Source organism: Lytechinus pictus, chromosome 14 (genome assembly GCF_037042905.1).
Source record: "Lytechinus pictus isolate F3 Inbred chromosome 14, Lp3.0, whole genome shotgun sequence".
Classification (NCBI taxonomy): Eukaryota; Metazoa; Echinodermata; class Echinoidea; order Temnopleuroida; family Toxopneustidae; genus Lytechinus; species Lytechinus pictus.
In genome coordinates, this window is record NC_087258.1 from 24,766,726 (window position 1) to 24,838,814 (window position 72,089).

General features: G+C 36.9%; 3 protein-coding genes across 3 annotated transcripts in view; 1 reads left to right on the plus strand and 2 right to left on the minus strand.

Annotated features, from left to right (window-relative positions):
* Positions 1–3,193: 3,193 nt before the first annotated feature.
* Positions 3,194–25,799, minus strand: LOC129276416 (lysophospholipid acyltransferase 5-like). Its single transcript, XM_054912792.2, has 12 exons — positions 25,489–25,799; positions 19,161–19,268; positions 17,577–17,683; positions 16,208–16,342; positions 13,175–13,282; positions 12,334–12,516; positions 10,167–10,253; positions 7,039–7,205; positions 6,257–6,404; positions 5,417–5,572; positions 4,581–4,684; positions 3,194–3,953 (listed from the first exon to the last, which is right to left on the minus strand). The coding sequence occupies exons 1-12, from the start codon at positions 25,610–25,612 to the stop codon at positions 3,929–3,931; spliced, it is 1,452 nt and encodes a 483-aa protein (XP_054768767.2). The 5' UTR covers positions 25,613–25,799; the 3' UTR covers positions 3,194–3,928.
* A 3,849-nt stretch (positions 25,800–29,648) lies between these two features.
* LOC129276420 (polyunsaturated fatty acid 5-lipoxygenase-like) lies at positions 29,649–48,385 on the minus strand. Its single transcript, XM_054912796.2, has 13 exons — positions 47,162–48,385; positions 42,359–42,656; positions 41,554–41,598; positions 40,313–40,441; positions 39,154–39,251; positions 38,165–38,297; positions 37,463–37,558; positions 36,310–36,524; positions 35,318–35,577; positions 34,791–34,891; positions 32,942–33,115; positions 32,153–32,316; positions 29,649–31,429 (listed from the first exon to the last, which is right to left on the minus strand). Exons 1-13 carry the CDS (start codon positions 47,356–47,358, stop codon positions 31,315–31,317), a joined length of 2,025 nt encoding a protein of 674 aa, XP_054768771.2. The 5' UTR covers positions 47,359–48,385; the 3' UTR covers positions 29,649–31,314.
* A 17,746-nt stretch (positions 48,386–66,131) lies between these two features.
* LOC129276414 (uncharacterized) overlaps positions 66,132–72,089 on the plus strand; it is a 14,457-nt gene continuing 8,499 nt past the window's right edge. Inside the window, exons 1-6 of the mRNA XM_054912788.2 lie at positions 66,132–66,676; positions 67,034–67,081; positions 67,445–67,662; positions 68,352–68,441; positions 68,956–69,106; positions 70,484–70,654. Coding sequence (XP_054768763.2) covers positions 66,307–66,676; positions 67,034–67,081; positions 67,445–67,662; positions 68,352–68,441; positions 68,956–69,106; positions 70,484–70,654 — 1,048 coding nt within the window. The 5' untranslated portion in view covers positions 66,132–66,306. The remainder of the gene's footprint in view (positions 66,677–67,033; positions 67,082–67,444; positions 67,663–68,351; positions 68,442–68,955; positions 69,107–70,483; positions 70,655–72,089) is intronic.

Consider the following 72,089-nt stretch of genomic DNA (forward strand, 5'->3'; position numbering starts at 1 on the left):
ACACACAAAACTTTTTATTACTTTTTGGGGAGTTTACCTCGGCAGATAAGGTTAATTTGGCAAGCAAGATTTCAGCAAAATTTAAGTACATGCTTCATAACAACAAAAACGTCTTTGAGACTTTGGCCACAAGATGATAATAATAATAATTATATAGGATTTGTATAGCGCACGTATCCACCTTGCTAGGTGCTCAAGGCGCTTCTACTGTATATTACACCAGCTAAGCTAGTCTTCCGATTCCGGTGCACACAGCTTTTTAAGGAATTACTTCCTGCCGGTACCCATTTACCTCACCTGGGTTGAGTGCAGCACAATGTGGGTAAATTTCTTGCTGAAGGAAAACACGCCATGGCTTGGGAATCAAACCCACGTCCTTCAGATTGAAAGACGAGAGTCCTAACCACTAGACCATGACGCCCCCGTTGCATTATCTAAACTACAATTTTTACAAGTCCACTTAAATACAAAATGATAAGCGACTAATCTAGATGGAATTTATTCCATTTGTATACTGGGGCAAGACTAAATATATTGCAACAAAGAGCAGATTAGTATGACTCTTAAATTAAAATGAAGAGCAATGAAATGGCAAGTTTGTTTTCTAACTACCACACACACAATATATATGGGCTTCATTTATGTATACAGAACAACCAGTCACATGGCTATAAACATGTATACACTCCACCCAGTTAAAAGTAATAACACACTTTCATACCTGATATGGGAGTGTTTTTACAAAGATTCAAGTATGTCTCAAAGCTGCATTTAATTCTTTGTTGCACTTAATTCTCCCAGATTGCTATTTACATTTGATAGCGGTGACATACATTCTACATTTATAAGTGTTGATTCAAATCTATTCTATCATTTCGGGTATGATTCTTCAACGAGAGTCATTTTTATACAATTCAAAGAATAGATTATCGTTTAGCATTTTCATTCATGTACACACATGTAAGCATTCAAATTATCAATGACATGATTCGGTTTTAAATTCTCAAAACTAGTCACATTTTGGGGCAAGTCACATTATTTCTTAAAAGTTCTGAAAAGAAAAAATCTTAAAGGTAACATTATCGACATGATTATATGAAGAGCTTGAAAATAGAAGTGTGAGTTGAACAATTCTTACATAGATAATAGCATTACAAAAACCTGCTATTAATTACATATCGATTCCATGCAAATAAATCAATTGTAAGTCGGGTTATTAATTGCAAGTTTGCAACCGATTACCAGTCTGCTTCTAGCAATAGAATGTACATGATTGATTGATTTCAGCAGAAATTCACCCATCAATTTTAAACACCACACCATTAAATTGCAACTGATATTCCTATCACTTTCATTCCATCAAATAGCATAGCATGTATAAAATGTTTCCCCCAACAATTAAAGATAAATGTCTGAACTGTGAAATAAATTTCTGGTGAGTCATGAAGGTGAGTTCCAATTTTCAACCATTTCTTAAATACAGATCATCTTCAGGAACTATTTTTTTTACAGAATAGATTGTCTAGATGACCTGATATTGAAGTTGGTTTGAATTTGATTTAATATAAATATTTCTCAATTTACATATCATCTTTTCAATAATATTTAACATTTTTATCATAAATAAATGCAATATGGCATAAACTTTAGTCTAATTGATACATTAATAGGTGAATTGAAATGAGGAAGCTAATAGTTGTAATGTAGGTGCAGTATGGACCTGCATAAACAGCACGGTATGTTAAAATCTCTGCAGGATTCTCGAAAAAAAAGTTTCAAAATTTCAAAAAGTTAGACCTCACAATCATGATTCTCAATAGGGCTTTACTCATTGCTTGTGTTTTAAACAGAATGCAAGCTTTGTACTATAAATTCTATGTAGTGTGTAGCCTAAAGTGTACACTACACGCAATTTTCCCACATTATATTTAAGAGCAATTATCTTCCATAGTATGTGGATCTAGAACATAATCAAGGTATCGATGGAATGTTTAATACTCAGTTCAACTTTGACCTCATAATGAATGTCTTAATAGTTGGTTTAGGTACGTTAACAAGTCTGAGCCACGATTTTTAGTAGGAATCAACTATTAAAGTGTCTTTAATAGTGGCGATTCTACATTACCCATTGCTTTATCTACGATGAAAGTAGGGATTAGTGATGAAAAGACGGCGACAAGACATTTGCTCTGGTGACATTTGCTCCGGGCTTTATTTCGTCTAAGATATAGGATTAGGGTTGCAATATCGTTTTATGTTAGGTTTAGGGTTGGGTGTATGATAAAGTATAGTGTTATATCCAGGGTTGAAGTCGGTCATTCCATTAACGTGTGGAATTTGCAGTGGAGCAATTGTCGCCAGAGCAACTGTCATGGAACCAAAAAAGACACTTACAGGATTCTTACATAAAAACGGGAATCTGACTTTTGGTTTGGTGCCCGATGAGTTTTAATTCGAAATCCTGTTTTGTCCTATGTGAGGAATCCACATATAGTAGAGCGGATAAGCCGAACAATTGTGCAAATTGTGACTAAAGCATGAAACTTTCACAAGTATTAGTATATGCCGTAAGATTTATTTTAAAGATGGGAGGTAAATTTATAAATGCCATTTTCGGCCGTTGCCATGGCAACGGATTAATTTCTCCAAAATAACATACATTCCCATGTAAATGGTAAATAAACATTGTAGACACCAAAATTGTTTCTCACAGATGGATGTTGTATGAACTCTGATAATTTTTGAGTCATAGAAGTCATTTTAGATGCCATTTTGAAAACCCTCTTGGATTTTTAGGCAAAATGGACGACTGGATATCATTGTAACCAGTCTAAACGTATTTTTAAACCTTGAAACCAAAGTGTGAACACCAAAATGATTTTCCTTGGTGGATTTTAAATGAACTATGTCAATTTTTAAGTAATTGGAACTATCTTGGTGATCTTGAATATTTCTAAATTTCATATGCATTCAATTGGGAGCCTGAAAATTATCATTTTGGTCATCTATATCATGTTTATTTACCATTTACATGGGAATGTATGTTATTTTGGAGAAATTAATCCGTTGCCATGGCAACGGCCGAAAATGGCATTTATAAATTTACCTCCCATCTTTAAAATAAATCTTACGGCATATACTAATACTTGTGAAAATTTCATGCTTTAGTCAAAATTTGCACAATTGTTGTGATTTTTGGAGCTTATCCGCTCTACTAATAATACCAAAAATCAAAGAAAATTATGGAAAGTTTATATTTCATTGTAATGGCAATTTTATGGGATATCATGTCCAGAATATTACACTGATTGTTATGGCAAGTCTATGTGGTCTCAAGTACAGAATAGTACACTGAGTATAATGGCAAGTTTATGGAGTATCATATACGAAATATTAATTTGATTGGAGTATTCAGTGATTAATGTTTATAGTTCATTGCAAAAGAAAGCAAAAACAAATCTATTTCTTTTGAATGACAGTAGTTTGCACACATTTTTGGTGACTCAATGAAGAGAGAGACTTATCTGATTGCGGTATCTCATGAGAAAATGTATAAAATTTCTCTTTTTGTGACTGTGACAAAAGAGTGTATTCTCATCAATGATGACTGCTCATCACAGCAACCATTAGACGGGTGGCTTACCATACATTTGGTAATAGCAAACGTTAAAATATGTGTGGCTTGCCATATATCTGGTCACAGCAACCATTAGTATGGGTGGCTTGTCATACATCTGGTCACACTAACCAGAAAATGGGTGGCTTACCATACGTCAGGTCACAGTAAATATGGGTACGGTTGGCTTGCGATACATATGGTCACAGCAAACATCGGTATTGGTGGCTTGCCATATACCTGGTCGATGCAATTGAGCTATTTTTGTGAAATGCCCTCATGGAATGATTCCCTCTGACTTTCAAATATTCTCTACTCACTCTTGACGGTCTCAGACCTAGAACAAATGGATAAACGACATAAGTAAAAAAATATACATGTATATATACATGTATCATGTGACATTTGGTAACACATTTGCGTAATATTGCATTGAACCGTTACTAGGCACTGCCTCATTTTAACTTGGTGAAGAGCTACATGTACTTTTAATTATGAAATAAATAAAAATTGAAATATTCAATATTTGAATTGATAGAATATAACATAGTTAGTGTGTAAAATCATCAACTTTCTTATTTGCATGTAGTTTTTGTGATAATAATTGTTATGGGAAGATTGTAAGCGAAGCTTACAAATGCCATATAGAATTTTTTTATAAATCCAATTTGATGAACCTTTCAGTACTGTGCTCGTTAATTTTCATTCATTTATCAAATCATTTTTGGTTAGCTTGCAGATGGCCTTTACAAATAACAAATGTTAACAATTTTTACACATCTTAATGCAGGTAACCGTAAACTTAACATCTAAATTATTTGATATATTTTTTTCTTCTTCATTTTTACTTAATCTTTATTCATATATTTATAACTATTATTGTCATTATTGTAATCATCATCGTTTTTTTTGGGGGGAGGGGGGGGGCAGGGGGGAAGTGGGGGGGGGGGTGGTTAAAGCTTACCTTTTGGGGATGAAAAGCAGACAGATTGGTTTGACTAATAGAAGATAGATGAGGGGTAATATGACAAAGATGATATGACCAACATAATACACAGATGCATAGACCTACATGGAACCAAAAAAAAAAGGAGTAAGACACGTTTAAAATTCTCCATCATTCAGGCATTGCGGAAATTAGCAGCGAAACTCATTAACATTTTTGTACATAAAAGCAATGGGATATTTCATATTTCTTGTTTGTTTCACATAAAAAAAACAACATCCGGATGAGATCTCTGCAACTATGCATAATATGAAATTACTAACAAATAAAAGGAATATGCTTATATAGATATACATTTAGTCAAATAACAAAAATGGACTTATGGCTTAATTTGAGCTTATAGAGAAATATGATGGGACGCAAGAACAAGCAAGCTTGGAGATCTGTGGGCCCAATAACATAAGTTTAAAGGAATAAAGGGTGGAAGGCGGATCTAATTTTATGACCATAATATTCAAGTTTGATTTGATGTCACTTCAGTGAATGCAGCAATGTTGTATTTGAACAGCGGCATTATATTCACCAAGGTGACATCACTCACTGCTTATAAGCTGCATAATCATATTTTCTCGTCACCGTTGTGCGTTTTGGGCAAAATAAAACCCCTTCGGAAAAATGCAACTTTGTCTGTGAAATGAAATGTTATATTCGACCTCTGCATTATATCTGAACAATACCCCCCCCCCCAAAAAAAAAAGAAGCTTTCTTGCTTATATATGAAAAAGGCACAAATAAGTATTTAAACAAAAATTCTCTGCCTTTTCAACACAATTCATATAGGACATCATACTTACTGGACTATATTCTGCAAAAAGGAGGAACTGAAAGCTGATGAACGGGTAGGCAAAGCCTAAAAGCATTAGAAGTCTTAACAGGGGAAAAACAATCATGTACGCAACACGATACGATGCTAGCGGCTTCAGTCCAAGCATCCGCCAAAACTCAATCAGCTGAAAAGAAAAACAAATAAAAAATCCCATGAAGCATTGTCAGAGATGATAATAAACACAGCTTTTCTGTAGTTTCTAGTTCATAGATATTATAGTTTCATACGATTAAAGTGCTCTGTGCCTAACGTGAAAATCGCAGTAATGATAATGATAATAATACCAACATGCTTATATCTGCCAAATGCATCTCTATGCGCTTAATTAGATATTATTACCCTGGCTTTAGCCCCGCAGCCTTTTACAGCGCGGTGGCATTTCAAGGAATAAATTCATGCAAGGTACATGTACCCATTTACCTGACCTGGGTCGAGTGCAGCACAATGTGGATGAATTTCTTGCCGAAGGAAATTACGCCATGGCTGGGATTCGAGCCCACGACCCTCTGTTTCAGAGTCCGAAGACTAATCCACTGGGCCACAACGCTCCAGTAAAAATAATAATAACAATAATAATAATAAAATACCTAAATTAGCAATGCAATAGATATATGAATATCACTGCTTTTCCTTATCACCTGGCCATTATTTGCTGAATAATTTATGATCTCTCTCTCTCTGATGCAAGGACCTTGAAAGGAAAAATACAGCAATGACAGAAATAGAAGAAAATAATGTTGCCAATTTGAAGATTGAAAGATAAAATAAGGCTCCAAGTAGTTAAGTATCCAAAGTAGATCATACTTACAGTTTCTTCACTAAGAAGCTCAAAGAATTCAAAGATGAATGCGTGGAAGTACCCGGTGTAGGGCCCATGCCACATTGCTAGAAATAGAAGCGTTGAAGCTTGAGATACCGGTCTCGATCCGAGAAACCTCAGTCGCTGGTAGATATGCCTATCAAGAAATCATCAGTAAGAGGAAAAGTGACATTCATTGCTAAAAAAATAAGCATTTCTGCTTTGACAATACTGGGGAGATTTCATCAACATGTCATCCTATAGTCGCCTAATCTGACAATATTCCTTGATTTCGATTGGCTGAGTAGCACAATTCGTATGGTACCTGTTGGATAAAACATACTTTGTCAGATAAAATGTCTGACAAGTCCTTTCATGAAACGCTCCCCAGGTATTTTTTCATGCATACGATTTTTTCTCCCCTGATAAAGTCGGGGTAATTGTCCTGCAATACTGTAAAGCACTTTGAATAGACGTTTCTTCTTTTTTTTAATGTCAAATCGCAGCACTTGTGTCCATTGGTAAGGTATTTTCTGCATTTGCCACTCTCCACCCAGGTGTAGTAAATGGGTACCTGGTAGGGAGAAATTTCTCAAATGCTTGAGCGCCCACGAGGCCCAGCCAAAGCTGCGGTTATAACAGTATCATGTTATGCAGGGCCCGCTGGGCGAGCAATTTTTGGAACTGAAGTGGCTCCCCTTGGCAAATATGACGTTATTATGATTATCATAATTATTATTGTTCCAGATTGATTGGTTGTGACGTTACATGCTGTCTCCATCTTGACTTACCTTCGAGCCCAGAGATTGGTCTTGACGTTATACGATGCTATTAGCTCTCTGATAGTTGTTGACGTTTCATAGTTGTAAACATGGACGTTTTCACAATGATCCCATCTGGTCTCACCAGCCTTGTCGATTCCATTATACCCCAAACCAGTTAGAATACAGCTTCCTTCCTGAAAATCAACAAGAAAATGTAGGAACAGTGATAATAATAATAATAATAATAATACATATGATTTATATAGCGTCTTTTCCATTATGATTAAATGCTCAAGGCGCTTAGAAGAGAGCAAAACATAAAAGTAAAGAAAACTAAAAGAAGTACAAGGGTAAATTACAAATGAGGAAAAATGACTGTCTTCAAACCTACATGTAGTATCTGCTTGTGAACAAATGTAGTTTTAGGTTGCCCTTAAAGGATGTTGCAGAGTTTGAGTTCTTCAGCTCCTGTGGTAGTGAATTCCACAGGGCTGGTCCGGCATGAGCAAAGGCTCGATCGCCCCAGGACTTTTTAGATGGTGGAATATGTAAAAGACTAGATTGGGATGATCGCAGTGTGCATGCAGGTTGATAGTGGTGTATAAGAGACTTGTTGTAATCGGGTGCGGATCCATTGATATGATAAACCAAAAGTAGAATTTTGAAGACTATGCCATCCTTTATGGGCAACCAATGGAGGTCTTTAAGAACAGGAGTGATGTGATCGTGTTTATTTGACAGAGAAACAATGCAAGCTGCTGAATTCTGAAGTTTTTGAAGTCAGGTTATTTTAGAGTTTGGTATATTAAAGAGAAGACTATTGCCGAAATCAAGATGTAAAGAGATGTGTGAGTGCACAAGTTTCTCTGTTGCAGAACGAGTTAAACATTTTCGAATGAAACCAATGTTACGCAATTGATAGCGGACAGATTTACGAAAACTTGTGACCTGATTTGACATTGACATTTGGGAATAAAAAATGACACCAAGATTGCGGCATGAATCAGAGAGAGGAACAGGATTACCGGCAATGAGAATGGAGTCTATGTTAAGTTTACTTAATTGAGATTTGGAGCCAAAAAGCATGAACTCAAATTTACTGTGGTTTAGTTGCAGTGATTTGCAGGTGCTCCTGCTACCACGCTACTCGCTGACTCAAGCCAGCCTTCTCTCACCTACTCAAGCCTGCCTACTACTCAGCTTTCCACTCCTTCTGGTTTACAGTCCTTTTAAGGACTACACTCATTTTAAAAAGAATATTCTACTTTCAAACCTCCACTTTCTCACCTTTCCAATTCACCTCCAATTCTATCCACTTTTCTTATCTCATTCCCTCCAGGACTTTACACATGGTGTAGCGTAAACCTCTTCCGCGATTGCTCATACCACCATGCAAACCTTCAAGCATCACCAAAATATTTACTATTCCATCTCTGAAAAATCCATTCCCGTTTCAAATTGATTTAAAATGTAAATTCCATTTTGTCACAGGAAATGGACACAGCAAAAAAAAAAAATGTGATTGCATAAATGAATTCAATGGCCAATATTTTGAAGTCCTATTTTACTTAGGCCTTGCTCTAAACTCTGTGCTAAAATTATAAGAAGCTGAAATGTCAAGTCTGTTAACGTTGCATGTTTTTTATGTTCACTTTGCTCTTTCATCGTGCTATTATGGTGAAGAAAAACAATTCAGTTATTATTCCCAGACAGTGTGAATGATCCGAGTAACAGGCGAACTGATAAATCGAACCTGTAATAAATAATTGTATAAAGTTTAACCGCAACTTCTGACCAGAGTTTGAATTGAACCCGAGTTCAGAATACGGGCCAATGAATTTTCCTATGGAAGTAAGGACCAAAATAGATTTTCCATTTTGATTTTAACGGTAAATAGAAAATATTCTTATTCACTGAAGGAAACCTTCCATAACAAGCTTTGCTTCCAAAAGTTTTCCATTTAATTTCATCATGTTAAATTATAATTTGCTTTACTTTGTAATTTTGTTGAAATTTTCTTGATGAAATAAACTGATCAATAAAAAAAAAATCACTGTCACAAAGAAAGTGATAGCCAAGCTTAAAAGTTAAAAGGGAAATTCACTCTGAAGTAACATCGGTTAAAATAGATGCAGAAAATCAAGAGACACATTGGTAAGGGTTTGGCAAAGATTAAGAGAGTAATTGGTGTTAGGTTTTTTTTTTTCATTTTTCCCACAAGTTTTTGACAAAAGTCACATCGAGTTGCTACCCCAAAGTGTCATGTGACATAAATGCAATAAAATGGCACTTTCTCAAAAGATGATTTAAGCCCCCGAATGTCTAACATAGCCGCTGTAAAATGCCAAAACATGTCCCCCAGTAAATTACCAATGCATTCAAAATTACAATTAATTTGGCATGAAAATTAGAGTGAAAACAGCCCATGTGATCTGCACTTGTACAAGGCCTCTTGGCTTTATTTATATGCAGTTCCTATTTCATTGTTTACTTTTGCTTCTTGATAGTTCTTGTATTATGAATATTTTTAATTGAGAATGAAATAAATGAGAATTGAATTAGGTGGATTCACAATAGGGTGTTGCCACGGACAGGCCAATTTCTAACTTTGGGATCGACATCGCTGGCGCGTGCAGGCAGCGCAGTTGTGTGTGCGCTTACCATCCACTGCACTGCCTAGTCCATGGAAGAAAATGTCACTGAAAACTGTCTAAATTTCACAAAGAAATATGCTGTAAATCTCTATCCCACCTCCTGGATGACAGCATATGCAAGGTGGCCGAGCCGCGCCAGCCAGCACAGCATAATGCATGGAGCGAGCGACACATAGATTTATTTCGATGTCGACCTTTTCCCATGAGGCATTGCAAATTTCGGCCTGTCCGCCGAAACCGATAGGTGGTGCACCGTGTTGTAAATCCATCAAATTGAATAATAACAATAATAGACAGTTCTTGTATAGCGCATAACACATTATAAATAACATCTCTATGCGCTTCCCAAGGACTTGGATATTAATACCCCGGCTGTAGCTCAAGCAGCCTTCCACCGTTCAGTGCATTTCAAGGAATAAATTCCTGCCAGGTACCCATTCACCTCACATGGGTTGAGTGCAGCACAATAAACCGAAAATATTAGTTTTCCCTGATACTTACAGCCATGACCCACGATGTGATGTACTTGCTTCTATCAAAGATACCCCAGAGGAGAATAGATAGAACTTGGCTGGGAAATGATGAGTGCTGAGGAGAAAATAACAAACAAACATCAGATCAGTTTATTTAAGTTCACAGTAATAACTAAGAGGTTACAGGAAGTTAAAATTAACATTTTAAATTCCATCTCATTTTCATTGGTCTTTCTTTTGCCATTTTGTGACTTTGGATTCCAGAATCAATTGACTTGAGGGGCTACAGCCTCTTTGTTCTTAAATCAATCTCTTAATTATTGACATGTGATTTATAGTAAAGATTACTGAAGCTAGCCTATCTCAAAATTTTGTTCATTTTGACTGGGTGGAATTTGTGTAGTGCACTTATAAAGTTTGATTATTTTTCTTTTGGAACCCATTTTATATAGATCCCCACTGATAAGCTAACAATATTGACCTTGATGTCAACTCTTTGTTCTGTTTATTTTCCCTGTGTATTATGAAACTAAAGGCTACAGGATATCAATAAACAGGATATCAATAAAAGGAGGTGAGTCAACCCCAAAATGAAAGCAATTCATTCTGAAACTCAGAGGAAACAATGATTATTATCGAAAATAGAATTAAAACACATCAGGGTCCCATAACACAAAGGTTAGCAATCAATTGTATGCTTGATTTTCACGATTGATTGTACACTATAGTCAATGGAATCAATCGTAGAAATCAATGGAATCAATCGATCTACGATCATTGCTAAGCTTTGTGTTACGGGCCCCTGGATGTGTTTAGAATACACAACGCCAGTGTGTTGATATATAATTGATATGATGATTCTACGTTGTATCAAACAAAGTGGATGTGCAAAGTATAAGCACGCCTCTTTGTGTTGGCCCCTTGGCCGTGGCTGAATGAAGACTCATGCAGTAACCTCAAAGTTACTTGGTACATGTATATTATCTTCTTTCCACAATAAGTTGGTCCTTACTAACCCATGGTGCAATATGGATTTTGCAGGCAAATGCGATGACTGCAATTGAATAGCCACTATTTTGTTTCTTCATGAGGAGTGTCCACTCTAACCAAGGAAAGTAAGCCAGCATTGGTAATGGTACATATACTGGATAATAGTTGAGAAATATCTAAAACATTCCTCTTGAAATTATTGATCACTGCAATTAGGCAACCCAAAAAAGGTTTGTTTGGCGTATCCCAACTGACCCTTGTAAATTGTCCATTCTCTGTGATTACACATTTTGTACTAGAATCATATTTTCAATTTATAAATACAAACACATGGGAGGTTAATTCATTGGATTCTGTTCGGACTCATTTTTAGATTGCTACATCAACTGGCAGTGCATCTTTTTTTTAATGATAACCTCGTGAATCCAAAGTCTACCAAAAGTCTATGGGGATGACGATATAACAGACTACACTTCATGAATATTCATGGGAACACAAAGCGTAGGGATGTAGTGTAATTTCCGACACATCAATCATCTTGATTGGTGTGGCGTGATCAGTAGGCCGATGCTGCGGTCAAGAACACTGATGAAGAATAAAGTCTTGCCTTGAACGATTGATTTTTTCTTAAATTGAAAATTAAGGCAAGACTCTGATAAAATCCAAGTCCAAAATTTGTAGTCTGATTCAAAGCCTCCAAAAACAAATTTACGGGCTCACTAGGTTACGGGAAAAACAAGGCGTCAACTGGCACTTATGTTTAAGCTTATATTTACCATGAACTAATCACTCTTTATGGACTGTAGAACGGAAGACGGTCAATCCAAGATAGGCTTTCCTTTTGAGTATTCCCTTTCATTTCAAGAAATTTTATGTTTAATATTCATGTTTTACTATGATTGTATAAATTCATATTATGATTGTAATTCAGTATCAAAATGGAATGAATGAATTAATGAGTGAATGAATGAATGAGTTAATGTGTGAATGAATGAGTGAATGGATGAGTGAGTGAGTTAATGGATGGATGAATGAATGAGTGAGTGAGTTAATGGATGGATGAATGGATGAATGAATGGATGAATGAATGAGTGAGTGAGTGAGTTAATGTGTGAATGAATGAGCTAATTTGTGAATGAATGAATGAATGAATGAGTGAGTGAGTGAATGAGTTAATGTGTGAATGAATGAATGAATGAATTTACCATGAACTGGTCACTCCTCAAGTATGCTTGACTGTAGACGGGAAGACAGAAGACGGTTAATCCAAGATAGACAAGACCCTGTAAGAATCTCCTGAGAGCAGGTCGAAGGTTAGAAGGATTCTCCATCTCTCCCTTGGGTAACAGCTTTTGATTGGCCAGGTACAAGTACTGACGCATCGAGAACTGCAACCAAAACGATCCACCAGTTATTAGTAAATACTATTACGCTGTTTTTCTATATAATATCAAGGTAATAAGTGCAGTACTGATGCATCGAGAACTGCAACCAAGAACATCCAGCAGTTATTAGTAAATACTATTGCACTGTTTTTCTATATCATATCAAGGTAATAAGTGCAGCATTTAAAAAAATCCATTGGTTATTAGAATACAATATTGACTGCTCATGAGGGCAGCAGTACAAACTATTGCCCAGTAGAGATCTTGAGACTATAGGCTTACTATTTTCCTGAGACTGAAAGTCTGGGAAAATAGGCCTACATAGTCTCAAGATCATCAATGAGACAATTGCGGAAGTTGGGGGCCATTTCTTTCATTTTAAGGCAACATTTCAGGGGTAACAAGCAAATGTGCAGTACCGATAAAAGGAAATGTCATTAATCTGCCACTGTTAGAATAATGATTTTCTACATAATCTTCCATACTGTTTGTGACAGATCTTAAGGGTAACTCTAGAAAGGATGATCGCCCCAAAGCATGCATTTTGGGAGAATTTTAGGGGTGATTTGGGCTGTCATGAGGGCAAACTCGCCCGTCGCCCCCTTGGGAATTTCCTAAGCTGGGTTTTGGGGTTGCTCATTGCAAGCAGCCTTTTTCTTACCTGGGGGCCTCCCATAAATGCGGCAAAGAAGAAAGCAAATCCTGCAACCTCAAGGAGACTTGGCAGTCTGGGTAGATAGTGCTCTTTCTGGTCCTTGTTTAGACTTTTCTAATATTACAAAAAGGGAGGAGATGTATTAGAGTAAGCATGAACCAGCGGTCTTGTATAGCACCACCACAAATCCTGAATTACTCACATCTGGGGCCCGTAACACAAAACTTAGCAATGATCGTAGAACATTTTTCTACGATTGATTCCATTGACTTTTCTAATATTACAAAAAGGGAGGAGATGTATTAAAGCATGAACCAGCGGTCTTGTATAGCACCACCACAAATCCTGAACTACTCATATCTGGGGCCCGTAACACAAAACTTAGCAATAATCGTAGAACATTTTTCTACGATTGATTCCATTGACTACAATGTACGATCAATCGTAAAAATCAAGCGTACGATCAATCGCTAACCTTTGTGTCACGGGACCCTGGTCTGGTTCCTAACCCATAATGCAACATTCTGACCAGAGTAGTCTCGTAACATAGGCCCACTTAAATAAAACACTAAATTCAGTACGCGATACATTCACAGTGGAATAATTATGTTATCAAGTAGCAGAAGAAGTACTTTTTCTGTCAAAACATTAGGTTTCACCATAGAAATAAAATTTTAAGTTAATCTTTTTTCTGAATCATTAATAGTTTTTAATGAGAAACCAAACTCTGTTGGTCAATTGTTCCACCTTTGAAGGAAACTTGTCAGAATTCTGTGTTGCATCTTGTAGCCAGAATCCCACTAGAAAGATGGTATGTAGCTTTTAATGGTGGCTTCCCTACATGTACATATCCCATTCTTTTGTCTATGATTAAATCCATATTTTATTGCTCTCGAAATAGACATGAAATGAAATACTCGAAAAATTTGCTTTGCCCAATTGATCGTGGGCCCGGCAGCTGCTGTGCAGCACCAGATCGACGAGGCTCTATCCATTTAATTGTTGAACGCCAAACACTCCCATCTTTTAACGTCTTTTAGTCTGATGCGGCCGGGGTTTGAACTCCCGACCTCCCAGTTGCAAGACGGAAACTCTACAAACTGAGCCAACACACTAGGATTTCTGCAGGAAAGACAGGCTCTAACTATTGTCAAGGAGCCTAACAAATTGGAAAGAGTTGGAACAAAAATTGTCAAACACCCAAAGACAATCATTGTGATCCATGTTCATGAATGTATCAAACCCATAATATACTGTTACTTTTACATGTTCCTACACATACTTCCCGTTATCAAAGCAATAATGAAATGTATACAGATATTTTGAGACTTTAAAAGTATCGATAGGACATTAGCATTCAAGACCGAATTCCCTTTCACATATTCCAATGGGTACTCTTTCGTACTATTGTATGTTCCTACAAGTGATTCTGCTAATAGTAATACTACAATGCCTACAAATGATTGTATGACACTTCAAAAGGATAGGACGTTGGATTTCAAGTGGACAAGCCACTTATAACCCTAATAAATAAGTGTCATTATGAATTCGGTCTCTTATTCCATATATATTGTGGATTACCTCAATCTATCTGCTTAGTTACATGTATATAGTACATGTACTTCAAATACACAGTTATTAAATGAGGAAGAAGGATACATATTTCTATACACAATCAATGGATGTCTCATATCTGTATCATATATATTGAACATTGCCCCATATTAGCATGAAACTTATCCACAATTTGCCACTCTCTACCCAGGTGAGGTAAATGGGTACCCATTAGGATTTACTCCTTGAATGCTTCAGCACATGTATGGCACCTCAGCTGAATCCTAGTAATTGCTGACGTTTGGGCAATACCATTTACAGTCATCAACTGAAGATGAAAATCCTTGCTGAAAAGCTTGCAACACAGTGAAAACAAGAGTGTCGCTAAGGCGAGCACATAATACGCCCGCCTGTAACACGGAAAATGGAGTTATTGGTCTAGCAAGAAAAGTGGAAGGTGGCGACTTCACCTCTGGCCTTCTGACTTTAGAATCGTTAGAATTGCTGGGATCTATGCTAGTATCATACACACCAAATTATATTAATAATTAATGCGTTAAACTAAAGTCATCGCATTAACAATGACTTCATAAGGGTGAGATGAAAACATGTCACTGTGATCTTGACTTTTAACCTTTTGACCTAAAAATCAATAGGTTTCCTGGGATCCATGCTAGTATCATACACACCAAATTATATTAATAATTAATGCGATAAACTAAAGTTATCGCATTAACAATGACTTCATAAGGGTAAGATGAAAACATGTCACTGTGATCTTGACTTTTAACCTTTTGACCTAAAAATCTATAGGTTTCCTGGGATCCATGCTAGTATCATACACACCAAATTATATGAGGCTAGGTTAAGTTCAACTAAAGTTATTGCGTTAACAAGGACTTCAGAAGGGTAAGATGAAAACATGTCACTGTGATCTTGACCTTTGACCTTTTGACTTCAAAATCATTAGGCTTCCTGGGATCCATGCTAGAATCATACACACCAAATTATATGAGCCTAGGTTAAGTCAAACTGAAGTTATCGCATTTACAAGGAAAAGTTAACGGATGGACAGACGGACGGACGGACACCACGCATGATGCCATAATACGTCCCGTCTAGGAAGGGCATATCAAAATAGAGAGTTTTTGGTCTGGTGGATAAGTCTCTGAATTTTACAGTTCCTGGTTCAAATCCATGCCACATCACCACTGGTCTCTAACAAGATATTATAAACTACATTTGCCGCACTCGACCCAGGTGAGTCAAGTGGGTACCTAACAGGAATGAATATCTTATAAATGCTTATACACTGAATAAGGCTGAGCTTACCAAGCTATAATGATAAAGTAGTGTATAGAAAGTAAGATGAAAGCATGATATGCATTTGACATGACCAGAATATAATTGATATTATAGTTGATGTCCGTGGGCAAGCTAGAATGCAATGACCAGGGTAAGAATATTTCTGTAAAGCGTTTTTACCTTGTCAGGTTTATGTCCATCATAGACGTCTAATGCCATACCAATCATCTTCAGACACAGGACACACTGGGGAGTGTCCCAAGCGAGCATGTGGAAGTCTTCCTTCTTGAAGAAATATGCAACCAGAAGATAACCCTAAAACATCAAGAAAACAACACAGAACAGTTTATTCTTTAATAGACTAGTTAATAAGCAGTTGTACATTGTCAAACGCAACTCACCCACAATGAAAGGGAAATATTAACATTGTTATCAAATAAAAATGTTATCCCTTCTACACTTACATGTATATAATTTTGATGTATAAATCAAATGATATGCTACACTTTATCCAATCAATGACACATGTGTTCTGTGATGAATTGCTTTTATCAATTTACAAAGTGTCGCAATAAGTGTTATAAATATTTTGAGCATGTTCAAATTCATGATTCACTATCTTTGACGAAAGCATGTTTCAATGTGTACAAAGATATAGGAAAAAAAATCTTGGTAGTTATTTGGTTCAGATGTGCAATAAAAGAGTAATGTCAAAGAGGAATGCCTTTGGCAGTCTCTCCTGCATTATGCAATTTAATATAGCAGCAGTGCTGACTTTGAAAACAACTAAGATTAATCATAAAAATAAAAAAAACACCATTCATATTATAATAAAATACTAAGTTCATTGACCCCTAATGTCCTTTAACCTCAATTACCTGAATGTCATAAAAAAATAATCAATGATACTTGATTACCCCTATGTCCAAGTTTAATGCAATAGATCCATTTACCCTCAAGGTCACGTGTATGATCACATGTCAAAAACTTAACCATGGTTAGGATTTCAATGTTGACAAGTTAACTGACCCTGCATGACCTTTGACCTTAATCATGTGATCTGAAACTTGTGTAACATGATCGGTGATACTTGATTACCCTCATGCCCAAGTTCCATGAACTAGATCCATAAGAGTTATGATGGCATTTAAAATATACTACCAATATTGTCAAAGTTTGTTGACCCTAAATGACCTTTGTCATGTGACCTGAAACTGAGGCAGGATGTTCAGTAATACCTGATAACCCTTATGCCCAAGCTTCATGAACTAGGTCCATATACTTTCTGTCATGATATTTCAAAAACTAAACCTTAGTTAAGATTTCATTGTGGACGACACCGCCGTTGGAAAAGCGGCGCCTAAACCGTAGTCTTGCTCGCTATGCAGGCAAGACAAAAAATGGTTTCACTCAATGATGACACAAAAACTACAACCTCTGATTACAAATTCCAGGAACTGTAATAGGAATGGTAAATTAACTAAAAATCAATTGGTCAACAATGACTTGTTCAACGTGGGAATCGTGCTAACAGGAAAAGAACATTTACCATGTTGTATGCAAAGGAAGCCGCTACTGATGTTCTAGTTCCTCCAACCAGTTGAAGCAGAAGAAAGTTTGCTATTATGGTCACAATGTAGTGCATACAATCCAGTCCTAAACAGCAACATCAACAGAAAAAACAAACACATAGGCTGGTATTCTGAAGTCAGGTTTAACTTTAAGAGACCATGGTCTAACTCCGCTAAAATTATGGAAAGCCAAACATGTCAAAATTTTCCTTACATTGCCTGTTTCTTATGCTTACTGTGCTCTCTCCTAACTCGTGAATGGTGAAGTAAGTTATCTTATTAATCTTTCCGAAACAGTTAGGAATGATTTTAGCAAAAAATGAGTTGATACATTCATAATATATCGTTAGAGATTTCTGCAACTATTGGCTGTCCATAGTTAGACCACAACTTTAAACCAGAGTTTAAATTAAACCCGACTTCAAGATACGGGCCATTCACTCTAAAAACAGTTCACCCAATATTGGGTAAAACGGGAACATGTATGCTTGGTGGGTAAAATGATACCAAATACTCTGTAAATTTTACGCAATGCTGCGTCGAAATTTACCCTTTTAAACTTGCATTTTGCCCCATATGGGGAGAAAAATTTACACAGCAAACATGCTTGTTCCCTTTCTACCCAATATTGGGTAATTTTTTTTTTACTCAATCTGTTTTAAGAGTGTAAGTGGTGAAGACATCAGGGTCCTGTATCATACAACTTAGCAATTGATCTTTGGGCTGATCTTTACAATTGATCATACACAATAATCAATGCATTCAATCACAGAAATCAGCTCCATGATCAATCGTGATAATTCATGTTAAAGGGCCAGTATACAGTGCGTCCCAGAAAGAACGAAACCGAGATTTAGTGATGATTTATCATAACTTAATCGTAAATACAAAAGACAAATGACCTACCAATGAAAAGCTTAAAATCTCCTCTTTCATCTGAAATTACTTTGATTATTCCTCATTCATGCATGAGTGAGCAAAAACAATTTGAAGAAAGGATACCAAAAACTCATTTGGTGGGATGCACTGTATAATCACTACACATCTATAGGTGAAGGCATAAATATTCACCCAGCTACATATGAAGATCCACTTCATAATCGAATATACTATTAATTCAATTTTTTTCAACAAAAGCTCTGTTTTAAAAAGGAAATCAAATCACATGTGATCGAGAAATCTTTATACTCATCCTTATAGAAATTTCATATCAGGCAAAATAGCATGATAAGTTTGTTCGATACGAAATTTGTTAAAGTAGGACAAATATTTATAAAGATAAAGGAATTTTTACAATTTGGAAAATAAAGAAAACCTCTCTTGATAAGAATACATGTTCCTGTAAATTTTGGTCCCAACTATTAATGTTGCATAATTTCACTTTTTAAAGATTTTGGTTTGGCAGAATCGTATTACAAGACAATCTTTTCCATGCTTTAAAGACATTCATTTCACAGCCGACATAAAATCTTCATACAATCGTATCTGAATAGAATACACTGTATTTGTTAACCTTCCGTTACAGGTTCAAAATGGCCACTTACAACACACAGATAACCTACCGAAGTTGAAGTACGCAAGGGACAGGCCAGCTGCTGCATAGAAGAGATGTTGAGTGCTTGGGGCGGAGTGGATGACATATCGACGAGAGAACAGGGCAAGAGGATAGCCTGCAAATCAGAACAGGGAAAATATTTAAAGGCATTTATGAACTTTATTCTAGGAAGGGTTTCACGAAGGGACTTGCTGGACGTTTTATCTGACAGTTACCAGTACCGAAGTGTGACGTCATCAATTTTTCATTTTTGCTTATCAGCGTTTTTGATACCATGTTTTGATAGAGCATGATGAAAAACCACCACAACCCAAATTTGGTGGGAATCGGTCAATGGGGCTCCAAGATATGACCTCATGAATACATAATTAGCCCCATTGAAGTCAATGTATTATTGGTCTGGATCTAAATGTTAGGAACCAGTCCAATAATACATTGACTTCAAAGGGACTTAATAATAATACATGAGATTTGTATAGCGCAATTTCCATCTTGATTAGATGCTCAAGGCGCTTAAGAGCAGAACAACAACAAAAGCTATTCATGTATTCATGAGCAGAACAACAAATGTATTCATGAGGTCATATCTAAGGCCACCACAAACCTATTCCCTCCAAATTTGGGCTGTGGTGGTTTTTCATCATGCTCTACCAAAATATGGTATCAAAAACGTGGAAATACCAAAAAAAAAAATTGTGATGTCATCACTTCGGTACTCAGTAACAGTGCTTCTCAGCCAATCAAAACCAAGGAAATCATGGGGCTCATTTCTATGATTGATTATATCATTCATGATCGATGGTAAGAATCAGCTCCAAGACCAATCGCTAAGCTTTATATTCCAGGGAGCCCTTTCATAAAGCTGTTTGTAAGTTAAGAGCGACTCTAAAAACGACTGGTCATCCTTTCTTGCGGTAGGATGCGAAAGCCTATGTAGTATGCCTAGCAATTGAGTCTTGGAACTCTTGTTGGAATGCTCCCCAGGGAGTGGAGAAGTGGAAGCTCCGTGGTGCAGCGGTTCTGACTCTCGCCTTGTAATCAGAGGGTCGTGTGTTCGAATCCCACCATGGCCTAGCGTCCTTTGGCAAGGCGTCAATTTGCCACTCTCCACCCAGGTGTTAAATGGGTACCCGGTAGGATGCGAAAGCCTATGTAGGTATGCCTAGCAATTGAGTCTTGGAACTCTTGTTGGAATGCTCCCCAGGGAGTGGAGAAGGTGCATACATTGTATGCGGGCATGCAAGGATCCGATGACCGGGGTAATAATATATCTGTAAAGCGCTTAGAGACGTCGTTCCGATGTGTTAAGCGCTATATAAATGCGGAATATTATTCATTTGTGATTACTTAGTGCATAAGAAATGTTCACCAGTCGTTCATAAAGTTGCTCTTAATACAAACAGCTATATGAAACACCCACCAGGCCCCAGGATTCAAAATCACAATCTCTGAGTCTGATGAAGCTGGTAATTTAATAATTGCAATCCTTTAGATACGTCAAGGATGGCCAGAACTTTATAATAGGTCAAGTGGTCCGTTAGGGGGAGAGTGGAAATACATACCAAAAAAGGCTTTATTCTGTCAAATTTTCATGCAGGATCGAATGTGTGTAATTGCCCATACACATTGGTTTATTTAGTCAGTAAATGGTCTGAAAGTCTAGACTAGTCAAACAATTGGCTCATATTAATCGCTAAAAACCAAACCTGCTATCAGCGCTTCTAGCTAGCATATTGGAAAGATATCTTGACTGCAGTTACATCGACGTGTGTTCGAGTCCCAACTAAGGTAAGTAACAGAAAAAATCCAGGGCATAAATTAATCGACGGCCTGGCCGTCGATGCCCCTGTAACTGGCTGTGATGCCCTTACAAAAAATGATCAATTCACGGCCAAAAAGGCCGTGCCCTTTTTTTCTAACTGGCTGACGTGCCCTTTTTTTAAAACTGGTCATGCCCTTTTTCAGTGTAAGATTAAAGTTTGCAAAGTTCTCCAATATTTCACAAGCAAAAATACAGAAGAGAGAAAAAACTAAGTTTACAACTTCCCTCAATTCAAACTGCAAGCCATTTTCCGTGATTTTCTTTGATCTACAAAGACACACACACACGCAAAGTCAGCATACAGTGTACATGTACTAGCTGCTGCACGTGAGCTGGCCTGCCTGCCTGTGTGGTGTGTGGCAGGCGTGCATGATCATCGGAGATTTGCAAACTCTGAATCAAAGTGAACAATTTCACATGATTAACAGTTTTTCCAACAAAATAATCACAAAATCGGCAGGAATTTTTTATAATTACATGTATATGGATTCTCAGATTAATGATTTGGAGATGTAATCGGAGGAGCAAGTTATCGAATTTTCATTACTAGATCGATCTACCGGGTAGTTGTTTCAGCTTTTGTTTTTATTTTGGTTGTTCCGCTGAACTGCGTTGGCTCCACTCACCAATACATAGACTGAAGAGTTGTTGGCCCGTACGTACAGCCGACGTTTTAGCAGTAACGTTAGATCTAACATTCGGCGGAAACCTGATTTTCAGATCGTTTTTTGTACACAAAATGTCACATTATAAAAAAGAAATTACATCAAATTTACGAAAAAAAATATACAAAATTCAGAAATATCATACCTTAGATCAGAGTTACCGCTAATTCCCTTCAAATGATGATGAAAACATAGTCATCTTCGATCCTTTCGTTGGTCAACGTAAGTTGCCATCTTGGATGACGTCATCATCCTTAAAGACGTATTTACCAGTCGCTATATATCGCGATTTGTGCCGCTGCTTTGCGCTTGTAGATGTGCGTGCGTTCGGAACTTGTCTCTCGCATTGATTGGCCAGGATATCGAAAATTCTAATCGGAAAGCGTTGATAAAAGCACAACTCCAGAGATGCCAACTTTTGGAAATCAGAATTAGGGAGGATTTGCAACCGACACCAAATAATGTGCGCGTAGCGCACATCTCGAGCGCGGAGCGCTCGACCCTTGCGGCCGGGGTCGAAGCTCTGGGTTTCTAGATGCTCTCTGGTGCAATCTGACCCTTATTTTGGAGCATTTCACATGTTTTTAAAAAAACATTGTTCCCACTTTTTTGACATAAAAATAAAAATATCAAATATGCATTTTTACATGTAAAAAAAATGAGGGGACAATAGAAGAAAAGTACCTGTTCAACTATAATAATGAGGAATTATCCTCTTTATTATTATTAAAGCGCGGGTAACGTCTTCCTCCTCGCTGGTCCCTTGCTTGGTGAAATAAGTCAACAGGGTACTAGTGGAGCTCGAAGATCTCGTCTTCGCAATGTCCGTATGCCGTTTGCTCCCTACGTGCTTCCGAATATCATCACGACCTCCGTGCTCAACTTTAATGTCCACGCTGCAAATTGTGCAAAATGCATGGTAGATTCCTCTTTCCGACTTCCGAATACACGGGTACTGGAGACTGTATTCAGTCTTATACTTCTGAGACCATTTCTTGGTCTTTTTTTGTTGATTTTCCGCCATTTCGTGTCAATATCAACCCATCAATACGCCGAAATCACACACCGATATTCCATCGCACGACTCGACAAATCCAGCGGCCGCGAGCGCACACGCCTCGCGAAGCTAGCCGGGCCTACCGGCCTGGTGCACAGTGGATTCCCGTTGGGCATATCACATGCACCAGCTTTTCGCTGCTCCTTATTTGTCTGCCTTTCACACAGAATTTAGTAGCAGCGAAACGTAATGGAGTTACTACATGCTAAAGTCAGCAGACGATACATGTACTTCCAATCCAATTTGATCAATGCAAAAAAAATCGTAATTTCGGGAGGATAAGGATGGTAATCGTAAGGGCGGGAGTTGGGATGAATTTTCGGGAGCCTCCCGATGAAATCGGGAGGGTTGGCATCTCTGCAACTCGTTGAACGTAGAGGGCAGCAACACACGGCTGCCATTTTTTCCTCTCCGGCAGAAAAATTCAAAAAATAAGGAATAAATCGGTAACGTATATTTTAGATATTTTCTTGCAATATGTATAGTATCAAAAGAAAGATTAGAGTCTAACGAAAATAGTGGGCCTTCATTCAAGATAATATAATGTCAATCAGAATTTTAATAATAAAAAAATCTAGACAAAACCCGGTCGCCCGAATTGGTGGTTCTGATTACACATGCAGGCTTGCACTAACACACTACCGTCGGTGAATGGGGATGATAGTAAAACGTCAGAAATCCCCAGAAACAACGGTTATTCCTGTCTATTTTGTTTTGAGTCTTCTTGTTATCGGTGCGAACAGACAGATGGGAAGAGAGATGCCGAGCCTGTGTCCATGTGATGCCGCGATGTTTCACCTAATTTTTAAGTTAGACAATGTTTCACTTTGAAATTTTATTTGTTTCTAAAACATTTTATTTTCAAACAATTTTTTTAATATATTATTAAAAAAACAAATATCAGTAAGATTTTTGATAGATGATTACATTTGTTTTGTTTGCTTGAAGTTTGAACTTCTTTTTCTCTTTAATTCCTTCTTCATTTCTCTCTTTATTTCTTTCTTTCATTTTTCTTTCTTTTCTATCGTTTTTTCTTCATCCTTCTATCCTTCCTGCTTGCCTTTTTTTTGTTCTATCTTATTTCAAATCTTTCCTAGCTTTCTTTCCTGATTCTTTCTCTGTTCATTTTTGTACTTTCCTTCCTTCCTTTTCTTACTTTCCTTCTTTTATTTCCTTTCTTCTTTCTTTCCTTAATTTTTTTTGCTCCTTTCCTCTCCTTTTCATTCTTTCTGTCATTCCCTCTTTCTTCTATCCTACTTTTATTCTTTTCTTGCTTACACTCTCTCTTAGCTTCATTCTTTCCTTCCTTTTCCTTTCCCTTATTCTTTCTTATCTTCCTTCCTGATTTTCCTTTTCTCTTTCTTTTTTCCATTCCTTCTTTCTTCATCCTATCTTTTCTGAATTCCCTTTTCCATTCCATCTATCTTTATTTCTTTCCTAGCTTTCTTTCCTTTCTGTGTTCATTTATGTTCTTCATTCTTTCCTTCTTTACACGTCCCTCATTGTTTCTTTCTCTTACTTTCCTTTTTTTTTCATTCCTTCTTTCCTTAAATTTCTCCTTGATTTCTGTCCTTTTTCTTTTTGTTCTTTCTCTCCTTTCGTTATTTTCTTTCTTTTTTCATTCTCTCCTCCCTTTCTTTCACCTTTATTTGATTCTATATTTATTTTTTTCCCCTTTTTTCTATCCCCTTCCTTTCTGTTTTTCTTCTTTCTTTTTCTCAAAGAATGAAGGAAACATTTTTCTTTCCTTCATTCATTCTCCGTTTCTTTCTTACTCTTTTTTTTTCTTTCTCTCCTTCATTCTTTATTTCACCAATTTGTTCACCCTCCCTTCCTTTCCTTTTCTATCTTTTTTCCCTTTCTTTATATTTGTCTTTCTTTCTTCATTTCTTTCTTTCTTCTTTTTTGATTATTTTCAGTGATTCCCTTTTTTACTTTGTGCCACGGTTACAAAAGTACATGAAAATATATGAGAGGAAATCATTCAAATGGCATATCAACACACTAATTTTGGTCATGGCCGACAAGATAAAATCACTTTGAAAAAAAAAAAACAATTTTACAAAAATATGATTCATAACAAAAATGGCCGATCGAGACTGGGGTAGGAGAGAACTTTTCGTTTTTTGAGGTTCCAGTCTGTGCCTCGATGTCAGGAAACTGCCACTCGTTAGACCTTCATCCATATAATCGTGGTAAGTGCATAGTTTCTGTTTTCACAATTCATTTGGAGAAATATTTAGACCATAAATCACGCTAGTCCCGTGAGTATGGTCAAATACACGGTAAGCCCCTGGGCTCCCTGGGTTAACAACATATACCATAATCAAATTAAAGAGCAGGCATAGAACGTTTTAGGCACAAGGTCTTCTTTTTATAATTCAGATACCGTACACCAAGTATGATTTAGGGTTCCTTTGTTCAATTTTCTTTTTTGGGCTCTGACTTAATTGGTCTGTGTGGTTGATTCGATCAATTCACAAAACTTAAAAAGATTCAATCCACCACCACGGGCACTATTTCATTTGCATACATGTCCAATCATTCCAATGAGTATATCACAGATCTGTGATAGGTAAATTCTCATTACAGAGGAGCAAAATCCCCGGTTTTCATCAATGGGCTAGCGAGGTTAAGCCTCTCAACGTCAACCTCCCATTATTATTACCGGCACCCACAAAATACAGTATGCGGGACTGTACTATCATCAGTGTGCATTGCATTGTGCGAGAAGTGAATCTCGAGCTCACGTAATTGGTATCAAACCTCACAAGGCTCAAAATATACTTACAGATTAGGATCGAAGCGTAGAACCTCAAATCCACGATGGGGAATCCAATGGTACCCGATAGTTCTTCAAAAAATCTGGAAACCGGGTTGATTTCCATGATTTTCAACATGCCAAGGTGTGCCATTTTTGCCGAGTGAGGAGGAACCGTCCTTTTTCTCAGTCGCAGACTGCAAAAAGGATGCCTCGCGGATGCATGCTTATTAGATGCGTGCAACCCTGGCACGTTTTGCAGTTTTATATTTCAGAATATTTTGTTGTAAAGCTAAAGATGTTTTGTTTTTCTCTCAAATCAAATTCATACAATACAGTTCACAAAGTAACAAATGCAAAAAGAATTTGAACCAATTGATTACTTGAACTCAATATACATCATACACAGGGGCGGATCCAGGATATTCCAAAGGGGGGGGCACATTTTCAACCCAAATTTAAATACATTTCACCCCCGCCCCCCCAAAAAAAAAGACGAGCAACGGCATTTTTACATTACAAATTTTAATTGTGCCTCTCAAAAGGGGGGGGGGGGGGTCACGAACCGGCTGTGCCCCCCCCCCCCGGTAGATCCGCCAGTGATTATACATATCATGTAATACTCGTATTGTACCAAAGGAAATAGGCCTATTACAATTTAATGAATCACAATACCAGATAAAAGTACTTTATTTGTAGTATATATATTGGCGTAATGAGCTAAAACAAATTGAGGGGCCAGGCATGGTGTATGGGGCAAAATTAAAGTTTCTTAAAAAAACTGTGACAGGGCAAAGCGAACGAGCACAAATCACGAAAGTGATTTATAGGGCTATCTGAGCAGTAAAATTGAATTTCACAGTGAATAATAATGATAGTAATAATGATGATAATAACAACAACAACAATAATAATGATGATAAAAATAATAATGATGATAATAGGCACATGATAATAATAATAATAATCATAATAGTAATAATAATGGTGATAATAATAATAACAATGATAATAATAATATTAAAATGATAAAATAATAATAAAAATGATAATAAAAACTATAACAACGGACATAATAAACTGAAATATTTACTTCCTTATGTCAATCTGCTTTGACATTTGGTTAGGCCTATATTGTTTTACATGGACTTAGACCAAAAAAAAAACTCATATAAGGAAATAATTCCGATCTGAATGCTCTCAAAGTGAAACTGAAAGATAAGTGGTTGTTGTTATAACTGAATCGTATTTTCCCCCTTGATGAATTTTATTGAGACATGCTTAATATAGGCCTATTGGCCGACCTATATGTATAGACGTTCACACTTTAATAGCTATCTTCTTTAATTTAAAGACGGAGATCTGCTTGGGAGCCTCTAAAAAGGCAAACCATATTTAAGACTTTCACCCGCTTTCACCTCATCCGTACAAGTTGACACATGCACCGCACTGGTGAGGTAGGAAGCCGGGGGGGGGGGGGGTCCCAGTGGCGCCGGACACTGGATAATCCGCCGACTATGGAATAAAACACACATGCCCCACCCCACCAATGACAACCCCCCTTTGTTCGCTTTTTTTGCATGAATGTCATTTTTAACCCCCTGACCCCCACCTCCCCCCGGCCAAACATGTGTGGCACTATTTCCAGTATTGGAAAATGGCAGTATACCACCAGTGGTCAGTAATATCAGACCCCTCTCCCCCCCTTCTCTCTCACGTTCTCTCTCTCTCTCTCTATCCCCCTTCCTCTCACCTGTAGCTACAAGAAAACGAGATATGGAATAAATTATTATGGTGTTTTGTGAGAAAAAGAACAAAATGATGCAGGAAAAATAAATGAAGAAAACTATACTACACAATAATTAAACCAAGAACGATTGTGATGTATTCTTTTAATAATCATTGGTTGTCATGCATTGCTGTTTGTTTTTTCTTTGGCATACATGTACCATTAATATCATATTTACACTTTTCGGGCAAAAAATAAAAAATAAACATGATAAAGAAACAATTCACCATAATATTATGTGATATGAATTTGTATACAAGACTTATAGAAAATAGATATCTAGTAATATTAGTAATACCTGAAAAAAAAACGAAGAATATTTCCGCCAATGTGTATTTTTCAAGCATGAGCCCAGCTCCCTGAATCTGGCAGGAATTTATTCAGCGCGCAGCTATTAGCAGGGGACAGGGGCCCGTTTCATAAAACATGTCACGATAACGAATAAGCAATGACAGTTTAAAGCTACTGAAATCGTTCGATTTGATTGGCTGATAGTACATGTTACATGAATTTTGCATTTGCTATTGTTACAAGTCTTTATGAAACAGGGCCTTGTTCTGCTAGAGAAGTTGGTGCAATAAAGACATCTGTAACGCTTTTATATAAGCAGGTGTAACTATTATTATTTAGAAAACATCAATGCACGGACATTTGAATCTTTGAGAAAATAAAAATCAAAACCAAATGCATTAAAAATAAAAGTATGCATGGAACTAATTTTGATTTATTAAGTTTCATTTCATACGAATAATCGACAGCACAGTTTGTAATCTTCTGCTTTTTGTTTTCATGTTTTCCCTTTCTCCTTTTTCGTGATGAGCTAAACATGGTAAAAGTCACATGGGGTGGTTGCCTACTACTTTCCACCTCAATAGTGCCGCCCTTATTTGGGGGTGGTCGAGTCCTGATTATTCATGAGTGTAGTTTTCTTAAATATAAAATTAATCTTTAACTCGGAGGAGAACTGAAGCACCCTGATGCCTTAATTAGTCAACACGAAACGAAAAGTGTTCCTTCCGTTTAATCGCAGCAAATTCAGTTGAAGCATAAGTCCATATTAAAAACATCCACGTTTTATTGGATGAAAATTAAGTTGCGATTTATTTCTGTACTTGCGTTTGATCGCAACTCTTTCTGCAACTGGCTCCTGAAGCAGCTAGGGCCCTGGGAACAACTTTTTGTCTGGGAGTACTGATATTAATTTGAAAAGAAAAAACAAGTTTTTCACTACAAAATGGAGATCCAATTCGTCTCGAGAAATTAGAAAAGCCAAAAAATAAATAAATAAATAAAATACAAAATGAAAAAAAAAAAGGAGAGGGGGGTTCACTACAAAAATGAAGGTCATTTTGATTAATAAAACATTTTCTACAATACCTGGGGGTGCGGCCTTTGCAGAATGATACACGCAACACCCTCAAGGAAATTATTGGGGGTGCTTCAGCACCCCTGCCTGGCGCCCCCGCTTCTCAGGGCCATGCCCTGAAGACAGTTTCGTTGGTACGACTGTGGCATTGCTGTCGAGCCAGTTCCCACTGCCACGATTTGAACCACGACTGAAACAGCGGTCTTGATCGTGGAATAATCGTAGCGATCGTATCAGATCATAATCAAATCAGTCATGGCAATCATAATATATTGATCGTATACATACATTTTTTGAAATGTTGAAAAAACAAAGACAGTTACGATAGGTCGTTCGTGGCGTTTGTATATAAAGGAACGCACGGCAGTGAGAACGAGGTGGAAACACAAACATCATGCACATATCAAAATAGATTAGTTCCTTGAGCAACAAGGAAACACGACGAAACCAATTATATTTATACAAAACAATACATCATTTCAAGCAAGAAAATTGATAGAAGGCAATCACAGTTTAACTTATAAGCGGGATCTCAACAGTTGTCGAAGCAAAAGAAAACCACGCAATCATAGGGTTATTTTGAGGCATGCTTGATGCTAACAAAAGTTCGAAACTGTTGATGTAGTTGTGACATTTCGCCTCAATATGCTGGTTTACACTCTAAATTCCAAGGATTTAAGATAAATCCAGATCGGCTGTGAACAGTGACCAGCCGAATTTTGAATTTATTTTAAATCCTAGGGATTAACTTTTAAATCTCAAAATATTTAAATTAAAATCTTTTAGATTTTAATTCAATTCAACAAGGTTTAAATCTAAATCTAATACTAGTATTCGGCTGGTCACTATTCACAGCCGATCTGGATTTATTCTAAATCATTTGAGTGTACCTGGTTAGATCAGTAACACAATACGCGGTGGGGTGGATAACAGAGGGTAGGTGCCCTATATCTGACGAATTTACCGTTCACTCATTTGAATGTAGGTTCCTGATCATTGGGAGCGTTTCATGGTAGGACTTATTGGATTTTTTTTCCTATACAAATTTTGCTATATTCGACAATCACCCTCTCAACCAATCGAAAACAAGGAAAGTTGTCAGATCTCCTAACTTGTCGTATGGCATTAAAATGTTGACGAAAAGCTCAACAGAAGCATGATAATAGCGGGAAGAAAATTCAAGACAATTGCAATAGGGGTAGCCGAACTCTGTTAAGTTCAGTGCCTGTATAAATTATATCAGACGATTGTGCAACAAAATATACAATATATACACACAGTAAAAATCAAATTACAATATGAACTGCATAAAATCTTAAACAACCAAATTTGATTATTGATATGTTATCTTCAATGAATTAAGCACAGTCGTTTAAAACTTTAAACGCTTGTTCAAACTGTTCAACATGTTCAATAGGAACGTTGTTTAGATATAAATGTTTAACTTTATGTGTAATTTTGTACTTTTTGCCAAATGGGGGCGCGCGTGCCTTGGTTCCTGCATGGCCGTTCCTGGTCAGTACTAGCCACATTTCGCAATCATCACGGACGCTAATATTAGGGCCCCCTAACACAAAAGTTAACGCTTAATCATACACTTGATTTTTAAGATTGATTGTACATTATAGTCAATAGAATCAAACGTAGAAAACTGCTCTACAATCAATGCTAAGCTTTGTGTTACAGGGGGGTTACAGGCCCTACAGATCTGCTTTTCGTGTGCAAAATTCTTTCCCGCGACACCCGCACCATACATGCATGTACATTACGACTGATGGCTGGAGATATTCGAAATGCAGGACCTATAGATTATGACATGGATAAGAAAGTGGTTTTTAAAACAAATCGAGTACATATTGAGTGAGGAAAAAGTTACTGAATTAAGGCTTAGATATAGATCATTACAGTCCATCGAATCGATATTGCATTTAATGTGGATTATTGGTGGATCTCTGGCAATTGATTCCATGGGTCAAATCACCTCTCCCGCCGAAACCATTTCGCATGCGTTGATTATGTACACAGCATGTATACGTCTGACGTTTTTTCTTTTGTTTACTCCTACACAAACGATATGCCTCTAGCACACAATGTAATGGGCATTATGTTTTACTTTCCCCAGAAATGGGGATTAGATTCGAATTCCCGGGGGGACCACTTCCATTGATGAGTGGATACCAGGCACGACCATGCGGTTTCGAAAAGCACCCTAAACAAGGGAAGCAAGGCTTTTCCAGATTATGAAAATGCATCTCTTAACAAGTATTTAGCTTGTGTAACCCTACAAGTATTGAAAACATATCCTCCTTTTCAGTATTTTAAACATCGTTTTTTACACCCTTATAACGTTACATAGGCCTATACGTAACGTACTTGCCCACTCTTTCGCTTTTTAATGTGGCTTTGGAAAGTCGTCCTAGATCGGATATATCGCTGTTACCATAGTAGCAACCAGAATTTTGCACACGAAACGCATATTGAATGTTTCCGTTGCAGATGCGAAACGAAAAAAAATCTCATGTCACACAATTTGCATTGCAGGACAGAGTCTTACGACCATGACGACGGGACCAAAAGTCTCTTCCAAAATCAACTAACGTCGTAAATAAGCGTTCGCGTTCTCCAACGAAAGGTCGGGATTGTCACAGATTAACGGCACCGTTCCTGATAATGCCGTACGATCAGATGTAGAATGCCTCCGTCAGATGCTGATCGAGTTCGGCACTTCTCTTGGATGAAGGTAAGTGTATGGTGTCTCCCTTGTTCTATTCCGTTCATCAATGATTTCTCCAGCTTTTTCCAGGTCTTTACGGAACCTAAGGTTTCAAAAAGAAATGTGAAGATTATAAGCTTATTATAAATTGAAGAAGTGGAAAATGGTATATGAAATACAGAATGTGTTTCTTCTTAAACTTGTCAAGGGAATTTAATTCTTTGACAGTTGTATTCGTATTTATACTCCTGATCATGTGTAATTGTAAAAAAATATGAAAAAATAATGTAAATAATAGACTTCTACATTCTTTAGGTTGTTAAGCAATGGAAAACAATAATGATGTGGAAGCATTTTAAGTCACAATACTACAATTCCTCTTGAAACTCTTGCTTGATAATAAAGGAAGGGCAATGTGTACTATAAACTCTTACAAAGACAATATACAAAGCAGATTCAGTTATTCATTATCATAAATCACTGTCAGAGTTTCAATAAATAAGTCACTCTTTGTTACATAATTTTTAGAGATAGTATAGGCTTCACTTTTCCAGTAATTACAACTGAATCGCACTTTTGTGTATTTCTCTTACTTTACCTTTTAAGTATTGTGACGCGCAGTTGAGCATATACACATAGAAATCGCGCAATATAATGTACAATTATCATCATCATCATCATTGTTATTATTATTATTATTATCATTACTATTATTCTTATTATGAACTTCCAGATGAATCCGGTAAAAATGATGTTAAGAGAACGGCAGCATGATGACGAAGCATAAATATACAATCAGGTGCATAACAAGGAGAATCCTATTTACTTTTCTAAAGCTTGCAGTCCAACAGGGTGATAGATGTATTGAACCTCGAAATCACCAAGCGGTTGGGTACCTCGCTCACTTAAAACCTTTGAGAGAGTCATCCACTGTACGATGTCACGCTTGGAAGGAAGCCGAGAGAAGACCTCTTCTTCACTGACAGGGTCCTACGGGAATAATCGTACCAGAATGTTCGGATTGGTATAAAGATTATCTATCATACTCATCATCTTCATCACCGCTGTCATTATGATCATCATATTCATCATCGTATATTATGTAATCATTATTATCATGATAATCATCATAATTATCATAATCATAACCACGATCTTCGTCATCATCATTATCATCACCATCGTCATTATCGTCATCAATATCATCATCATCATCATCATCTCGCCTGAATCTTCCTCCTTCTCCTCCTCGTCATCATCTCCATCACCGCGCCAGCCACATCATGATGTTCATCATCATAATCATCTTCATCACCACCGTCACTACGTCCAATTAACTGATAACGTAAACTACATCTCATTTGTAATCAATTCATACCGGTAACAAAACCCGGCATGATGAATCAAGTTTTGATGACAACACCTCGTTATATTGTTTTCATTTTCAGACCAGGTTGATATACCGAGTTTCAACAACTCCTCATCTTCTCTTCTTGTCCCAAACATGTCTAATAACGAATTTCAACAAGTTGTCTTCTCGTCCGTCATTTTACCCGTCCCGTCTCTTTATCTCGGCATCTTGTTGGCACTTGGCACTTCCGCAGACATGACTAACCTTTGATGAAGGTGGGTCCCCATGGAGCCAGCCCGGATAGCTTGGCGGGAAGGCGTACTGATCATACATCCCAAAGTTCACTGCCGCGTGGGTGACGCTACAGATAAAGATGAAATTCGTCACGACCTCTGAAATATCTTCGGTTGTCCGAAAGTTGCCGTCGTTGGGGACGCCCTATATTGGATGATGAAAAATTTCGTATTACAAACTTCATCAACGAATATGAATATGAATGATAATGAGCGAATATCCGCCATGATAGATGCTCACGGCGCAGCAGGAGAGCAGAGAATATACAAAACCGAAGTAATGACATCACAAAACCCCCTCTATATTAAATATTTAGACATTCAAAAAGAACAAATTTTGTTCTTTTTGAATTTCTAAATATTTTAAACAACTTCTCGGTAGAGCATGATGAAAGAAATCCACAATCCAAATTTAACTGTAAATGTACATGGTCATAATACAAGAAGCAAAAATAAATATCACTAATGGACTGTGCATAAAAAAATATGTACTATTCTCTTTTAGACATCTTGCTCCAGCTGTTTGGAATCTTCCAATAGAAATAAGATAACTTCAATTAATGCCTTTAACATGAAATTGAAATAATATATTGTCTGAAAACAAAGATTTTACTAGCCTTGTGTGTTTATGTTATGGGTTTGTCCAGTTAAATGTGTTTTGAAGTTATTTTTGTAGTATAACTATCAAATGATCTCAAGTAATGAATTCTATATTGGCACTTAAATTAGCAATTATACTAAATTTGTAATTTCTATTTGACCCATTTTATGCATATAATAAGGTTGGTTATTTTGACAAACCTTGGTAGGTTTTTATGACCACCCAGTTCCAATAATTTTGCCATATGTATCTGTTTATTTCTCTGTTTTATCTTACATTTTCTTGCCTTATTACTGTACAGTGTATTTGTTATTACTGTATTATATAGTTTATTGATTTTTACTGGAATTGAATAAAACATCGAATTGAATTGAAAGTTGGAGGGAATCGGGCGATAGGGGCCCAAGATGTGACCGAATTAGTTATATCCAAACAGTTATGAACCAGTACTGACCGCACAGAAACGCTGTTAGCGCTAACAGTAATGTGGCAGCGATGCCTAATGTTACAACAATTGGATTGCTTACACATTGAAATAAATGTTTTGACTTCACAATCCGAAAGATATGACTGGGCTTACTGATAGTGCTCTGTTAGGCTAACGACGTTTCTGTGCGACCCGCACTGGTCAATTGACAATGATTTGATAGCGGCACAAATTAGGAATTCCTTTGGCAATCCCCCGGGGTACCATGAACCAATTCATATCACATTCGATGTTTTTTTTTTTTTTTTGGGGGGGGTTATCATGTTCTACCAAAATATGGTCATGAAAAGGATGAAATGCACACAGACAAAAAAAATTGATGTAAGATTGCCCTGAAAAGAACTGTTGTGTAATATTTCGTCTTGTCTTTTGTCTTGTCGTTAAATCAGCTTTGGCGATCCTTGAGTCACACAAGATGGTCAGGGAAGACAAGGCCACATGGAAGTCCAACAGTTCTTAGGTGAACTGTTGATCAGGACGTTTCGAGCACGTTAACTCTGCTCTTTGTCAGAGTTTGCGTGTTTGAAACGTCGAGACCACCAGATCTTCTATAACGACGATTATCCGAACGATTACTCAACACACTCCTTTTTAGGACTAACTTAAATGGTGTAACCGCAAATCTTACCATCCAGTCTTACCATCCATGCACGCAAACCTTCAAAGCCCGAAAGAAGCTTGATGACGTCATACTTTGGTACTATTAATGTGTACACACATACCGAAACATACCTTCATTTTGACTGTGATTTCTCCAGTCTTTGACTTCGATCCTGAGAGAACTCTGCCCCACTCTTGAAGTTCATGGTCTCCTTCGATCTTACCAGGCGAATCTACAACCAAACCAACAACATCAGTTAGATTATACGTTTAAGAGGTATTTGACTTCGAAAAAATTGAGCTTTAAGGTCTTAGTTATTATTCACTATCACAAAATATAAAGGTACGTGGCTCCATGCAGTTCAGTGGCTCATATCACCGTGATGGGGATATATATTTCTTCCTAGTATCCAAGGTCTTTTCATAAAAATGTATATGATCTCTATACATTATTTCAGTATGTTTACACAATAATTAATATAGCAGTAGCCTTTTGAAAACGTATGATATTAACACCTTACAAATCAACATGAGTTGTATTTCTGTCGAGTCAACTGATAGACAATTTTGGTTTAATTATTGATTATAATATATAATTAAGAAAATCGCATTTAACATCGCTTTATCTTATTCTTATAATCCAAGCAAGATTATCTAACCGTAGAAGTATTCGACGATGGTCCTCACATACTTCTGAATGGCACTGTGGAATAAGAGTGCGTCGTCCCGGTAGTGGTAATTGGGAAGCACTTCCGGGTCATCCACACCCCGATCCCGCAGGTCTTTCAAAAAAGATCCTTGACGGTCAAGACTCCAGTTCTTCCAAATGCGGTTGATGATTTCATTCACCCCTGCAGTCCCTGTAACCATCAGGGTGTCGGAAACGCTACCTTTACCCATCAAGAGATCTAGGCCTTTGCTGAAATAAAAATAGAGAGAATGAGAGAGATGGGGGTATAGAGGGGGAGAGAGGGGGGTAAAGAGTGGGAGAGAGAATAGAGTGGGGGAGGGGCAAATAGACCAGATTAATATATATAGAGAGAAAAAAATCAGAGAGGGAGAAAAGAGAAAATGAGGCGACCAGTTTAAGAGAGAGAGAGACGGGGGGGGGGGTGCATGGATGTTGTGTCATTTTTTTCATTTTAAACAAAATTTCATAAAATGTCTTTGACTTCTTTTACTTTCACATCATAATTTATGCACACACACTTTCGCCATTACTTCCGTCCCGAACAACCGATGATAAAGCTTCTTGGGTGAAACGAATAAGATGTAAGATTCAAATCCAAGGAATAATTTCACATCTACCCCAGATGTCGAGATTAGAAGATTGGGTCGGTTCCCTACTTTTAACCCCTACCCCCACCCCAAAACGGGGAGAGGGGGAGGTTTGTTAAAATCCCTGCACGAGTCTGAATTCTGTAAACAGTAAACGCACTTTCAGACAACGCGCATATACGAAATATAATTCCAACAATATAATCGCTAAATGACACTAGTTGCATTCCATCCATTCGTAAATTTCACAAGTTTTTTTGATATTTTTTTTTCATTTTCTTTTTACTCTGCGGAAGAAATTACGTTTTGTCACGTGAACTATATTACTGCGAGTGTGCAAAATGGGGTTTATAAAGTGCATAATCAGTCTTACTTGTTGATTGCGATGATGAAGAGAAAATGAGGCGCAAGAAGACGGAATATGGGGTGCGATGGAGACAGGCAATGATGCGTTGCTATGGCAGCCGACTCCATGACGATGTGTGTCATTCCAAAGTGAGATCCGGCTTGGTGTATGCAGACGTCGGCGTTGCAAAAGTACATTTTGGCAAGGAGCCACGTGTACTCCGGATCAGTCGGGTAGAAAACCTGGATCATTACACAACGAAAACTTTGGTGTTATTCGATATACATAATAAAGGACAATTACAGTCATTTTACTAAAGTCACGGTGTTAATTTCACAATGTCAATTCATTGCCCATGGGTGCATTTATAACACAATCATTTTGTTGTGGCTACACACTAAATTCCAAGGATTCAAAATAAATCCAGATCGGAAGTGAATAGTGACCAGCCGAATTTTGAATCAATTTTAAATCTTAAGGATTAACTTTTAAATCTCAAAAGAGTTAAATTCAAATCTTTTAGATTTATATTTAAATCAACAATGTTTATAATCTAAATCTAATATTCGGCTGATTACTATTCACAGCCAATCTGGATTTATTTTAAATCCTTGGAATCTAGAATACAAGTAGCATGAACGTTTATCTCTATAATAAGGTGAGGGTTTCTTTTTTGGATTTTCCTAATTTCTCACCCCCAACATGCTTTTCCATCTCTCTTTCACCTCTTTTTCATACATAAGTCACCCTACCCTTTCACTTGTCATGCTTGTCTCTTTCCGCATACATCATTCCATTCAGTCAAGTATATCTTAATACTCTGTTTTCTTATGTATTAATATGTGTCATGTCTCATGTATTGTAACTTATGAATTATACTTGTTCATCGATGTATTATACACATGTATTATATAACCATGCCTATTGCCAGTGAAGGGGAATCGGTCCCATTATCACTAGGTAAATTGCACCTTCTCTATTTGATTGTGAAATAAAGATGATTTATATATACACTTTGGAGTTATGTTCAAACTCTATACAGTGTACCTCAAGTTGTGGTCCTCTAGGGATATCATCTGGTATCAGTGTAGGTAACTTGGTAAATGAGATTATTGAATAAAGAAATTATAATTTATTGAATAAAGACATTATTTCAAAAGAAAAGGAAAGAATACTTTACTGGATTATCATCCGCTGGGTCGGGAAATAGCTGAATGGCGACAGGTACCACGTATTTATCAGTGTTCACGAAAAACAACGCTTTTGGTGCGCATATCTGTGGAGAAAAAAATAGGAACAATAGCTGATTTGCAAACAGATTGGTAATTAATAACCAATTTAAGCAAATAATAAGAAATTTGAGAGAAGTAGTTTATTATTGGGAAACCTAGTGTATCTATATATTCATTTATTTACTTATTTATTCATTTATTTATTTATCTATCTATTTATTTATTTATTCATTTATTTATTTATTATGTTTTATTTATTTCATACTGCAGGGTGGGCCTGTTCAGTTTTGAACAAAGAAAACTGCTTTACAAAGGCGCTCTGCTGTTATAAACACTATTTAACATGAAAAATAGACCATAACATCATGATCTACAAACAAATATAACAATTATGAACTTTATATAAAAAAAAGTATTTACAACATGAAACAACAAACATTATTATTTATTTTTTAATAATCTATTATTACTATAATTATTATTATCATTATCATCATTATTGTTATCATCATTATTGTTATCATTATTATTCCTATTATTTCTAATTCTTATTACTACTATTTTTATCATTATTATTATTTGTTAACTTATCATTATTTTTGGGAGGGGTATTTGTTTAAAGCATCACCCAAATAGACCTTGTTACATACCTGTTCTCCGTCTTGGCACGGTAGATCACGCAAGAACTCGAAATTGATGATAAAAAGTCGCTTTCTTTCAATCGTCTCCTTGATCGTCATGCCTTCAAGTATGGGCTTCAAGGCTTCTTCATTCACTGCAAAACTAAACAAAATATTAAAGATAAATACCATTTGCGGTGAATATCTCAAAATGAGTTCGAAGATAATCCAATGAAAGTGCCACCCAAGTGTTTGTATGTGTAAATAACAAATATGTGTCAAATATCTCTGGAAGAAAATGTGTAATTGCTGAAAAATGAGCAAAATAAGCACGAAATTTCATCGAAATGTCGGATATTTTTCGAAGCAATATTAATACACTGTCCCCACATATGCTTTTGTGTGTTAGTGATCATCATAATTATTGGTTTTGAGCTAAAATTTCATGATTTAACAAAGATAACTTTAAATTAATGTACCAGATCTAGATGTATGATAATATGTTAACAACTAATCTTGATTTAAAAGACTTTCTCATGAAATAATTGTTCGCTACAACTACTGTCTTTTACCTTTAAGATATCTGTTGGGATTCGAATGTTTTACGATTTTACCTAAATTTTATTATTTTATTCATCCCTCGATGTGTAAAAACAATTACAGGCGAGGTGCGCCGAGTTTTGTGTACGATGGACATTTTTAGGCAAACGTGAAAGCGACGCGAGCGAGCAGAAAAATACGATGTTCGAAGTTAATATAGATTTTAACATACATTTTGACATGTAAAAATGTCGAATTCAACATAGGTCATGATTTCATGAAAATTGTCAATTTGGAAAAAAATCATACTATTACGCTAGTCGACTATAAATAAGCAAATTTGATATGCATGTAACTATGTTAAACATAGTATGGTTGTGTTACGATTCAAAATTCAGTTGACATTAAGGTTTAAAACTTGCTATACAATGTTTTTAATCGCCATTTGTAGGCCTAATTGAAAATTACTCACAACCTACCTATCCGGAATTTGAGTGCATATTCGGATATGACTCGGGTTGCAACCATTCATTCGGTTATAACCGAATTCTTTGTCACATCTCCAATTGTGTACCGCCTGTGCATGTTAGAAAGAGAATAGAACAAAATACAAGTAAAGAATGAAAAACAATAGTAAACGTAGCCAAAGTTGGAATTTTCCGAAAGAATTTATTATACATTTTATCAGTCATTTATAGATGAGGGAATTAGCTCTAAAGATATTCCTCCTATGGGCCTGCCAAATAGTGGACAGTCACGTGTTGGTGTGGATTTATTATGTATTCAATATTACACCTAAAAACAGTAACAGATGAGATGAATAAATATATATCTTTTTAAATGAAAGTATTTTTGAGTAAGTAAAGCCTTTTATTTATATCTACCGATAGTATTAGTCCCCCAGGTCGTAGTCGGTTGGATCTTTTTGGCTATCAACATTTTCCAGGATGAAGCCTTTAATATTTGAAACATGGCCCTAGAATGCAGGGATGCTGATTCGCCGCCCAAGATCATTCTAGGTGTGCTGGTATGTCAAAATGTCATTTTTTCTTAACATAATCCCCTTCACATAAGGATTTTTTCTGAACATGATTCCCTTCATTTATTTCGGGGGGGGGGATTTTTTTCTTGTTTGCTTGTCAATTTTTCAGAATAATATTCCCTCTTTTGGGTTGATTTTCACCCTTTTTTTACTTTTTAACAAACCAGCAACCCTATTCAGAAATCGTTCCAAGGGCCCTGTTTAAAAGGCTATAAAAATTAAACCTACAAAAGAGAGAGAAAAAAATACATATTTTAAGTGTCTACAAATACCCTAATACGGCTGTAAAGTAATATCTGAAGTTCTGGGCTCCGTCTTACAAAGAGTTACGATTGATCCAATTAATCGTAACTCTATAGAAATCCATCAGTGTCATAATTTTTTCAATAGGAAATTTACACAATGTCCTTTGTAAACAAAAAGAAGCATCGTGAATTTTCAAGGAAACAATGAATGCATGAATATACATCATAGTTAGAAAATATTTTGAACAAACATTAATAATACATGTTGACATTGCTGGCCATCCATAGTTGTAATTGATCGGATCAATCGTAACTCTTTGTAAGACGGGGCCCAGAACTCAGAAAACTTACCAACGGTTTAGGGAGAAGAGGAGGGTTGTAGAGGCCTTCGACATCGTCCAGGGATTTGAATTTTTCGGTCGTGAATTGACGGATTTTGGCAGCGATCCCGACTTTGAGAGCGATACTGCGAATGTCCCACTTTAAAATGGAAGAGTTAACAACATTAACGTTGACTATCATGAATGTTTAAATGAATAAAGAAACTATAAGGTCTGTATTCTGAACTCAGGTTTAAATTAAACCCTTGTTTAAAGTTGTGGTTTATCTATGGAAAGCCAGTTGAGGCACAAATCCCTAACAGTACACCGTCCAGTTTACTTATTTGACACTCAGATTGTCTGTGCATGATAAATGGAGTATTTTGAAGTATTTTTCTTCATTATGAAAGCAACAAGAAACAAAAATAGTAAACATAGGAGATATACAATATGAGCAGAATTTTGTAATTTTTGGCTCCCCATAATTTTAGCACAGAGTTGGACCATGGTTTAAGTTAAACCTGACTTCAGAATACGGGCCTAGGTGCTCTTTCTGTCTCTGTATAGGGCTCGTCTCCTGCACCGACTCTATAGGTGTCACGTGCGTAAACCATTCCCCATGTGTGGCACTTTGGAAAAATTCATAAAAAATAAATGTGACATCAGAGGGTCGAATGTTTACTACTTTTGGATAGGATATATATCTGACATTCCCATATCTGACCAGAGAAGGGTATCGTAGCCAGCTCATTTAAAAAATAAATCGCCATTTATGAAGATAACTATGATGGGATCAAATTCATCAACTGAAACAGTAAAATAGCCCCAATTCTTCCGCCAGTCAAAAAATAGTTCCAAATCATTGATATATCTTCCCAATTTGGGCAAAGGAAGTTCAGTAGTTACCATTTCTAGAATCAGTGTTAGATTTTGAATAATATTCATACACTTTTGTCAATCAGCAATATCAAATTGAAAAAAGTGGAATGGGTTGGGTCGAACGAATATCTTTAGCCCTCCTGATGCAATTAGGCTCATGGAACCTATAGTCACACCAATGAAAGCGACTCCAAACCGACCGATTGTGTCATTCCAAATAACGTAATAGCTTTGATCGGTCTTGGTTCGGTTTACTTGGTGTGGCTGTCTGTAGCATTAGGACAGTTTCACTTCAAACTCAAACGGCAAAAGTCTCTCTATTAACCTCTGTGTTTGACAAAAAAAATCTTGAAATAAAATGAAAAACGACCCATCCATTTTGAGGTTACATACCTTGTAATCATCAGAAAAGGCCTCGTCACTTGGAAAGTTTTTGATCTACATGAGATAACGGATATAATGTATTCACTTAATTTGATTAGATAGAAGTTATTAATAAATCAATAACTATTACCAATCTTGCGCCGATGAAGAAATATCAATCGACATAATTTAGTTTGGAAAAGGATTTTTCAATATACGTTTAATAACTTTAATTCGAAATATAAGTGAATTCCGAAACGGGTTTTCGGTGATAAAACAAATGATCAAAGCCAATAAATAGATGTTTTTTACGGGGTATGTGTGATGAAAGGGGGTGCGATTTATGTTAAATATCGGGGAGATTTTAAATCATTGAAGTTCTTATAAAATTGATTAACATGAATAAAACTTTTCAATAAATATGACGACAACCAATTATCAGTTAGAATGAAGGACAATAAGACACTTTTATTTCAAGACATTTTAGTAAGTGCTTCTCTGATTAGATATCTATTAAAATTAGAGCATACTGTCTTTAAAGTGTATAGTAGTAGTAGTTGTTGTTGTTATAGTTGTTGTTGTTGTAAGTAGTAGTAGTAGTAGTAGTAATGGTACTAGTAATAGTAGTAGTAGTAGTAGCAGTAGTAGTAGTAGTAGTAGTATATAGTAGTAATAGTAGTAGTAGTAGTAGTAGTAGTGGTAGTAGTAGTAGTAGTAGTAGTAATAGTAGCAGTAGTAATATAGTATAGTAGCAGCATAACTTTCAACAAGGATGACAAAATAATGTTAATCGATTTTTACAGACATTTCTTTTTCTTTGAACGACAACCCTTACCCTTGGTATATCTATATTCTCGATATGTGCTAGCTGATAAGTTTGCTTCCTCGACTCGAGCTCTTCTCGACGTTGATCGGCCTTCTCGTCGTCCTGCGGCAGCGCCATATCGTACTGTTGGAGGTGGATGACCTTATGAGGCTGGATCCATCGGTGAACGGGGAACACGAACTTCTTCTTGGTTCGGAGGTCGACCACGGTGATGATCTCGCAAAACCAGTCATCGAAGAGCCCCGTGGTGTCCCGCCAAATCTCGATGAACTTAAGGTCAGCTAGTGATGTGACACCGGAAGATATTCTGCACCAAAATATCGATATCATTGACATGAGAAAAGTGATACCGTTTTATTTCCAATAAAGCGAGGAGGCGCCTTTCTGCCTTGGACAGCCCCCACCCCCCCTTCTTGCCTGTTATCATGTCTCGAATCTAACACATATTTTACTGACTGTTACACGAGTCTGAATAGTAGAAGGCCTGTCAGTTTTGCAAGAGGGGGCTACTTTTTTTAAATTTATCTAATAATCAGATACTATTTGATATCGATATTCAACATGTTCAATGTGGTTCAAAATTGTTGTACAAGCACGTATCACATTTATGGGCCCAATTAATATATATCATTTATTATAATAACGGCGATGATAGGGAGTTGGCAAGGGGTGAGGGGCGTCTTTTTTCTCAGTTGGAAAATAGGGATATTATATCTTCACGTCTCGACCGTATCATTTCAATAATATTATTTCCCTCCTCCCTCCATTTGATCTCATTTGTTGTTTAAGTTTGGATTCTATCTAAAGTTATCATTGAGGTACTTGCCCCCCCCCCACCATCCTGTGGTGCCGTATAAGCGCTTATATCAGTGAAAGTTTAAGAAGGATGGAAGTGATTGAGGATTGAGGATTGGAAGTGATTGGAAGTGATTGAGAATTGATGACCAATGAATTAATGCATTTCTTACAAGACTTTGAAATAAAGAAAATGATCAGAAAATAATTGCAATTTGCCTAAAGGTGGAGCCTACCCTCGTTTCACTTCACTTCGTTGTGGTGTATGCCTTTAATCCAAGCATGGACCCATATTAGAGATCACATTCAACGATCTTATTTCTTTAATCGAACGAGACCCACCGCCTATAGTGATTAATGTGCCTTTTTTTAATTCATGAGTTTTATTGGTTGTTATGAGAACCTACAGGTGTTTTGACAATAGCGACTACCAAGGCGTATCTGATTATTTACAAAGGCACAGCTTTCCTCGTTTTTTTTTGCTTTGTTTTGTTGGCTGATGCCCTGTGTTTTTTTAATCAAAATTAAGAAGCAGACCTAAAATATGTTATTATTTGATCCGCACACTTTCGCACGCACATAATGACCTCAATAATATTAAGAGATAAACGCTCTCCACACGATATGAGCCATGCATATGTGTCTCTGGAATATTAGGAGGAAAACTTGAAATGGGATTATAAATAATAGACAATCAATCACAGCTAGTATTGCCTCTTTCTTGAAATATGCATACATTTTTCCCGAATAAAACTCACGAAACTAAGATTGCCAAAGGTAAACTAGAACTGCACATCGATTATCCAGGATTTAAATGATTTATCCTCTTCTGCGCACACAGTTTGTGAAATACCAAAGTCTAATCACGAACTGCTTCTTTCAACTCATGACCCAAACACGGTAGGATGAAAGTAGAAAAAAATATGAAGAGAATGTAATTCAGAGCACAATGACGGTCACGTGTTAGTGAATTCATCAACTATTCGATGAGTGTCCATCTCTAATATAATATACCAATGATCCAAGCGACGTGGGAAAGTTACAAATTGATTCAGAGGTTCGAGCCCTGGTCGCGTGTTTCGGATGGTGACGTTAATTGAAGGTCGGTCCCAGAGGACCCATGCAGACGTAAATAATCATATCAAATTATTGATAGGCCTACACGTCTGTAAACAAAAAAAAAACCCAACTCAAAACAAACACACACACATTTCGCAGTGTATGATAACTGGTCTCTGCATTCAAATTATATCTTTAACGTTTGCTCTGTTGTGATTATAGTCCAGGCTCGAGGAGACATGACAAGCAAAGCCTAATAATTCTGTCAAAATTATCTATCCCCATTTACATAATACTGTCTGGACCTATGGCGGACAATTTGAATTTCAAAGTACAACAATTATCACCTACATGTACAGTATGACACTGTATGTGATATATTAAGTGAGAAATCGTGTTTCCAGACAATTTTCACTCATACAACACAGTTATAATGCATTTCATAGTCAAGCATATCCAAAATTCTGTCGAAACTGTATCACCTTGCCTGAGAGATCCTCTTTGTCTCCAGACACGCATGGTTACATTTAAGAGCCATTTGAAGCCTTGAAAGCTTTTCATCTCTATCTCGCTTTCCATTCATGTCTACTCATCGAACAATCACCTCTTTATCTATTGTCTTCAAAATTACTTTATTCAGCCGTTAGCACTTACCGTCTTTTCACACGGTAAAAAAATCGTAATTTGAAAGATGATTCCAGTGAAAAATAAGGCAAATGACGAATTTTTAGCACGTGTGAAACCGTTGAAATCAGAATAACGAATGCAATCACAATCACGAATTCAAATTCTACTCCGGAGGTGAATTCCAGTTAAAGGGATCGTTTAACTTTGTGAGCAGCTGATTTAAAAAAGAGTTGAAACGTGCGTATGAGTGCCTGTATTTGTTCTAAAAAACCCTGAAACAGACCACAATATAGGATGAAAAACTCTAATTTAGATACAAGTAGCAATTTATTAGCCTGATTTTGAGAACCGTCTAGTAGACGGGTTCAGCTTATGACCAGTTTTCTCCAATTCAAAAAGTCCGTTGCCTATTTCGACTGCCTTCTGCTGTGTGTATCTCCTATACTATACACACGCTATTAGCTGCACTGTACATTCAGTGTATACCTTGTACACACTAGGTCATACTGCGTTCATCTAGAATTAATGTGTTGTGGTGCACATATTCCCTGTATATACACATAGTCATTGAAACCAACTCCCAATTATTTTCAAACTTTGGTTTACATCTCCAAGGTTTTAAAATTGATCCTGTAAATATAATACTTTGAAACTTTTGGGATGGTATTTTTACACTATAAGCCTAATGTTTAGCCCATTTTCAGGAACCAAAATGAGATTTTTTTAAATCAGAACAAAGTGAAACGATCACTTTAAGTTTCACTCAAATTACGGTACGAATTTTCCGTGTGAAAGGCTTGTCCTCCAAAACATCTTTTGGGTGCGGAGCTTACGTGACCTTTCAAACAATCCCGTTGATAGTACTCATCGTAATTTGTATCTGCGATGTAGTGTTTTGATTAAAAAGTCACCAAGGACACATACCGCCTTCGCTCGGGAATTCAAATTCAAATCACAGTTTTCGAGTGAGCGTGCGAAAGGTCCGATGATTCTAAAGACGAATTGCAATCATTATTACAATGATGATTCAAGATTCACGCGTGAAAAGCCCTAAGAGGCACAAGTAAAGTATCAGCGAAATAATGATGAGCTATGTTTTTCATATTCTAGTAAATAGCAGTTGGAAAATTCCATACTCTTTAAAGTCAGTCAGCTAAATTTGAATAACCATTATTTCATATAGTTGTTTGATATGCATTGTAGATCGTGTGTGATTGGAGTTATTCATTCGTGGTTTCCCGATCTTCTTTTTTTTTTCAATCTATACCATATTACTCAAATAAACAGTAATTTTGTGATATTAGTCATACATACCTGACATGATGAGACCAGTGGGATGCAAGTCTTATAAATGATAGCCAACAATAATATAATGAGTAAATTTTAAAATTAATGAATAAAAAGAAAATAGATAATGGAAAAGGGGGAATAAACGGTAAAAGGTAAATAAATAGATAAATACATAAAATTAATATGTAATTAAAAAAAATGAATATAGATGAATAAGCAAATAATTGAAATAAATATTTCCATATATCATATATAAACCCTTCATAAAAAGTTTGGAAATCTGAGTTTGGCCATTAATTTCTCCCAACTTCAAATACTCATGCAGGTTTGTTTGTTTGTTTGTTATGTGTTTGCTTGTGCAGAGGTGTGTTTGATTGATGTTAAGGTGCATGAAAACCAAAGAAACCGCTGAGAAACTCACTCATCAACACGAAAAAAAAGAACAGTAGCTTTCAATATTGTGTCATTTTGCAACTTTTGAATTTTGACCTTGCGTCACATGTCAAGACACTGCAACTCCATGTGAACCATAATCATATCATGTAGGGTATCATTTTAAAGAAAATTAAATGATCTATTCATTGGTATCAATCATACATTAATATTCACTAAAACCGAGGAGGAATAATCGATCAAAGTCAGATTTCCAAACTTTTTTTGAGTAGTTTATTATGTAAGGTTGTGTGTGTGTGTGTACAATTTTTAGAGATAGACATAAATGAACGAACAAATATACAAATATCTCAATCAATTATGTAATGTATTAGTGGATTGAGGATTAACATAAGCTTAATTATTTATTTCTTTTTTTAATCCTATGTATTTATTTCTGCGATCCATTCAAATAACCATGTCAAGACGTCTATTATCATGATTATGATGTTCCTGTCCGATGTCTACATAACACCATCCGCGGCACCTATGCCCGTGAGCAAGGCATTTAATCTACAGTGCTCTTTTCTCCTGCTTTCAAATAAATGGAAATAATACATGCATTATTGGTAACTAGGTGTGCACCTGTTTAAAAAAAATCAAACTTACCGAAAGTGGTCCGTGGAACCGCGCTTGAAATTGTTCTGTAGTACGTAGTTAAGTTCAATGTCAATGGACCTGTTTTCATTGATGTCATGCAGTGCAATGTAGACATGGGAGTCCGTGCCCGAGCCTTTGAGATCCCCCGTGCCCACCGTCACATCGTAATGGTGAAAGCGTTTCTTAGAGCTCAGCGATGTCCCCATCTCGACCTACTTTCCTCTGAAAATCGCGTTTCCTTTCTCCTCAGGATTGTCCTCAAACGTTCGGAAAGACTTCCATATATACGTCCCCTCCAGTAATTAAAAAAAGTGCGACAGAACCCCCTACGTTTAATATCTTTCTCACTGTCATAAAATGCTGTTAGAGAGAGGGAACAGACATGCACCTATAGTGCACCATATGATCACCACATCACCTGGACCACAAGCAGGAGCTGGCACAGCATAACCCTCTCCAGGACAACGTTTATGCTTTTTTGGGGAGTGTATAGGCCTACTTCTCTTGACAAAGCAAAACCCTCTCCAGAAGAGCGTCTGCGCTTTTCGGAGAGTACTTCTTCAAGGTTTAAGGTCTTGAATGTCTTTCCCATATACTGATTTCTTCACTTTCCACCTATCTATCCTGGTTCTAAATAGCTTCCATAGTCTATGCGCTTCCGTATGATTGATTTCTTTGTGCTTTGAGTTCTACGATTTTCTTCTCACCAGTTCTCATCTCTGATTTAAGTTGGTAAGTCGGAATAGATCTAGACAATTTAGTCCAAGGGATGTCCGAATCTCAGAAAACCAATCTTTTGTGCGTCTGTCCTCACAGACTCTCCACTTATCTATCCTCTAGCTGGTTCTGGCATATAGCTTTCAAGCTAATGCACTTTCATAGTTTTAGGGTCGACTTCTACGATTTGGCTTCTCACCAATTCTTGTTTCTTGTTGATTGAAGCTGGTAAGTCCGACTCGGTAGGCCTATGGATCTCTCGCAAGTCCAAGGGAGGTCCGAATCTCAGAAAACCCAATCATTTGTACTTCGTTACAGATGGCAGAATGCAAATAATATATGGGGAACTGAAAACACGTCTTCTTAACCAGAGTGAAGAGATATTCCTCAACTAATTCTCAAGATCTTGTGTTTACTTTTGCATTTTCTACATCCACAGACTTTCTCTATTGTGAATATCTTGATTAGTAACTGATCGAATTCATGCCTTGCATTGCATGGGCGCGTTTCTTGTATGGACTTCCAAAAGCTTACTAGCGTATTAATATAATTGAAAAGGCCTACGTAGTACCATTTTCTTTTGCTTAATCTAAGCACTGACACGTGAGAGTAGGCCAAAGCTGCGCATGCACGAAAGATCATTTACAATAAGTGGAATAATGCACAAACTCAAATGCTCGTCAGTTCAACCTACAACCCCACCCCAACCCCTCAAAAAAATGTTTTAAAAAATATAATGGATTTCAAAGAATGATGAAGAAGAAAATGTATATATTTTTTTACTGATGTGTATTAAACAGATGTGATTACGTTCATCTGGGGCGGACCCAAGTCGCCATCCCGCAGAAGACATGACCAGGGCTCGAACCTCTGCGTGCACGCCACAACGCCAACACAAATCGCCACTGTTCGTATAATGTCCACCCAACAAGAGTACTCTGACGCGAGAATAGGCCGAATCTTTTGCCTGAGATAACCATCTTGCGTCTTCTAGTTGGATCGAATATCCTTTCTTTATTTTACATAATAAAAATAATTTATTTTGTTGCTAGTATCAGTTTCCAACATGTGGGTCTCGCCCTCATTCTCTCTTTCTCTATTTCATACTGATTTTCCCCATACTTTTTTTCCTTATTAATTGTCATCTTAAAAAAAACACATTGCACATTACAACATTTATTCAGTATCATGAACGAAAAGGAACGCGGTTATTCATGATAATATGGGCGAGACAACATACCAGGAAAGACAATGGCGGATCCAGGTGGGGGCACATCCGATCCGTGCCCACCCCCTCCTTTGCGAGCCCCCTCCCCCTAAAAAAAAAATGGGAGTAAGGCAGACATTCGCAAGTGCGGACCTCTTTTTCCTTTTTTTTTGCTGGTCAAATGTTTTCCTGGAACAAAATGACTTCCATTTTGTCTTTTTTTTTTAGGGGGGGGGGTGCTTCTCGATTTTTTCCTGTACAAAAACGGATCCCTCCCCCTTTAAAAAAATCCTGGATCCGCCCCTGCTTTCGTGAAGTGTCTTGTCAGTGATTTTCACTGACCAATTTGTTCTTAGCCAATCAGATGCAAGGATTTCAGTAACTTATAACAGCTGTCAGTGAAAATCAAATCACAAGTTGTTTCATGAAACGTTCCCCTGGGCCAGGCCCGGCAGTGACAAGGAAGAACAAAACTAAGTTGGAGAAGAGAATACACTAAGCTAATTAACTCAAGCGTGAGATGGTTTTTCAAAACTCACGCTTGATGGAGCACATATTTTGTTAATAAAATGATGTCTCGATCAAAATCGTCTGTCACTTATCAGGGAAGGCACTGTCTTGTGAGTTACTGCTTCCGAGGTAAGAGTTATATTTTCAAAATCATCATTCGAATAATGATTATGTAGCTGAATGAAGTTGTATAATACGTATACCGTGTTGTTATCACTACTATCATTATTGATAGCATTGCTAGTATATATAATGTAGATGTGTTGTAGCTCAGTGGATGAGTCTCCGGACTTTGAACCACAAGGTCCGGGTTCACATCCCATCGCAGCACTCGCGTCCTTTGGCAAGGCGTTTATCTACATTTGCCACTCTCCACCCATGGTGTAGTAAAATGGGTACCCGGTAGGAAGGAATTCCTTGAATGCTCAAGCGGCTGATCAGGATAGCCGTGCTATAGCAGCACTTAGAAACATTTGTATTAAGCGCTATATAGATGTTGCATATTATTATTATTTTTATTATTATCATCATCATCACTTTTATGAATATTATTATTACTGCTACTTGGGTTATTTAATATCGGAATGATATACATCAGCATTACCAGATAGGAAGTGTAACGGAGGTGCGCATGCCGTGGCCGAGTGGTCCAGGGGACATGATTAGACACGTAAAAGTCTGGGGTTCGATCCCCGGCCGCGGCACAAATGAACTTGGGCGAGCCTGAGGCATTTAATCAGCAGTGCTCTTTTATCCTACGTTCAAATGAATGGTAACTATTATGTGTGCGCTTGTTAAATTAAGTCATTTTCTTGGTCTGTAAAATAAAACTGGGATATCATCCTCTGTGTTTGATCGGAGAACGAATAAACTTGAAAGAACCAACTCAACCCAATAATATACTTTGTGCATGTGCGAGAGTGGTACCTACGGAGCCTTTAAAGTGCCATCGACTTGACGACTTGGCGAGATACTTTATCTTGCCATGTCGACATAATAACCTTATTATGTCGTATCTCGCCAAGTCGACTTATAAAAAGTTATTTGTCGACATGGCGTGATACGTTATCTTGCCAAGTTGACTTCTAAAAAGTTATATGTCAACTGGCGAGATATTTTATCTTGCCAAGTCGACTTATAAAAAGTTGGCGAGATATTTGGACTCTCGCCGGGCCTTGGACATTTCATATCTTGCCATGTTGACATATAACGGTTTATAAGTCAACTTGGCAAGATACCGTATCTCGCCATGTTGACATATAACTTTTTATAAGTCAACTTGGCAAGATAACGTATCTTGCCATGTCGTCAAGTCGATGGCACTTAAAAGGCTCCGTAAGTACCTGACTCCGGCTTAATGGTTAACATGACCTGGGTCCTGTAACACAAAGGTTATCGATTAATCGTACGCGTGATTTCTACGATTACGATTGATTGTACATTGTAGCCAATGAAATCAATCGTAGAAAATTGTTCTACGATCATTAATTTTTCTAAGCTTTCATTTGTGTTACGGGCCCCTGATGTTGATTAAGCGTATACATAACGCCGTGATGTAACCTTTAATATTGGCTGGGATGTGCACTGTAAGAAAAAGTATTGGGTAAATTTTTACAATCACGAGGGTAATTATGTGCCCAACCACACTGTAAAAATGAAGTGCTAATTTAGCACTTACAGTGCCTGTATAGTGACTGCTCTTGACTACGAGTGCTGATTTTCTAGTTTAAATTTAAACTAGAAAATCAGCACTCGTAGTGCAGTCCCTATACAAGCACTGTAAGTGCTAAATTAGCACTCTATTTTTTACAGTGCAATTTTGGGCAGTATTTTACCCAATGCGGGAAGCATATTGTCCAAGAAGGTTTAAAAAAAATAAGCAGCAGTTACTTTTGAATGGTCAAAATTATCATCACACTGGATAAATAAAAATGCCCAAAAGAAATGCCTAATGTTGGTTGGACACATAATTACCCACATGGAGCACTTTTACCCATCATTTTTTTAGAGTGTATACACTGTAAAAATGAAGTGCTAATTTAGCACTTTCAGTGCTTGTATATATAGTGACTGCACTACGAGTGTTGATTTTCTAGTTTAAATTTGAACTATTACAAAATCAGCACTCGTAGTGCAGTCACTATACAAGCACTGTAAGTGCTAAATTACCACTTCGTTTTTTACAGTGTACATGCTCAATTGCTTTAAAAAGTTTCAGATACACTCTTCAAGGGGCTATTACTCCAGGAGAGGGTTTCAACATCACCATCATGATAAGAGAGTGTTGGAGGTAAACCTTAACGTTTGAAATGAAATGACATTGACCGTATCATGCGACATATCCAATGCCACTATAACAGGAAAGTTCGCCAACTGCATCTTTCTCCCAAGTTTAGTTGAAAATGCAGCAACGGATGCAAAGTTATTTGTTATATCAGAGTCTTGCAAATAAACTTTAACATTTGAGTTCAAATGACCTATGACCTTACCATGTGACATCCGATGGTAATATAACATTAAGTTCACCCAAGTGCATCTATAAGGCAAGTTTAGTTGAAAAGGAAGCGAAGGTTGTAAAGTTATTTGTTATAAGAGTCTTGCAAATAGATTTTAACATTTGACCTCAGATGACCTATGACGTCACTGTGTGGCTTCCAACAGGAGAATAACATAATGGTACCCTGGTACATCTACCACTCAAGTTTACTTGCCATTGGACCAACCAGAAATTCCATGGGCCCACAGTTACCGAGTTATGTGTCATAACTTTCCTCAGATTTTTAAAGAAATTTTAATCTTATGCTTTAATAAGGGAATTTTATATTTTCATTCAAATCAACTTTTTGCTTGGGCATGTATATAAATAGCAACATATTGTAGCTTATAGGGTGCAGCATTGTACCCTTTACACAAGCTATAAAAATGTGCAAGTTTGCACCCTAAAAGATACAAAATTGAATCTACAGTACTACAGGGTGCAAACAAATTTTGTTCGGGGTGCAAGCACAAACAAAAAGGTGCATTTTCACCCATTTTTTTCCACATTTTTCACAGGGTAAGTTCAAGGGTGTATCCATAGAGGTGCAACCAGTGTTGTATATCGGGTGCACACTTGAAACAGATTTTCAGTTATTCATTAAGACACAAAGAATTATGTGGATTAAAAGACTTATAATGGGAGAGCCAAAAATGAAATGGAAACAATATTTCAGATACTTAGCACACGGTATGGGAGGATTGCTAATTTTTTTTAGTAACCTCACAATGGATTTGATAGGATTTGAACTGCCGGAGTTTTATACAGAAATGTTAGATGTATGGTTTAATAAGAAATTGTTTTTACTTAAAGAAGAGAAGAATAAAAGAAATGAGATCATTTTTAATAATAGGTTCATCCGTTTGAAAGGACAAACATATTATAATGAAAAGCTGTTTTTGAAGAAAATTTATAAACTCCATCATATTGTAGATAAAGATGGGAAAATGAAGTCTATTTCGACCTTTCAAAAAATGGGGTTGGATCGTTTTGAAATAGAAAATATACTCGAAATTTTTAATAATATTCCATACTTTTGGAAGGACTCGCTGAAAAAAAATGGTCAAAGTTCCATAGATAGTGAGTTAGTTTTGGATTTTCAATTAAAGGGCAGGATTTTTGATTTGCAAGACATCACATCAAAAAGAATATACGATACTCTTATAAGTATGAAATCGGATATACCCCAAGCATTTAAAAAGCTTGAGGAAAAATATAATATAACAAAAAAGGATATTTCTGAGATTTTTCTAAGACCACGAAAATCGACTCTGAATAGTAGACTCAGAGAATTTCAATATAAAATATTACACAATATACTATACACAAAAAAATATTTATATTTATTTAAAATGACAACAGATGATTTATGTTCATTCTGTAGTAAAGAAGAAGAAACATATGATCATATATTCTTTTCATGTGATAAGATAAAAACTATATGGAAAGAATGTGGGAACATGCTTCAACTCCCTATCATTACAAATATAGATAAAAAAGGTGTACACGTAGGCGTGGAATGTTCAACTAAAGGAGAGGCTCAATTATTAAATCACATAATAATCCTGATAAAGTATATGATTTTAAAGAATAGTAGAAACACAAAAGATCCACCGACCCTTAACCATATTAAGGAAAAAATACAAGAAGATAGACTAGAAGAAAGAAAACTAGCTGAACAGAGAGGTCTATTAACAAACCATTTCAAAAAATGGGACAAGTTTATTTTCTAGAGATGCTGGGGCTAAGAAAATTCAAGCATACATTTAGGTGCACAAGTTAGATCATGATTGCGGCACAGAATGCAGATTGAAATGGAGGGTAGCTAGGTTGAGGGGAGGGAAGCAGGCCGCGCTTCCTGGGCTGGGCTTAGATGGGATATGGAGGGGGGGGGGTTACTCATTCATTTTACTCATTCAATTTAATTGCGTTGCTATAAAATTTTTGTTGTTGTTGTCTGTATTTTTTTTTTCTACAGACTAAGTATTTACTTTGTTGTAGATGACTCGAATGTTATATTCTGTATTTTTTGTATGTATAATTTTTTGTATTATGAACAATTATTTATTTATTTGACTTTGTGAACAGTGTTTTGTTGATATTATATTACTTGTATGAATTTGAATTGAATGATTTTAATAAATACTATTACAAAACAAAAAAAAAAAATCTTACTTGTTCTTTTTTCTTTCCTAGTGTGTATGGAAAGCCATTTTATCATTTGATCAAGAAATTTTTTTAACTTTGGCAATTATTCTCGACATGAAGAAATCGGATTGGATAATGATAGAAACGGCTTGCCATACGTACACGCTAAGAAATTCTGGTTTTAAATCCCAGGGGTTGGTACAATAGCAGCGCTCCAAGGGGTGCGTGCTAATGAGTGAGTTTGCGCTCGTATAAATTTAAAAAGAGTGCAATTTTCTCAAAATGTTGATAGTGATATTTTTTGTCATCAGACATATCATTTGATATCCCTTCTTTAAGAAAACAATATTTTTATTCATTATGTTCCATCCAAACTAAATAAGAATTAATGGAATCTGTATGACAAAATTAGGGGGACCCGTTCACCTATGCTGACGTCACAAATTAATAAAATCATAACCCTCTTATTCTTTGAAAGATTTTCATCAAACTTGCACCAATATTTTTCTCTTATTTTTCAGTGTTCATTTTAACCAAGCATAACAGTGACTTGCCTTTTAACCAACATGTTTTCATTTATGTCTGGAGGCATTTTGAATGACATTGTAGCTTGAGTTCAAGTCTAACTGGGTCTCCCTTTTGACTCTATTGTATTGATCTGGTGATATAATAGTGCTAGGGTAAAATTCTTACTGCCGCGATATCAACAAAAATTGATTTTTTTTTTCTCATGGATAATTATGTATAGGAACGGCATATATCTGTCGATTCATTTTCATCATTTTCATCATTATCCCCCTGGCATTCAATGTAGATCATTTTAGCTAGGCCAGTTATTCATGATGTGTTATTAATACAGGGGCCTGGCAATGGAGGATTATTATATTATCACGGGGGGGGGGGTAACTGAACGTTGTCACAGCCCCCCCCCCCACCCCAACAACAATAGATAATCCCCCATGACCAGATCCATGCATGTCATCCGTTATCATTATTGATAGCATTGCTATTATATATTATGTAGATGTGTTGTAGCTCGGTGGATAAGTCTCCGGACTCTGAACCACAAGGTCCGGGGTTCAAATCCCACCGCAGCGCTTGCGTCCTTTGGCAAGGCGTTTATCTACATTTGCCACTCTCCACCCATGGTGTAGTAAAATGGGTACCCGGTAGGAAGGAATTCCTTGAATGCTCAAGCGGCTGATCAGGATAGCCGTGCTATAGCAGCACTTAGAAACATTTGTATTAAGCGCTATATAGATGTTGCATATTATTATTATTTTTATTATTATCATCATCATCACTTTTATGAATATTATTATTACTGCTACTTGGGTTATTTGATATCGGAATGATATACATCAGCATTACCAGATAGGAAGTGTAACGGAGGTGCGCATGCCGTGGCCGAGTGGTCCAGGGGACCTGATTAGCAGAGGCATCGATCCTGGGGGGCAGGGGGCGATCGCCCCACCAATGAAAATATTGGGGGGCAAACATATCGTTTTGCCCCCCCCCCCCAATAATTCCGCATGTGCAAAAATAAAATAAGATTGTAATGTTACACAGAAATCAGCAAGCGAGATTGAGAAACACAACTCGTTCTCTATTTAAAATCGTGCTCAAAATGTCCGCTTTTCAGATTGGAATATAAAAAAATTTAGCTCGCGCTTCGCGCTCGCATCATTTCTGTTGCAGAAACCCATACTTTTCATGATTAAGTGAATAGAATGTCCCGTTTTCAGTTCTAAGCCTCAAAAGAACTCCCGCTTCGATTTGCAATAATCTTTTGTTGGATATATATCTTGTTCTTTATTAAAAACGTCCATTAAGCTGTCAATTATTTTTCAGATCGAAATATCAAAATTTTCAGCTCGCGCTTCGCGCTCGCATCTATTGTCATTTTAGGTACCCATCTTAATCATTGGTACCAAAAATGCTTAGCATATCAAGCTTTCAGGTCAGAATATAAAGAAATTTCAGCTAGCTCGCTCTCGGCACTCACATTATCTGTGTAGTGAGATACGTATCCTCCTTATGAGTTACTACAAACAGTCCTGAACAGGTATACCTTTTTCCTGTTTTCAGGTCAGTATACTAAAAAATTCAGCTCGCGCTTCGCGCTCGCATTAATTTGTTGGATAGATATGTGTCTCTTTATCATGAGTCATATATATATAAATATATATATATATATATATATACATGTAGGCTTATATGTGTGTGTGTGCGCGGGTGAGTTTGTTTGTTTTGTGTGATCGAGCGTCCGACGTTCATTCATGATTTTGCCCCCCCCCCCCCCCCCAATCTGAAAAATGGATCGACGCCCCTGCTGATTAGATACGTGAAAATTTGGGGTTCGATCCCCGGCCACGGCACAAATGCCCGTGGGCGATGCATTTAATCAGCAGTGCTCTTTTATCATACGTTCAAATGAATGGTAACTATTATGTGTGCGCTCGTTGAAAAAAAAAACGATTTCCTTGGTCTAACATTGGGGCGGGCCATACCGAAATAGGACTGGGATCATCATCTCTGACTGTTACTTTGATCGGGGAACGAATAAAAAAGAGAACCAAATAAACCCAATATACTTGTATGGCCCTGGGAAGCAGGGGTACTAGGGGCAGCACCCCCAGTATTTTCCTGGGGGTGCTGCGTGTGTTTTACTCCAGAGGCAGCACCCCATGCAATTCTGATAGGTGTGGCAAGATGGAGGAATGTAATCAAAATGACCTATATTTTGTAATGAAACCCTTTCTCGGGAACGAAATGATCTTCATATTGTAGGGAAACCTTTTTGCTTGTCAAATTTACATCAGCATCCCCTGTAAAATAAATCGTTCTCAGGGCCCTGTACACTTTGCGCATGAATGTGAATAGTACCTCACTCCGGTTTAAAGGGATGATCCGGGCTGAAAGTATTTATAGTTTAATAAATAGAGTAAAATTCACTGAGCAAAATGTTGAAAATTTAATCAAAATCGGATTACAAATAACAAAGTTATTGAATTTTAAAGTTTAGCAATATTTTGTGAAAACAGTCGTCATGAATATTCATTAGGTGGGCTGATGATGTCACATCCCCACTTGTTCTTTTGTATTTTATTATATGAAATTAAGTTTATTCAAGTTTTTTCCTCCAAGAACTAGAAAAATTGGATTGACAACTGATTTAGTGCTTTAGATATTTATTGCTGCAACTTTTTTCATTATAAGGGAGACATATTATTCACACAAGTATGAAATAATGAAAAAAAATTATGATTTTTATGTAATAACACAAGAAAACGGAAAGTGGGGATGTGACATCATCAGCCCACCTAATGAATATTAATGACGACTGTTTTCACAAAATATTACTAAACTTTAAACTTCAATAACTTTATTATTTGTTATCCGATTTTGATGAAATTTTCGGCATTTTGCTCAGTGAATTCTACCCCATGTATTAAGGTATAAATATTTTCAGCCCGGACCATCCCTTTAAAGGTTAACATGACAGAATGTTCAAATTGTTTTAGAAGCACTGTTAGGGGGGCTTTTACACAATGGGAATGTTTCATCATCATTGTCATCATAAGAGAGCTTTGCAGTGAAACTTTAACGTTTGAAATGAAATGATTTTGATCTTACCAATACCACTGTAACATGGAGTTTCCCAATACATCTATCAACTAAGTTTAGTTGAAAATGCAGCAACGGGTGCAAAGTTATTTGTCATAATAGAGTCTTGCAAATAAACTTTAACATTTGACTTCAAATGACCTTTAACCTCTTTATGTGACCTCCGACACCGCCACAACATGATTTTACCCGAGAGCAACCAAGCAACCACGTAGGTTGCCATTAGACTAACAGTTGCCAAGTTATGTGTCATAAAGTGTTGAAGTTAACCTGAACGTTTAAAATAAAAATGATTTTTGAGGAAATTTTAATCTTATGCTATAGTAAGGGATTTTATCTTTTCATTCAAATCAACTTTTTGCTTGGGCATGCGTATAGATAGCAACATTTCTGTAGCTGATAGAGTACAGCATTGTACCCTTTACACAAGCTATACAAAAAATGTGCAAGTTTGTACCATAAAAGATGCAAAGTTTATTCTTCTATAGAGTGCAAACATATTTTTTTCGGGGTGCAAGCACAAACTGAAAGGTGAATTTTCACCCATTTTTCACAGGGTACGTTCCAGGGTGTATCCATAGAGGTGCAACTAGTGTTGTATATCGGGTGCACACTTGAACCTTACTTGTTCTTTTTTCTTTCATTGTGTGTATGGAAAGCCATCTTATTATTTGATCAAGAATATTTTTTTAACTTTGGCAATTATTCTCGACATGAAGAAATCGGATTGGATAATGATAGAAACGGCTTGCCATACGTACACGCTAAGAAATTCTGGTTTTAAATCCCGGTGCGTGCTAATGAGTGAGTTTGCGCTCGTATAAATTTAAAAAGAATGCAATTTTCTCAAAATTTTGATAGAGATATTTTTTTGTCATCAGACATATCATTTAATATCCCTTCTTTGAGAAAACAATATTTTCATTCATTATGTTCCATCCAAACTAAATAAGAATTAATGGAATCTGTATAACAAAATTAGGGGGACCCATTCACCTATGCTGACGTCACAAATGAATAAAATCATAACCCTCTTATTCTTTGGAAGATTTTCATCAAACTTGCACCAATATTTTTCTCTTATTTTTCAGTGTTCATTTTAACCAAGCATAACAGTGACTTGCCTTTTAACCAACATGTTTTCGTTTATGTCTGGAGGCATTTTGAATGACATTGTAGCTTGAGTTCAAGTCTAACTGGGTCTCCCTTTTGACTCTATTGTATTGATCTGGTGATATAATAGTGCTAGGGTAAAATTCATCCATTTCCGCGATATCAACAAAATTTTTTTTTTTTTTCTCATGGATATGTGTAGGAACGACATATTTCTGTCGATTCATTTTCATCATTATCCCCCAGGCATTCAATGTAGATCATTTTAGCTAGGCCAGTTATTCATGATGTGTTATTAATACCTCCCATTTATCAATAAGGGGCCTGGGGTACGGGGGTACTGAACGTTGTCACAGCCCCCCCCCCCCCAACAACAATAGATAATCCCCCATGACCAGATCCATGCATGTCATCCGTTATCATTATTGATAGCATTGCTATTATATATTATGTAGATGTGTTGTAGCTCGGTGGATAAGTCTCCGGACTTTGAACCACAAGGTCCGGGGTTCAAATTCGTCATTAGCCTTTTTTCCCCACTAGAATCCTCATTCAAATTACTATTTATAATCGTGTGAAAGGGTGGTTATACGAGCCGATAAATCTTGGACAATGGCGCAATCATTCACCAAACTTAATATTTTATATAGATACAGGTCTCACATATAGGACGACAAGAACACACTTGTCGAAACGTCGAGATTGGGTGGTCCTTTTCAGGACCAACATATGCCCAAGAAAGAATACATGGTGTACCGTGAAACCTACTACACTATTCTTCTTCGCCATGGAAACCTTCAGAAATTATAAATAGACATATGTTATGTATGTGATAGAAGAGAGAGGGAGAGAGAGAGAAAAGAATAGGAGAAGTACTAATATTAATCCCAGTAGATGTGAAATATATCTGACATTTCATACCTGATATAGGGAGTGTTCCATCAAAGGAAATGTCGGACGTTTTATCCGACAGTTACCATAGGAACAGTGCCTCTTAGTCTATCAAAATCAAGGAAAGGTGTCAGATCTCACAACATGTCGGACAACATGTTTTGATGAAACATTCCCCAGAAAAGCGTATGTCAACCGACTCATTTCGAAAATAAATCGACATTAATTTTTATGAAAACATCTCTTTACGAGATTTCATTCATCACCAGAAACGGTGACGATTCTTCCGCCAGTCAATTAGTTCTAAAAGTTAAGTGATATTTCTCCCCTATTTAAGCAAAAGAAGATCAATGATTGCCCTTTGTAGAATCAATATATGGCGAATGACATGCATACACGTTCGTCAAACAGCTACATCAATTTGGGGTTGGGTCGGATGAATATATGTTTTGCATTCCTGTTATAATTAGGCTCGTGAGCCCTAAAGCTACCATGTATTTTGTGAATAGTGAAATCCAAAGTCACGCCATCCCAAAGAATTAATAAATACTCCTTCGCTATTCATTACATTGTGCTTGCTAATATTCAGACGGATTCGTAAAAGCTTCCCTCAGATTGATATGCCTACAACCCGAGGGGGGGGGGGTCTTTTCTTATCACAACATTATTTTCAGGGACTGTCGAATGGTTTTCAAGGGGGGGTGAACATGCAACCAAAATCTTAAAGGTATTGTTTGACTTTGTGAGCAGCCGATTTAAAAAATTCTTAAACCAAGATGAAACATGTGTACAAGTGCATGTATTAGAACTAATAAACACTGAAAACAACCATTATTGAGAATGAAAAGCTAAAACTACAAGGCATACCCCGATTTTGTAAATAGGCGTCTTATAGACTCCTAAATAGTACACATAAGTGTATGGGATGAAATTAAGATGGTGTTTTCGGTCACTTTATATTTCAATTTTTGAAGCACTAGATAATTATTTTCGAACGCAATTTTTTCTGGGCTTCATTTTTGTAACATATCACAGACACAGGTGACAAGTGTGACCTTCTAGCTCAGATTTTAAAAAAGTCAAACCAATGTTAACCAATCACTTTAATCAATATGTCATTTTATGATTATGAACACGGTTTTGAAAAAAAATATGGGGGGGAGTGGGTAGCAAAGCCTCCCATGCAGGCTCCCCAGGTTTTGCGGCCCCTGATTTTAAAATATTGTATTCATGATTTGTTTTAAGATGAAATACATTAATTACATAATGGATATTCTATGCATGCAGGTGTATAGTACTGTAATGTTTATCACTTCAATTCAATTCAGTTCATTTAATTCATACTCTTTACAAAAATAGCAAATACAAATTGTGGAAAAATTGAATATTGGTAAGAAGGAACAGTACAAAGTAAAGAAAATGAAAATGTTTATTAAAAAAAATCCAGCATGTCGAGTGCGGACTAGTACTAAAGATCTGATCGATCTTAGTATCGCTCCAACCCACCCCCCCCCCAAAAAAAAAATGGAAAAGAAAGTGATACAAAATAGGATATCCGTTTGCAAGTCTATATGCTAGGACACATGCAAAGGGCGTCTAAACCATAATTTTCTTGCATAACCTGACTAGTCATCTTGATCTGTCAATAAATTGTTGATTGATCAAAGCCGAATGAACTGGCAAAATAGGGAAGTTTTTAGATGCAAAACTTGCCTATATCATAGCCCGTTCATTTGGGACTGAAACAGCATAATATCCCGCCCGCCCCCATCGCCATGCGGGGGGTATGATAGACTAATCATATGCGCAAGAAAGTAGGGCCTTCAAAAATTGTAAGGGTATCAACAAATAACGCAATATATTTATAACGGAGGTAAGATTGCTAGCTATTCAGTAAAATTGGTTGTGATATGTAAAAAAAAAAACTACCCCCTTTGTCCCATTTTCTTATTCTTCTTCTTCTTGTATTTCATGTTCTTGTTATTGTTCATTTGGTCTTCTGATTTATGAAAAAAAGTTAGAAACGGATCAATTTCATCTGCAATATCTGAAGTTCTTCACCATATTAACTGAACCTGAATATATATGCCCTTTATCATTTTAAAGTAATTAAACTGTCAATAATACAATTCAAGTCGGAGCACGTATCGGTGTGATTTTTTTAATGGCTAAGTTATTTTCTTTAAAAACACTTTTGATAATAATGACGTTATTCCTCCCTCATCCAGGGTTAGCATTTAGCCTTTATATCATATAGATGCGCGGGACCCTTGATAACATGAATAGATTATTGCATTGTAATATCTCCGCTCAATTACACACAAAAAATGTATCATACGCCCAACCCCAAGGGGTTAAGCCCCCATCACACTTATTCGGAATCAGCAGGAATCAAGCAGAAGTTGGACGAAAAAAATATTTTAAAAATCTAAGAATTTTTGGGAGGAACTTATGAATTCACCAAACTGGAGTTGAAATTCGGTAAATTGACCAGGTGGATCATCGTACACTAGTCAAAATGAACTGCAATGGAGTCAGATTGATAATTCGTGCTACATTCTTGGACATTCTAGGCGCATTCTAAATATTCTGACTGCATTCTGAGTGCATTCGAAATATTTTTGTCATTTCTTTTGGCTGTCCCGAAGGTTTTGGTCATGTTCAAAACATTTGAGGGGTATTTTCGAATGGTGTTCGAAGTAGATTTAAATGACCAACTGGTGGTCAAACAATAGTCCTTTCATTCAGGCCAATTCTGCTTGATTCGGAATAAGTGTGATGGGGGCTTTAGATGGCTAGCTATTCAGAAAAATTGGTTGTGATATGTTTTTTTTTAAATAGAGGGCAACTGCCCCCTTTGTCCCATTCCCGATTGGGTATGGCCATAACAAAGATCATAGTTATTCAAACTTTATTGCTGACCGATTTAAAATCAGAATTAACACTAAACATGTTCTAGCCTTTCTTATTGTTATTGCATCATCATCTTCTCCTTCTTTTTCTTGTTCGTCTTCTTCTCCTCCTCCTCCTCCTTCTTCTTCTACTTCTTCTTCTTCTTCTACTTCTTCTTCTTCTTTTTCTTCTTCTTCTTCCCCTTCTACTTCTTCTTGTTCTTCTACTTCTTCTTGTTGTTCTTCTTCTTCTCCTTCTACTTCTTCTTTTTTTCTTCTTCTTTTCTTCGTTTCCTCGTCTTCTTCTTGTTATTGTTATTATTCATTTGGTCTTCTGTTTTTATTGAAAAAATGTTAGAAACGAATCAATTTCATCTGCAATATCTTCACCATATTAAGTGAACCTGAATATATCTGCCCTTTTTCATTTTGAAGGAATCAAACTATGAATAATACAACTCAAGCACCGTACAGCCGTTACGGAATATTAATCAGTTAAGACATTACAATGTGAATAACCAAACGGCTGAACCAAATGTTTACTTACGAGACAAAACATGTTAACAAAAGCTTTTCGCTCAGTCAGTCAATCGGGAAGTCAACACTGAATTTAAATTAGAACACATCTCATTAATATTCCGTAAGGGTTGGCAACTCTGCTCAAGTGTGAGCGCGTATCGGTTTGTTTTTTTAATGGCTGAGTTATTTTCTTTCAAAACATTTTTGATAATAATGACATTATTCAGCCCTTATCCAGGGTTAGCATTTAGCCTTTATTATATAGATGCGCGGGACCCTTGATAACATAATATTGCATTGTAATATCTCAATTGCACACAAAAATGTATCATACCCCCCCCCCCCCTCCAACCCCAAGGGTGTTAGATGGCTAGCTATTCAGAAAAAATTGGTTGTGATATGATTTAAAAAAAATAGAGGGCAACTGGCCATTTGTCCAATTCCCGATTGGGTATGGCTATAACAAAGATCATAGTTATTCAAACTTTAGTGCTGATTGATTTGAAATCAGTCAGTCAGCATTAAAGTTTGAATAACTATGATTTTTGTTATAGCCATGATTTGAAATCAGAATTAACACTAAACATGCTCTAGTCTTTCTTATTTTTTTGTTTTTCGTCATCATCTTCTCCTTCTTTTTCAACTTCTTATTTTTCCTGTCCTTGTTCTTCTCCTCCTCCTCCTCCAACTTCTTATTCTTCTTTTCTTCTTTACCTCGCCTTCTTCTTGTTATTGTTTATTTGGTCTTCTGTTTTATATTCTAAAAAGGTTAGAAACAAATCAATATCATCTGTAATATCTTAACCATATCTGCCCTTTATCATTTTGAAGAAATTAAACTATGAATAATACAACTCAAGCACCGTACAACCGTTACGGAATATTAATCAGTTATAGACATTACAATGTGAATAACCAAATGGCTGAACCAAATGTTTTCTTACGATACAAAACATATTAACAAAAGCTTTTCGCTCAGTCAGTCAATCGGGAAGTCAACACTGAATTTAAATTAGAACACATCTCATTAAAGGAGAATGAAACCCTCGAAACCAGCTGAATCCATATCAAAGAGAAAAATCAAAGAAACATATTGTTGAAAGTTTGAGGAAGATTGAATGAATAATAAGAAAGTTATGAGCATTTGAATATTGAGATCACTAGTGCCATGTAGATCCTCCCATCGGCAATGCGACCAAGATCTGTGATATCACACACGTACAACTCCCTCATTACTTTAGTACTTATTTCACTTATATTCTCACTTTTATAGAGTCTATCACAAGGTGATGTGTTCTCTTTATGAGATGACAAGTACAGAGGTTTCACAACATTATATCATTGATGAATCGTTTGTCATATGATTAGAATGAGCAAAAAGAGATGTTTTGGGGTATATTTTCAGTGTCCAAATGAAAGAGTTGTACGTGTGTGACATCACAGATCTTGGTCGCATTGCCAATGGGAGGATCTCCATAGCATTAGTGATCTCGACATTCAAATGCTCATAACTCTTTTATTGCTAGTCCTATTTTACTCAAACTTTTGTTGATCTTATTCTTTGATTTTTCTGCTTTCACAAAAGCTAACTTGCTCCAAGAGTTTCATTCTCCTTTAATATTCCGTAAGGGTTGGCAACTCTGCTCAAGTCGGAGCACGTATCCATTTGTTTTTTTTAATGGCGGTGTTAGTTTCTTTCAAAATATATTTGATAATAATGATATTATTCAGCCCTCATCCAGGGTTAGCATTTAGCCTTTATTATATAGATGCGCGGGACCCTTGATAACACGAATGGATTATCATTGCATTGTAATATCTCTGCTCAATTGCACAAAATATGACTAGAAGGCAAAAACTGATTTTATGAGTCTTTTTATTAGGGTAAGTACGCGACCAGGAATTGAACCCCTCCCCCCCCCCCCCCCCCCGATTGAACATATGGCCTAAATCGTTTATGGGTCACCAATAAGGTAGACGTGGGGTTTATAATTATGGTCTACAAGCAGCTGTGGTCTATGTGGATCTATTGGTCTATTATCAATTTGGTGTAATTTGCCGTTTGGTCTACACATACTTGGCCAAATACCTACTTGGTCTAATTCCCGTTTAGTATCATACCCAGTTGGTCCAATTTCCACTTCGTTTACTTATCATTTATCAAATTATTATCAGATTCATTAAACCATACACTGCAAAAACGCCGGTGTCAACACCAGCTTGGTATCTTCAGATTATTTGCAGACGATTCCAATTTATTTTATTCCCATGCTAACCCCATTACATTTCTTTCTACTATAAATCGTGAACTAAAACGTGTAGTACAGTACAAATTTTAAGTTATTTAGTAACAATTTGCGAAATCTACTTGGAGACATCCTTTTTGGACAACACGCCTCTCAATAGGGTCGCGTCAACCAAATTCTTAGGGCTCACAGTTGATGGTGAATTAAAATGGAACATTCACATTCAAAATATATCCAAAAATGTTGGTATAATGATTAAACTTTTCCCCAAAAATTAACACTATTTTACACTAATTTTCACTAGTACTTCCGTATTTTAATTACGGAATACGAGCTTGGGGTAACGCTTACAGATATATAGATAGATTTAAGGTTTTAAATAGAAATCCAGTGCCAGTGTTCAAATGGTGGACATCCACTAGAGAGAGAAGTAGGCCGACATCCGTATATCCCACTGATCTGAATACTATAGTACACAGATCAGTGATATATCCTCACTACATTGAAGTTATCTTTGTATGGCCGTAGAGGGCGGTTAAGCATGATATAGACAAAATGGATTGATTTTTTTTTTAGATAAAAAAATAAGTGTTAAGCATGGTGTTAAGCCATCAATCTGATGGCCCTCTTGATTCGGAACATTACGGTTATCGTTTTGCAGTTAGTTCTTATCTTGTCATTACTTCTTCATTTTCTGGGTATAGTTTTTTTTTTAATCTATTTTTATAGATCCCTTGATCCAGTTCACGATGGAGCCGAAACAGCTGATGTGCGGTCGTGTGTTCGCCTTACTATTCTTTCTACCGATCCCAATACTAGGCGCTTCAACTAAACCAATCCCAGAACAGATGAAATACATCGGTATCTCCTATGATATCATCAAGGGGAATCCAGAGGGAAGCGCCAAAAACGGAGGGGTAGATCCCGGGCTGTTGACGACTCGCCGCGTCCTGAAACTCACCTACGACGACGGGAAGTTGACGAACGATAACGAGTACCGCGTCCCCGATGAGGTGGCTTTCATGCGACGAAGCAGCGCTTTCACGTCCAAGGAGAAGGATGTCTTCTACGGAACGAAGAGTTACGCCAAGAAACTATCCCACCAAGTGTCGCTTGAAGGTGAGTTTCTCAACGACCACAATCAGTAATGACGCATGCACACGTTGCGTCATGTTGCGTCATGATAAGATTTCTCATAGCGACGCAGAATCTTCTGGTTTGCGGAAAATCGGCATTACTTTTATATTGAAACAATGAATTCCATTTTCTTGAATCATTAACGATCGTAATGGATGGGAGAGGGGAGTTGGATGTATGTGACGTAACAGAATTCACTAACTCTATAATTTATTTGATTGATCTCTCAGCTTTCTTGTATCTCTTTTCTCTGTTTAATTTCACTTTGAGAAGACAAATCAAGCTTAGGACTCGCCTTCTAACTGATTGTTCTATTCTTCATATATCTTAATTTCTCAGTCGGTGTCGATGCTCTCTTCGCTTCTTTTCAGTTTGGTGCAAGCCACGGTAAGTAAATCATTTTCTTATTTTCTGAATGATTAGCAGGATTAGATCCATGATTTTAGAATAGAGTTTTTGCTTTGCGAGGAGTCACGAACGCAGTCAATGTATTGAAAATGACAAAACAGCACTTTGAAAACTGTTCTCACAAGTATATTGGAACCGTATCAACAAAGATCCTAACGTAGTTTTGAAGCCCGAAGTGGTTTTGTAAAATAAAGGAACAGTTATTTCCATTGTAACCGAGATCTCAAATTAACAAGACTTGCAAACAGTTTAAAAGAGTGCGAATACTTCATTGATGGTTGAAATTTATTGCCAAATTTCATTTATTTCAATTTCATTCCCCCCCCCCTCATAATGTTGCAGAATATAAGTCGGTGGACAGCGAGGAAAAGACGAAGGGCTATGTGTACTTTTCTGAGCAAACAATTGAGAATTTTGGCGAAATTCGCTACCGGATGAGCCTTGTCCCGGACGATGGCTATGAACTTAGTCGGGAATTTTGTCTTTCTGTCTGCAGACTTCCAGTATCTTACCGGGGTAATGAGGCTGATTATATGGGATTCCTCACCAACTGGGGGACGGTAAACACTTTGCTCATATTGATAAAGAATGATGATGACAGTGATGATGCTGGTGACGATGGCGATGATGGTGATGATGGTGATTGTGATGGATGATGATGGTGATTATGATGAAGATGATGATGATGATGGTGATGATGCTGACGATTGCGATGATTATGATAATATTGGTGAAAGTGATGATGTTGATGGCGATGATTATGATGGAAATAATAGTGATGGTGACGATTGTGATGATGATGATGATAATGGTAGTAGTGATGATGATGATGATGATGATGGTGGTGATGATGATGGTAGTGGTGATGATGATGACGATGATGATGATGATGACGATGATGATGATGGCGATAGTGGTGATTGTGATGGTCATGATGATAAAGAAGATGATGACGATGGTGATGATGATGATGATAATAATGATGATGATGGTGATGATGATAACTATGACGATGGTGATAACGATGATGATGGTGATGATGACGAAGAAGGAGATGATGATGATGATGCCGATGATGCTGATGAAATTGATGAAGACGAGGAATAGTGGTGGTGATGGTGGTGGTGATGATGATGGTGATGATAATGATGAAGATGACTTTTTTTTCTCAGACGTCATTTAGCGTTTTATTTTCTTTGATCATACAGTACAACTAACATTTGTTTATCCCAACCCTCTCTTTCTGTAGCATGTTGTAGTACAGGCGACATTAGGGGCCCGTTCTGGCACGACATATCGCGAGGACAAATCATCCTTCATCAGAAACTCAGCAAGAGAAGTAATTATCATCTAACCTTCCCCATCCACCCCCCCCTACCTCTCAACACCCGCCCGCCCACCCCTTCATTTGTGAGCTATTAAGACGTATTAATCTTCTTGGAAAAATTCAAACACTATATATTCAAGATATATTGAAACTCATTGACCAAAATGTTTTCCCTTATACGCATGCGGCAACGATGCTCTTTTAGAATCTACTTTTAATGTATATATCAGTTTTTAATATTTATATCCAACAAAAGTAACACATGGAGAGACTTCTCCCTGAAAGAGTCAAATCGACATCATTATACATAATTATGATATACATGTATAGTTCTGTAAAGACCCTGTTTTATAATCGTTATATATACAAAAATTGAAAATGGGTGTATGTCATAATCCATGTAAAAGTATAATGACGCAAAAGTACAATGAAAATCGGATAGGGAACATTGACGAAACATTTCTCGACCCGTCATCGTGAATTGAGTAAAGGGTCGTAATTTCTTTTGGATTCTTCGCGATTTCAGATGGCCAACAGCTTAAACGTTGCGGGTAGCTACAAGATCGTTTCCGGGTCGTTTTCTCTGAACATGGACAAGGCTACAGAAAATGCAGAGTCACAGGAGAAATTCGGTAGTATGCAGAAGACCTATACAGTAGGAAGCAAAGAATATAACGGTATGTTTTAGTATACTGGGGCCCGTTGCAGAAAGAGTTGCGATCAAACGCAACTCAAAAAATCTTGCGCAACTTGATTTTCAGCCTATGAAGCACCCGTATTCGGGACTTGCGCTTGATATTTTGACTTGCGTTTAAACGCAACTCTTTCTGCAACAGGCCCCATCAGTGGTACACTGTTACAAAAAACCAGAAGATTTTACAGAAGGAAAAAAGTAAAAACTAGATTTTACAGAAAGAAATAACCAAATCTTTCTGTAAATTGTTATAACTGGAAAGATTTTCTACAACTTTTCTACAATTTTACAGAACAGGGTCCCGTAACACAAATGTTAGCGATTGATCGTACGCTTGATTTCCACGATTGATTGTACATTATAGTCAATGGAATCAATCGTAGAAAAATGTTTTACGATCATTGCTAAGTTTAGTGTTACGGGCCCCAGGTCTGTTTTAATAAAGGGGCAAACGGTTATATTACAATAAATGTGTAAGGTTTTACACCAAATACCAATTTTCTGCAATTTTACACAAATGCATATAAGATTACACAGTGCAGTAAGATTACAGGTTGTCTCGAGACTCTGCTGCCTGATTTTTTTGGGGGGTTTTTAAGTAGAAATTTTCTAACAGCTGAACCATTGATATCTTCAAAACTAGATAGAGCAATAATGCGTTCTCTTTAGGATACCGGAAACACTTAGAATTACACCAAAAATGTCAAGCACCACACGGATTTCCCCGGGGGAGGGGGATGCGTATGTTATACATCATAGACAGCGCCCCAGGCCTGAAAATCAGGTTGATATGCTAAAAAGTAGAAATTAAAAAAAAATCATCTTCATTTTGGATCGGAAAGCTTTTGTTTGTAATTTTGTGGGGGGGGGTTGCCTGTCAATTTCTTTTTTTACCAAATCGCCTTCAATTTTTAATTAACCCTTTTTCGCATGTCAAAACCACCCTCTTCAAAAATTGTTTCCTGGCTTCTGGCTTTATACATGCAGCACCAAACAAGGTAGCAATATAAATAACTTATATTGGCATCATTAGAGGATCACTGTCTTTATGTCTATTTCCGGTGTGTTTGATCAGTTGGTAGAGCGTCCCTCTCACAACCGGGAGGTCGGGGGTTCAAACCCCGGCCGCGTCAGACCAAAAGACGTTAAAAGACGGGAGTTGCTGCTACCCTCTTTGGCGATCAACGATTAAAGGGATAGAGCCTCGTCGATCTGGCGCTGCACAGCGGCTGCCGGGCCCACGATCAATTGGGCAAAGCAAATTTTCGGAGTATTTCATTTCATGTCTATTTCGAACAATAAAATATGGATTTTCATCATCATCTTTCATCATCATTTCAACATTCTAAATGACTTCTAGAACCGATAAGCATACAGCTCATCAGATTGACTGAAGTTTTGGATGCTAAGTTCTGGACCCAGCAGAGTTCCTACGCAGAGTGCGCCAACTGGCAGAGAGAAGCAATCCAAGCCAACATCCTTGAAGCTTTTGGAGATTACCCACAACACAACGGGGTCACCGCCTCGACAGGTAAGCGGTTCAAATCTTATTGGTCAAGAACTTCTGCAATTTCTACACATAATTTATGGTCATATTCAGATCTATCATCTTAGAATAATTTAAAGCTACGTTCCGTGGCACTGATAACATAATCAATGATGGGAAACCAGAAACGTTGGGACTTAATTTGCATTATAGAACCTTGTACTGCAGCCCTTGCTAAACCCCCATTCCACAGAGAACAAGACCGCGGAAAGACCTTTGAAAGACCATGAATTATGGTTGATCTTTCAGAGGTCTCTCAATGAACCTACATTGGTCTTTGAGGTCTTACACGAGTCCTGACCAATCTTTCAGTGGTCTTCGTGGTCTTCATGGGCTCCACAACTTTTTGAAACGGTTCAAAACAGTCTTACAACGGTCTTACAGGAAAATGGTCTTTTAGTGGTCTTTCAGCAGTCTTTCAGCGGTCTTTCGATGAACTTTCAAAGGTCTTAATAGTCTTTCAATGATCTTTCGGCAGTCTCTCAATATTTTTGTGTAAATCACTGTAAGACTCATGAGAGATCATTGAAAGATCATTGAAAGACCATCGAAAGACCAGGCAAAGTCCATGGAAAGAATTCTGAAAGATTCCTTGTTGCATAAAAGATCTCTGAAAGACAATTGAAAGATCTCTATAGGACTAGTCTAAGACCAGTAAGACAAGAAATATCCATCAGTCTTTCAGAGTTCTTTGAGGGGGTCTTTCTGAGTCATTCCACAGAGATGACAAATTTCAGTGATCTTGAAGACCGCTGTAAGACCTCACCAATTTTAAGTCTTTCAGTGGTCTTTCAATGGTCTCCGTTCTGTGGAATGGGGGCCGCACCCATTCCACAGAAAGCTGTCATCACGGGGCTTGCAACTTATTCTTGATTAATTTGATTTGGCAAGCTGCAAAAGCGTCCCCGCGACGTCTCCGAGACTTTTCCTAGTAGAAATCAAGAACATTATTTCGCTAGAAAGAGGTTTTGCGACATTCCCCAGTCCCCGATGTCTCCGAGACATCTGCATCTCCATCGGTTGCAGATATGTCGCGGAGACTGATTACATCCTCGACAGGGGCCGCGGAAGCGGGGGGGGGGGCGGCTGGGGGGCTTCAGCCCCCTACTTTTTTCCAAAACCGTGTACAAAAACGTAATATGACCATGTGATTGTGATTTTTTGCATGGTCAGCCCCCCCCCCCCACACACTTTGAAAACCGTTCCGCGGCCCTGCTCGAGTAATAAATAATTCTACCGTTAATCTTATCATGGAAATGTGCAGTGATACACCTAGGATGAATATTAACTCTAAGTGGAAATTCGAATTGGGACTCTGTCGCATACAAGTTGTTAGTTAAGAAACTTTGCCATCCAATGGTAACGATGCTCAACGGTCATTGGAAATCAAGGATTCCATGAAAGTTACCATTGGATGGCA

Coding starts and splice junctions, on each gene's coding strand:
- LOC129276416 (XM_054912792.2), bottom strand. CDS start 25,612: ATGGCACACCTTGGCATGTTGAAAATCATGGAAATCAACCCGGTTTCC. Junction 4,685..5,416: donor TTTTTGCAGAATATAGTCCA/GTAAGTATGATG, acceptor GGTTCCATGTAG/GTCTATGCATCTGTGTATTA. Junction 3,954..4,580: donor CTGCTTTTCATCCCCAAAAG/GTAAGCTTTAAC, acceptor CATTTGTTCTAG/GTCTGAGACCGTCAAGAGTG.
- LOC129276420 (XM_054912796.2), bottom strand. CDS start 47,358: ATGGGGACATCGCTGAGCTCTAAGAAACGCTTTCACCATTACGATGTG. Junction 39,252..40,312: donor CTCTTCTCCCTAAACCGTTG/GTAAGTTTTCTG, acceptor TAACATGCACAG/GCGGTACACAATTGGAGATG. Junction 35,578..36,309: donor TTCATCATCGCAATCAACAA/GTAAGACTGATT, acceptor TTTTTATTTCAG/CAAAGGCCTAGATCTCTTGA.